The 58,410-nt window shown below is 38.5% G+C and overlaps 5 protein-coding genes across 8 annotated transcripts; 3 read left to right on the top strand and 2 right to left on the bottom strand.

Annotated features, from left to right (window-relative positions):
• The first annotated feature begins 3,962 nt into the window (after positions 1–3,962).
• On the top strand, positions 3,963–8,123 carry LOC136277661 (fibulin-5-like). Its single transcript, XM_066160047.1, has 8 exons — positions 3,963–3,982; positions 4,247–4,401; positions 4,816–4,938; positions 5,292–5,423; positions 6,037–6,153; positions 7,044–7,196; positions 7,421–7,529; positions 7,937–8,123. Exons 1-8 carry the CDS (start codon positions 3,963–3,965, stop codon positions 8,121–8,123), a joined length of 996 nt encoding a protein of 331 aa, XP_066016144.1.
• A 1,823-nt stretch (positions 8,124–9,946) lies between these two features.
• LOC131795310 (G-protein coupled receptor 135) lies at positions 9,947–12,285 on the bottom strand. Its single transcript, XM_059112889.2, has one exon. The coding sequence runs from the start codon at positions 12,026–12,028 to the stop codon at positions 10,907–10,909; it is 1,122 nt and encodes a 373-aa protein (XP_058968872.1). The 5' UTR covers positions 12,029–12,285; the 3' UTR covers positions 9,947–10,906.
• Positions 12,286–15,064: 2,779 nt separating this feature from the next.
• Positions 15,065–31,054, bottom strand: LOC131794966 (hypoxia-inducible factor 1-alpha). 3 transcript variants are annotated; one of them, XM_066160620.1, is made up of 11 exons: positions 30,939–31,054; positions 22,716–22,946; positions 21,230–21,426; positions 21,071–21,135; positions 20,820–20,909; positions 20,164–20,436; positions 19,303–19,496; positions 18,765–18,871; positions 18,147–18,294; positions 17,421–17,733; positions 15,065–17,247 (listed from the first exon to the last, which is right to left on the bottom strand). In XM_066160620.1, exons 2-11 carry the CDS (start codon positions 22,739–22,741, stop codon positions 16,600–16,602), a joined length of 2,061 nt encoding a protein of 686 aa, XP_066016717.1. In that variant the 5' UTR covers positions 22,742–22,946; positions 30,939–31,054; the 3' UTR covers positions 15,065–16,599. The 3 variants fall into 3 exon arrangements, with proteins under 3 accessions (XP_066016717.1, XP_058968510.2, XP_058968517.2); XM_059112527.2 differs by lacking the exon at positions 30,939–31,054 and adding an exon at positions 25,225–25,367; XM_059112534.2 differs by lacking the exon at positions 30,939–31,054 and adding an exon at positions 23,087–23,233.
• LOC131794981 (kelch domain-containing protein 3) lies at positions 26,308–44,291 on the top strand. 2 transcript variants are annotated; one of them, XM_059112549.2, is made up of 14 exons: positions 26,308–26,422; positions 27,128–27,259; positions 29,124–29,221; positions 36,753–36,920; positions 37,656–37,771; positions 38,193–38,264; positions 38,710–38,785; positions 39,807–39,875; positions 40,023–40,091; positions 40,911–40,997; positions 41,203–41,311; positions 41,473–41,546; positions 42,242–42,320; positions 42,732–44,291. In XM_059112549.2, exons 4-14 carry the CDS (start codon positions 36,767–36,769, stop codon positions 42,787–42,789), a joined length of 963 nt encoding a protein of 320 aa, XP_058968532.1. In that variant the 5' UTR covers positions 26,308–26,422; positions 27,128–27,259; positions 29,124–29,221; positions 36,753–36,766; the 3' UTR covers positions 42,790–44,291. The 2 variants fall into 2 exon arrangements, with proteins under 2 accessions (XP_058968532.1, XP_058968527.1); XM_059112544.2 differs by lacking the exons at positions 26,308–26,422; positions 27,128–27,259; positions 29,124–29,221 and adding an exon at positions 34,817–35,105.
• Positions 44,292–44,838: 547 nt separating this feature from the next.
• Positions 44,839–57,335, top strand: LOC131795443 (NFX1-type zinc finger-containing protein 1-like). The gene is made up of 6 exons (XM_059113018.2): positions 44,839–44,994; positions 46,291–48,405; positions 49,032–51,651; positions 52,085–52,506; positions 53,788–54,061; positions 54,803–57,335. Exons 2-6 carry the CDS (start codon positions 46,347–46,349, stop codon positions 55,098–55,100), a joined length of 5,673 nt encoding a protein of 1,890 aa, XP_058969001.2. The 5' UTR covers positions 44,839–44,994; positions 46,291–46,346; the 3' UTR covers positions 55,101–57,335.
• Positions 57,336–58,410: the final 1,075 nt, after the last annotated feature.

Raw genomic sequence — 58,410 nt, 5'->3', positions numbered from 1 at the left:
AAGATTTTGTTGTTTAGTGGCTCATGGAGGACATCAAGGAACACATTGACCCAAAACAGTTTGGTTCTATCAAAGGCGTGTCAACCACCTTTTGTCTACTTGATATGCTGCATAACTGGCTATCAGCTCTTGAATCACCTTGGTACGTACCTGAGAGTGTGCTTTTTAGATTTCTCTGAAGCGTTTGACCATATTGACCATAATATTCTGGTATGCAAGCTTTTGAAAATGGCCGCTAGATCCATTGTCGTCAAGTGGATTTGCAGCTTTCTACCACAGAGACGACAAGCTGTAAAGCTTGACGGGCTCCTTTCCGAATGGGCCACGGTGCATGCCGGGGTCCCACAAGGGACCAAGCTTGGTCCAGTTCTCTTTCTGGTTATGGTTAACGATTTAGCTTGCAAATCGAGTTACTGGAAGTATGTGGACGACATTAATATTTCCGAGGTAGTTCCCCATGGTTCTCTATCAACTATACAAGATGATCTTGACAGCATTACAGCCTGGGCGGAGGAAAATTGTATAAGCCTAAACCCGAAGAAGTGCAAAGAAATGCGCCTCTCCTTCCTTGCTAAAGATCTCGACGTACTCCAGCTCACCGTCACAAAGTGCTTGGTGTTACTTTTTGTGACAACTTAAAATGGGGCCAAAATACCAAGGAGATTGTGGACAAGGCGTGTAAACGTCTATACCTGCTACGGGTTTTGAAACGCGCTGGAGTCCCCCCGGATCACTTTATCACTATATATTGCTCCCTTGTGCGATCAGTTTTAGAGTACGCTTGCCAAGTTTGGATTAGCAGTGTACAGTCACACCTCGAGCAGCAACTAGAGCGTGTTCAAAAACGTGCCTTGAGGATTATTTTTCCAGGAAGTAACTATGAAACGGCACTTTGCAGAGGCTCAACCCCTCGTCTTTCAGAAAGAAGGTTGTGCTTAGGCAATAAGACCTTTGAGAAAGCATGCGAGCCCTCCTCGCCCTTATATTCGAATGTTCCCCCCCGGCGTAACGCTGTCTGTGGGTGTAACCTGAGGTGTAGCCACCGTACATCGTTGCAGAGATGCAGGACGGAGCGTTTTAAGACTAGCTTTTTTCCAGCAATGGCCTTTTTACAATAGTAATGCATTTTTATATAGCTTGTATACATATATATATTTGTATTTACCAATATGTAATACTTTTTATAACTTTTAAAAATTTTTTTGAGAATGTAATTAATGTAAACATGCTGTATTTTACTCTTGTACGAAAACATGTATTGAATAAACCTTTAATTTATTAATTTATTTATTTATCACTGCTGTGCTATCAAATCTTAACTCGGCTAACGCATTATTTCAACAACTGGATATATTTAAGAATTTATGTGGAATCGAAGTCAACAGTTCCAAAACAGATGGTATGTGGATAGGGTCTCTTAAGAGTGACGATGAAAAACCTTTTGGTATAAATTGGCCAAGTGAACCAATCAAAGCCTTAGGCGTAGTTTTCACGTATGACCAATAATTACTTTACGAAAAAAACTTCCAGGAAAAACTTGTTAACATGAAGAAATTTACAATCATTTGGACTTTGAGTGGGCTATCCATCTGTGGCAAAGTCACCATAGTCAAATCTCTACTCGTCCCTAAACTTGTCTACATGTCTTTGTTACTTCCAACTCCATTACACATTATCAAACAGGTGAATCACACAATTTGCACTTTTTTATGGAAAGGGAAAGATAAGGTGACAAAACTTTCTGCAATAGACAATTTTGAAGGTGATGGAATAAAAATGACAGTCATGAGAGTTTGAGCTCGAAGACTAGCCTGGTTGAAGCGAATTTTGAACGATAATGAAAGTACGTGGAAGTTCTGTTTAATGCGCCTCTTAAAGTTTTTTAAGGGCTTTTTCATTTTTGACTGCAATTACGCAATGAAAGATCCTCAAATAGCATCAGTTTTCTATAGAGAACTTTTAAAATAGTGGTCAGAATTCCGGGACCTTTTCTCCGAAGAGAAACACTTGTTATCTGCAATTTGGAACAATAGAGATCTAAGAATTGATGGAAAATCTGTGTTGTGTCGGAATTTACACTGTTAAAGATCTGTTAATAAATCTAAACAATACTGAGTCCTTTGAAGTAAGACGACAAAGAATACAAAAGGCCAATTTTCTTACATGGACAGAACTTAGACATCCTATACCTTCCAATCTAAAAACAGCTCAGGGTAGGTTTAATAGTGACATCCCTTGTTTTAAGTATATAACAATGTCATTTTTAAGATTACCAAACAAAAATCAAAAGATTTCTATTCCATAATTATCAGCGAAAAAGTTCAGTTAGCTACTAAGGCAGAGAAATTAAGGCAGATTTTTAACTTAAGTTGAGACTTGTTTTCACCCTCCCCATAGAGTGGCCTTTGAACCTTATGTGAAAGCTTTTCACAATACGAAATTTTAAATTCGATACTTTATACAAACAAGAAACTATTGAAAATTGGATATCATAATAGGTATTACAACATCGTCATGCCCTTTACTAAATTATTTAATACTGATCGGAAAAATACATATCTGGGATTGCAAAAGGACGCATGCTCATCCAAATATAGAAGGTTACAAACTAAAGTCAAAATCAATTATCAAACGAAAAAAATGACTTTGCTTCAAAAAATGAAGACTTGGATACTTTCTATAAGAAATGGATTAAAAACTTTCCACTCTAACCTCGGGTGTTTCTCTCTTTCATTTTGCATCAGTAATAATAACAATTATTGTATTTGCTTTCTCAATAGTAACTGTCTTAAACCTCATTGTAATAGTGAGACTGTACAGTAATTTAAATGTATTTTTTTTTTAATATAATTAGTATTGTTTTTCGAACAATTGTGATGTTAATTTTGGTGAAAATTCTCACAACAGCAATTGCGCGGTTGTTGTTGGCCAAACCTCCTTGTTCCTGTGTGGTAATTTTAATTGTGTCTGTAACTTGTATTTGAAATATGATAAAAAAACATTATTTGATGTGATTGGTTTATTTGTGAAATCACGTGCGCCGCGCGTGAATACAAAAAGAATATAAGGGGGAGAGAGGAAGAGCAAAATTGTTACTTGAAATTTGAAAACGAAAGAGGTTTTTTACACTGTGCCCGCTAATGGTTAGCTCGTATTTGCAAGCCATCAGCTTTTAAATCTATTACCTTTTTTAATGGTAATTACTTGAGGAGCTCATTACTTGCAGTAATGGGCTCCTGACGGCTATGTGTGGAGTGAGAAAGGTATGCTTTTGTAAAAATAGAACGGTTGTGTTCATAGCTACATTTTAGTTAAGTTTACATTTATTCGTTATGTTTTCCCAACAGAAACTTATCGAACGGACACTTATCAAGAATATCAAAGAAACACCTTTCAGGGTTGAAAAGATTGAAAACACTGTAAGTTCACGCGCTACGGATGACATATCTAACGGCTATTTGGATCTATAGTTAGAAATGGAGAGGGTGATTTTTTATTCGCTTTGTTGTGCAAGTAGAAAATGGTAACTGCGTTTGTTTATCCACTTATGTCATTGGCTTTTGCATCTTTCCCGCGCTTATCAACGATTGCATTTTCTCAAAAGCTTGTTTTTCCACGCCTGTCATGGCTGCATGTTTTCGCGTGCTTGTCGTTGGCTGCGTTTTTTTCCAGGCGTATTATTAGTAACGCGCTTATATTTGTTCATTTGATTTTCCACTTTTTCCCCCTGGACTTCCCTGTCGTCTTTCATCGATTACAATTTTTTTATTTCGTGCATGTAACAATTTATGTTTTTATCGTGTTTGACTGTGATAAATATCCATCACGTGGTTTCTGCACATCTCAAAAGTCATATGTTTCTCTCCACCTCTGACTAGTTTCAAAAATTTTTCTTTCAATCTACCTCCAGTGATCTTTCGCATAATAAACTCGAATGGCTACCACACGATGTCTTCGATGACATGCCTAGGCTTAAGCGACTGTAAGTGTGAAATTGAAATCACTCATTAGTTAGTCATTAGTTAGTCATCAGCACGTATTTTCTCCACACTGTTCCACATGCATTTCTTAGGGGCTGTCAAGGAGAATTTGTTGAACAATCAAGAGTTTCTCTAGTTGGTGATCGTTTTGTTTATTCTTGTTACCTCAGTGTGTGATTCAGGGGTGATATTGTAAGAAGACATTAGATGCTCGTCATTTTCAGGGGTCAAATGGTTAACTTTTTTTTTCTCTTTTTGTTTCTCAGTCGCTTACATGGAAACCCATGGAACTGTGCATGCGAAAAAGGTTTAAAGGATCTTCTGAACTCCAAGCCAAAGATTAGCTTGGGCGCTGAACCTGTCTTGTGTGTCACACCTGACAAATTTAAAGACGCCAAAATACAGATTAACAAAAAGTGTGGTAAGATAGCGATGAGAGAGCTGTAAAAAAAAAAAAAGCACTAAACAAAACAACAACAACAACTTGATCATTCACGTTTTTCTCGCACTCCCGGCAGGTCACTTAATTCACTTCCCATTTGCTCCTCCTGGAAACTCAGTCTATCTCACTCAAGAGAAACCTATGGCAGATTGAATCAAAAAATTTTTCTTACCCAGGACCGTGACAATCAAACATTCTTTTTCAAGTTGTGAAAATGCTTAAATGTCAGCTAATGACAATTGCTTGTGAAGTTGTGACTGCCTGAGTCGACAATGAGGGATCAGAGAAGCAACATTTTTTCCTTAGGTGATTGTATGAGTTGTGGCCCTTGATATATTAAGTTTTAACAAATAAATTTTTAATACACCTTTGCTTATTGTACAATGTTTTCAGAAATAAACGAGTGCTTGTTTGAGAACGACTGTGACGATGTCGCAACTTGCATAGATAATGCATTTGATTACGAGTGCAAGTGCACAAAAGAGGGATTTACTGGTGAAGGAAAAGGATGCATAGGTAACGTGTTTTTACGGAGGTGTCATTGTAGCGCACACTTTGTATTAAATGATGGCATTTTATTTTGGTTGGAAAATTTAACTCAGTAGTTTTTCACTGTAGTCGATTATTTTCACTTCATCAGAAACTTATTTAATGCGATCTAAGATTTCTGTACTTAGATAAGGAAAATGCAACTGTCCCGTTTGTTACCATATCTTCAACGTTACGTTGGACACGCGTTTCGTACACTCGCTGTGAGCTCCGCTATGAAGTTAAGCGTCTTCGATCTAAACTCGTACCGAGAGATTATGGGACGACTATTTTCCACATAATCGCTGCTAAATCGATTTTCGTTTGTCTTATTTTAATAGACATCGACGAATGTAGTGGTTCAAACAAATTTAAGGTCTGCGCAAAAGTAGGGGCAGTCTGCATTAACACGCATGGAAGCTACTCATGTGGATGTAAGAAAGGATACACAGGGAATGGCAAGCAATGTACAGGTAATCACGTGATATCTCAGTCTTCTCCTTAGCCGCTGTTGGGTCTCGTCTCTTGACGTGTTCTCGTGTAGGAGGTTCTCGAAGGGGTTCACCTTTAACCGTCATTTAGTCGTTAGGCGTAAAAACTGGCAAATTTTAACTGTTAGTTATAAAAAATGTAAGTCGGAAAAAATCTGGTGACCACACTGGAAAGACTAAACCGTTAGCCGTAAATTGGCCATATTTTTAACCATTAGCCGTAAAAGCCATCATCCCATTGAGACCCTCAAGTTGTGGTATCATTTAGGAAGCATAACTGTGAAAATTTCGAGGTCGAGTTTCCATTTTTCACTTAACGAGTGGAAAAGAGACGAGGGAAGGAAATTCAATTCAGAGGCAACGTGTTGAGAAAGTACGATGTGACGCTTCTTAAATTGAGTTATTGTTAGACACGATTGAAAGTGCGGAAGAATGAAACCTTTTTTAATCTTGTTAGAAAAAGTTGAAAACACTACATAACAATTTCGTCGATGGGGTTTTTGGCGGTAATAGTGCCTTCTGAAACTAACTGTTTATCCTTTCAAGCGTTCAGGTGTCCTACAATAGTAACTGGTGTTTTTTTCTCTCCTCCAAGACATAAACGAATGTGTGGAACATGATTGTGACCAAGGAGAATGTCAGAACACACAGGGAAGCTTTCAATGCGACTGCTTTTCTGGATATGCTATGAACGCAGAAAAAGTCTGTGTGGGTATGTGCAGGGCTTTTTTTGTTTTTAGACTTAGCCCATAACATTCCAAACGAATGTTTTCCCTTCCTTCAAGCAGCATATGGTAGTTTGCGGCCTTTCTCTACATCTAAACAGTTCTCGCAAAACTCTAAAACAAAAATTTATCTTTCAATTCAGCACTCTTAATCCCCACGGTATCAACGAGCGCTTTTTATTCAACTAATTTATTCTTGTTTTCTCGTCACCATATTCCCACCGATAGCGTAGCTCCATTTTCTGCATATAAACCCACACAAAACCCACAATTCCTCCAATCGCTCTGACGAAGGGCTAACGCTGGAAGCATCAGCTTTTAATTTCTTTGCGGAGGCCAATTTACGTATACGTTATCGACTGAGTCGATAATACTAAATTACTCTCCCTCCGACGCAGCACCATAGTTTCTTTTGAAACTTAACCCCCCCCGTCTTCTCTTCCAACCCCAGCCCTTCTACCCTTCGTATGCTTTTGTTCCCACGCGCAACACGCATGATTTCATGTCTTTAAAATCATTCTCAAAGCTATCGAGTCTCGTTTTTTGTTCGCAGATGTTATTCTTAACCCTTTAACTCCCAGATCAAATTTGTAATTCTCCTTACTGTCAACCATACAATTCTTGTAATGTTAGTTCAGAGAATTTGGTATTGGATCAACTCATTATCCTCAAATTGATATTTTTTCTTTATTCTCATCACTTATCTGGTTGATATTGTATTGGTATTGTAAGGAGAAATTTTGTCTTGGTCACTCAAAAAATGTGTTGAAAAATTCTTCCTCTTGATTGATGTGTTGCATGAAACGTCAGTAAATGCTGTTAACTCTTAGATTTCTTGACGTCTTCAAAATAATCAGCGCAACTTAACCCTTTACAGATATCGACGAATGCAAGTTTGGTAACAAAACCTGCAAAGAAATTCCTCATAGTTATTGTGTCAACTTGGAGAAGTTGCATTCCGCGGACGACGGTTATCGCTGCCAGTGTGAGAATGGGTACAAAAGAGTTGGCAAGAGCTGCGTTTATGAAGGTCAGCGAACGAGTTTTAAACAAGCACACAGCAAATTAAATGCATAAAACTCTTCTCTACTCGTATTCTCAGATTAACTCCAAGCCAAATGGAGCATGAAAAGTTGTTTTGTAACATACCCAAGCGAATTATTTCGGAAAAGCGCGACCGCAACCTCTCAGTAATGATGCTTAATTAAGTGCGCTTTTGCGATCAATTTAATCACGCGCTATGCTTCATTTCAGGTGACATGAAGGAGTGGATAAAGTTCCTCGGGATAATCATCGGAGGCTTTTTCGGTATCCTGCTCTTGATCATTATCTCTACTGTTAGCTTTAGAAAATGGAGAAACAGGTGAGTAAGAAAATGCTCTTTGTCATTTGTAAATGCATCTATGTACGTGTAACCACCTTTTTTCCCTTCTTCCTTCTAGTAATTTGTCCATGATCACCTTCGAGCATGATGGCCAAACAAAAGGATTTTCGGTTGTATCTGAATCAGAGTTAGAGGGTTTTAGTTTTATACCTCGCCCAGACTTCCAGAATATGTTCCGGCCTTTTCAAAAAAAATCCCTGTTTATCATGACTTATCGACCATGGAAAAATCACGAGAAGAAAAAATGAAATCAGGCGGTTGCACGTGCATATATGCCCATCGATATGTAATGCAAAACTATACAATAAGCTCAAGGTAACCTCTCTATGTCGATTTGAAATGACTAGTTATCAACCCTGACTGGTAGATACTTGTTTTTTTACAAGGAAATCTGAGTCTGAGTCTGAGAAGAAAGATGAGGTGGTCACGGCTCCTGTTGGCTTGGCACCCCCAGTAGACTTCGCCTACCTTGACATGCCTCAAACACAGAAAGCGGAAAATGAAGAGGACGACTGGAAAGAGCTAGAAGACGAGGACGAAGACGAGGACGAGGACGAGGACGAGGAGGACTAAGTACCAGGAGCGAGTCAAACTGTTGTTTGCTTTGTTTGTCAACCATCGTTTCTTCTTAATAAAGGAAAGCAGAAGATCTTACAATGTCTCAGCAACTTAGTTTATATGAAGGAAAAAAGAAAGAAAGAAGTGGCAAATTTTAAATGAGTTCGCTTTAGATCGAACGGTATCGCTCTGAGTCCGTCCGTGGGGTGCCTGTGCTTGGTGCCCACGCAGGGCACTGTGCACCCACACTCAGCATCAGCCTCTGTACATCTAAATACATACGAAACCTGTAGAGAGGGCGTCTTGTGTTTGCACAATTAATTGATAGGTGTCTCGAATTCTCTCGACCTCCATCGTGTTTTGACTACGGTTATGCAAACCCAGAAACACCCTTCTTTTGCTTACATACCGCTGTTGTTTTGCGACTGGTTCAAGAAACATCCCTGCAAAATTAAATTTTGACAGGAGCCTATTACCCGGAGTCTCCATACCAATTGTACTCTTGAGTCAACCCTGTCCCGTATCTTTTTATTTGTAGAACTGATGTATGTGGGGGAGGGGGGGTTCTTTAATTTCCCGCGAAAACACGCAGACGTTCCGCGCTTTTCGCAATTATTGAAATACTTTCGTGCGGCGTGTCGTAAACAATCGAGTACCACAGCTGTCTTATGATTGGCTATTATGTAAACACCCGCGAAAAACCCCGTGGGAGGCGCTTCTAAAAATAAAAAGATACGGGACAGGGTTGACTCAGAGGGTCAGTATGGAAGACGAAAGCTCTGGGTAATGGGTTCCTGATTTTGACCATTTCTTTTTTTTCAATTATCACCACCTCCCTGTTGCATTAACCTTTACACCCTAACATCAATATGCAGATTCTCCATGCTGTTTGCTATACATTTCCTAAGAGGCTGACAAGGAGAATCAATAGTTTCTTTAGTTGGTGATCATTTCCGCTATTCTTGCGACCTTAATGTATGATTTAGGGATGATGATGTAAGGAGAAATTACATGCTGGTCATTCTTAGGGGTCAAAGGGTCAAATGAACTTAGAATTTTCCTATGGGTTTCATGGATCAATATCAGTATCTGGGCAACATCCCACCTACCCCTCCCCTAACCCAACATCAACCTTAACTTGTTGTCAATTGACTGTTGTTGATTTAGGGGAGGGGTAGGTGGGCAGTTGCCCAGATACTGATGTTGATCCGGTTTCATTTCAAGTAATTTTAAGGGAATGCGCACATTCGATAAGAAGCTACCATACGCAGATTAAAAATTTATTTCCTGGATTGATATTTGCGCAATACAAATCAATAAATATTGTTATTATTAATAATATTATTATAACTATAAGATAAAGAACATAGTCCCTTTTTTTTTTTTAAAAAAAACCTCTTGCATTTTCTCTTTTTAAGCAAGCAGCTAAACAGCTGTAATTTTACTTTTTGTCTTACATGGTCTTATTTTTTTATTTTTTGGGTTAACATTTGTTGAAGTCAGATGATAAACCCTGCATTTAATGGATTCATTTTTTATTCAAAGGAACTTGAACATTTAAAGAGTTTGTGTCTGCGTCGAATGCACATTTATCATTTTCAATTTCTTGTAGACTTTATTCCTGTATAATTAGGCAAAAATATCAATTAGTGGACCTACAATTCGGAAAATCTCATCCTATTATGGTTGTCATTAAGCTAAACTTTTATTCAAGTCCGGAAAATAACACGAACCGAATATTTCTAAATAACTGAAGGGATCCGTTGTCGTATTTTAAAAAATGTACCGCGATGCAGTCACACTCGAGCACATTTGAATGAGAAAACCACATAAGGAAATTCACTTTTCAATTAAATTTTATTTTCTCTCTCAAATTATTTCAAAATAATTCTTAATTAGGTTGTTATTTTATATAGTTTTCTCTCGTTTCACAGACTGAAGAATCAAACGTACCACTGGATACAATCGAGGAAATACAAAATTTCGTTTACGTCTGTTATGCAAAATACGTTTAAAACAGAATTGGTACTTTTTCGCGTTTTATATATATATTTACCACATACACTGCCTCAGCTCTTTTTACTAAATTATTGATAAAAGAACAAGTTTTAATGAGAGTGTACGCGAACAGAGGAATAGATTGCCACATAATTTCTTTGTGGCTTTCGAAAAAACTTGACTGACACGATCATACTTTCTCGTTTTAATGTTAACTTAATTAAATTTTGTATCGCACTCCTGGTTCCTGGCCAAGAAACTTTGACAATGATATCGCAAAAAAGTAACTAAAGATCTTCGTTACAATTTTTTTCCCGAGAAAGCCGGGCCGCAGAAAAGTTAACAGAGATATTAAAGGAATAAAATATTGATGTGCACGTGAAATACTTAACGCGAGATTGCGGTGTCGGAAGTTGTTACTACTTATATTCGCCTCGGAACGGGTTAGTTTTATTAAAATTTGATTGTGAGATGTCCATATTTTTGTGGGAACGGACAAATAAACTTCAAAAAAGACAAAACAAAACACTCAGACAGCTGCACTAACGAAAATGCGTTTTAGGTTAAGAACGTGAAGACAACTGGAGGACACAATAAAGTTTTTTCAAGAACCGCGCTTCTGTTAGCACTCCTACTATGGTCTTTCATAAAAATTAAATTTAGGAAAGCAAACAGCAAAGCAAAAAACACAAGAATTTAAGTTTTCACAGTTGAAGCAGCTGTCCCTCTGTTCTGTAAAAACAGACATAGATGTTGTTGCTCTCATTTCAACGTCAGAGAATGTCCTTATACTCGAGTGTTTACGACAGCACTGTTGAAGATGTCGCGTGTGTTTCGTCGCTTCTACTCCCGTCATATATAACCGAACAAATTGATCTTTGTGCCCAAGATACAGGTGTCTTCGCAATACAGCTTTCGCAATTTTCTTGTTCCTTGTAAAATTGAACCCGTTTCTTTCCTTTTGACCTTTTATTCGGTCTAAGAATTATACTAAATCGCGGATTTCGTAGCGCATACATCAAAGGGTTTGCACAAGAGGAAACTAGCGCTAGACAAATTGTAACAATTTTTGCTGTCGCTGATCCTGGATAAAGCTCGCTGGTTTTACGTGGAAGAGATAAATAAATGGAAATTATGCAAAGTGGCAGCCAGCAGAAGAAATGAAGAATTGATATGAAGAACATTGTCCTTGTTGTTTTGATTTCAGCAAAGAAGCGAATAGTGTTTCGATTTCCAACTCCAAGAGGTCGTACCTTGCTAAATCCACTCCAAAGTAATTTGGACATTTTCACAAATAATACAGCCATTAGTAGCATAGGAAGGAAAAAACAAATCGTAACGTAAATGATGTTCAGAGTTCGTAAAGTTTTCGTTTTATGAGCGCTTATTAGAGGAAAACACGACAAGATTGAAGAAGTCAAACATGGGCTCGGGCCTTCTGCCAGAACTGTCCATGAAACCGCAAAAGCAAGTGCCAAGATGAAGACAAAGACTACAAGTCTTCCCGTAGTCTTGGCCGAAATTTTCCTCTTGCCCGAATTGCTGATAACATAATAGCGTTCCACAGCGACAAGAGTTAACGCTAGGTTCGAAAGAGCTGAAAAAAGCTCAAAAGTAAATCCAATGAGAACGCAAAGCCATTCAATGTTTTCCACTTCAGACCTTGAATTTGATAGTTGCAGATAGGGCGGAATGGAGAACAATGCGAAGAGCATTTGAATTACGGCCATGTTCACGAAATTTGCGTTGGTCACAGTGTGTAACTGGTAATGGCGTGAAACTATAATACAAACTGCACTATTACCCAAAACACACAGGATTAAAGTTATTATTAGAAACGCAAAAACTTCCTTAGAAGATTCCTGAGGCACTGACTCGCACCAGAAAGTTTCGCTGGTGTTGTTCCGTTCCGTGACAACCATGTTCTTGTTGAATGCGATCAGCCTCTCTTAGAATTGAACGCAAACTTGGCGAAAAAGATCATCGATATTAAAGTCATTTGCCATTTTGCTCAGTGAATTTGTCGGCCTTATTTGACGATATATCCATGAAAGAATCACCGCTCGATTACAGGTTAGAATATTTCCAATTCCAAGTGATTCAGGGAAACACTGCTTGAGTTACTTACAAGCGCTTGGAGTAAAACCTCCAAAAAGCACTAATCTACGAAGCCTTAATATCAGAGCAGCTGCTTCCTTTGTTTTTGCATATTCAAAGTGCAAAAGTTTCTTTCCATTCGACGGGCCATTCGACCAAATTTAAATATTGAGTGCGTTTGTCGGTGAATAAACACGGTGACGTCAAGATTGGGGAAAAAGCATTAGGAAAGATATTGCTCTGCAAACAAGTTTTCTCACCTCTGCGCATTCAATTTTATGTCGAATTGTATTGTCGATGTGACAGAACAGATGATTTGTCGAAGAGATAAACTTTCAGAAACGTGAGATTCTCTGTCGCCAATGAGTTCACCGATTTCCGATTTCTCAAGTCAAGTTATCGTGAGTAAAAACTTGTTATCAGAGTTTTTTTTTTTTAACATCGTTCAAGTTAAATATATTGATAAACATTTGAGAACATCTACATCCGCCCCGTCAAAGAAACAAAAGTAGGGAGCGCAATATGAACTGGTGAGGTGGTGAAAAAGCAGAAACATATGCAAACAGCTAAATAATGAGTCCTCTAATGTAGCTATAGAAACATAACATAACCAAGACGAGGTGCAGTTGAACAGAAAGTAATGATGCAACTGCGTGAAGTTGTTTTGATCTACGTATTGGGTTTATTAGCATTGCGTAGCAGCAAGGAACATAGCGAGCAGCCGCAAAAGTAAACTTTGACTCTTCATGTTTGTCTTTCGTGTTAGGGGAACATCAGCAAAGGGGTCGTAACAGCAGCCTTGTTGCCCCACCGATATTCATCTTTTAGTGATACAGACTAAAGTTTTTGTTAGATCGGAACAAAAGGTTATTTTCTTATATCCCAGTCACCATGCTTGCCGGTAAATCGCAGCAAGACGGGAAGCCACCCGGAATCCTGGTGTAAACTGTGGCAATATCCCGTTGGGAAACCGGGCGAAATCTCAGCAAGCGGGAATATCAGCAAGATGCCCGCTGTTCAGGAAGTCGGAACCAAAACCGTCTCTCCAAGAACCTTTTTTCTTGCTCTAAATTCTGGGTAAATACTCGGATGCTTCTGCACTCTTGCTCAGCTGGGAGTGGTTTATTTGTTTTTATTAAAAACTGGATCATTGGATAGTGCAGTTCAAGAGTTTTATGTGGGTTATGAGCCATAATACCATGCCTCTACAAGTATGGTTCGTGTACTCGTAACATTGCGTTTGTTCTTATAAATAAAGTTAGGAAAATTTATCTATATTTTGGGAAATTTTCAATGAAACAATTGTTCCTATTGCGCTTGTTAGATATGATATGATCATATATGAATATGAAAACGAATATGATCATATGGAACTCGGTCCCGCTGGCCATGTTGGCTTTCTATCATCTCATATCCAACGCGCGCTCATGGAATAATTGTCTTATAAACAGGCTCATCTTCTCTTTGGTCTCTCACTGTTGGGGCTTTGTTGAAATAAAATTATGGAAAAATTTACAAAATTAATCATTTGATTAATCGGTAGTGAACATCAAAGCCACCACAATCGTCTACCGCGCATCATATAATAAGCTCAGTTATACACGCATTCTGATTGGTTCTCACTTATGATCTATAGGAGGACAGACGTATAAATGACGTCATCATTAAAACTTTTTTACCGTATATTTTAATTCTTTAATATGTAAAACAAATATTCCAAGTTGCCGTGCGTTTGTTCAGTAATAAATCACAGAGGATGTCAAAATGTGGTAAGAACATCAGTGACACACTCGGCTGTGCCTCGTGTGCCACTTTTTTGTTCTTACCACATTTTGACGTCATCTGTGATCTATTACTGAACAGACGCACGGCAACTTGGAATGACACCAATCCCTTGTCTCCTCGATGTGTGTGGCTGGACATTAGATCCCAGTAACACTCAATTTGCAATTCCAAAATGGCGGTCACTGCGCAAAGTTTAAATGTGGGTACTTTTAATACTGTGGGATGAAATTCCACGCAACCGAACTTCCAATTCAGAGCATAATTACACTTTGGCGAGCCGTTATGAGTGCTGAAGCTCCAAATATCAAGACAAAAGCTGCAATTCGCCAACATATATGGGACCATATAGAGAGAAACAATTTGGCGAATTTTCCACGACCAGTTCACCATCGAATCCCAAATTTTAAGGGTGCGAATGCGGCAGGCGAAAAAGTCGTTGCCATGGATATATTCAATTTTTAAAAGTGTTTCAGTTGTTTCTGAATAGGAATTACTTTCTCAGATATTACTTTAGGCTAATCAGATACTTGTAGAATGATTGTGGATCAGTTCAGTTTTGATGATCTTACAAAAGACAACAGACCCAGCCCAGAATGAATTTCCCACAAGATCTATAAGAACTAATTGAACTTCTGCTTCAGGTTTGAGGAAAGAAATGTGATGGTTTTGTGCAAAAAAGATGATTTAGTGAAACCATTGAGTTCCCAAATGAGGGCTTCAATGAAGAAAGATAAATAGTTTTAAGGGGATAGAAGATTTTTGTTTCTGGCTTGTGGCAGAGCAGCTGGAAAACCATATTATGGTTGCAATTGTAGGAGTGGATTTCAGAGTTCCTAATCCTGTAGGACATTGTGATCTTTGCAATAAGTGTATTACAGGGTGATTTGGTATTATCAACTGAGTTGATAACGTAAATTGGCCACCACGAGGAGTTTCAAAGATGACAATTTGAGCATTAGCCCTTCATCAGAGCAAAAGAGATTTGATAATACCAAATTACTCTCTCTCCGACCGAAGCAGCACTACAGTTTCTTTAGAGACTTGTTCCCTTTATTCAAGAGTATGACACCAGCATCTTTATTTATCAATTTTAATGATGAAGAATTCAAAGATGTAAGGCTCTCCAGAAGTTTACCGAAGTTGTCAGTTTTTTTTTCACACACCTCTGCAAGTTAGGCTCGCAGACCAACAGAAATGGCATTAAAATATGCAACACTGTAATCAATACAAAGTTCGTGATGCAGATCTTTGTAAAATTTGATTATTGTACTAATCTAACAGTGAAACTGACACAAGGTCAAATGAGCAATCAAGCAATCAGTGGGGTACATGAGCAAGCCGCAACAAAGAAAACAAAGCAGGCACACAATGCACTCAACCTCAGGCATGTACTGCACTCAATGATACACTGTATAGATAAAATCTTGTTATGCTCTACAACTAATTTTGAAGCTACAAATGTTAACTATGAAATACTACATTTTTCTTTTTTAAACTAATACTGTTATGATTGAATCTATACACACAGTTTTAACTACTGTACCACTCTGCAAGGACAATCTTAGCACTAGTTAAACCTTCCAAGTCAAGCTACAATGTCTTTTGTTGGAAACCAAAGGGTCTGAAAAATTTTAGACTTGATAACCAGCCACTGTTCAGAAATAAGCCCGACCCTTCTAGAAGTTTCCTCATTTACCACCTTGGTGTCTGTGAGGCACAGCCAAAAATTTTTTAAGGGAGCTTGGAAGAATGTTTTGATGCAGTATGCTTCTTGTTGCCAGAATCAGAAACTCACAGTGTTAATTATGTTGACACTTCCACTTAACAAGGTTTATGACAACTTCTCTACAAATGCAACCAGCATCAAATTCTGAATAAGAACTCGCTACGGATATCCTTTGTCCTAAACTTGAGACAAATTTTTAAGGTTTTTTTATCTTATCAAGTTGCCTTCTAAATTACCCATGTATGGGGAAACACGTCAAAAGATGCCAAAACAACAATGTTGAGTGCCAAACAACACAATCAACTTTCCAAAAGTTTGTCTACACTTTATGCACTTGCATAACTGTATTGGTTATCCATAAGGAAAAAAAAGCTATTGTTAAATCTTGGGACCAAGAGGCTCAAAACTGTGGTACTATAGCTGTTTATCCCTGGTTTCTATGGTATGAGGTAACTGGTAGTATATCAACATGGCATAGGATCTCAGTCCTAAGCAGTTATCCCCCAGTCCTCCTCACTTTTTGAGGAAAGCTAACTGGTACCCATTTATACTCCTGGGTGGAGAGGGTTACTGTGAGGTTAACAAGTCTTGTCCGAGAACTTAACATGGGGATTGAGCCAGGGCTCGAATCTCTCTTTGCCTTCGTATCACCACACAAACAAACAAACAAACAAACAAATTCCAAACTTAAAGCTAAATAAATGTGATGTGATGACATATGTTCCCTGACAAAGATTACTGGAATTGCATTTTGCATTACAATCAGACATTAAATGCAATGAACTTATAAAGTTGAGTATAACCTACAAATAATTGAAATAAGTCCTTTAACTGTTGTCACTCCTAGATGAGACATACAGTTTGCTTCACTTAACCAGCCAAAGCTCACAAGAAGTCACCACATTCAAGAGCTTCAAGCAGGTCTTCACCTTGCAAAAGATTAATGTTCTGAACTGGTGCATTCACTTCAGCTTCCCATGTACTGATGTTTGGAAACAGTACTTTCCCTTTGTGGGCCATCTCGTTTGTCACATACCCATTGCGTTTGATGGCAGTAGGGATCTCCTTTCTGCTCAAAACAGGTGAGCATGAGTTAGACAGACTTGGACGACGGTTGTAAGATAGAGGCTTGGCTGGAGGTAGCATAACAGCACTTCCTGGAGATGGGATACTTTCATCTGCATTTAGCAGCCACGATGAGGGTGATGGTATCATGGGTGAATCAAGGAAAGGAATTTCCACCAATAAATCATCATCGCAATCCAACTCTGAGTCCATGATTGAAAGTGGAATGAATGGAGCACGTTCGTCAAAATTTTCCTCCTCCTCATTTGCTACTTTTCCTTTATCAATATTTTGGTCGTTACTTGGTGAAGGAATGTAGGGGACTCTATTTTCAGTGGTGCTGTTTTCCAAGTGGGTGGGACTGGGTGTGTCATCAGTAACACCATAGTGTGTTTGCAGCAGCTTCTCATATTCCTTTTGTTGCTCAATGAGGTCATCATTAGTGTCCCATGCCACTGGAAAGAACTCCTGACAACCACAAGAATAAATAAAGATAAATATATACTAAATCATTTTCGTGAGGTGGATCTGGTAAGCACTAAGGTTTTATTGGACACAGTGGAGTGTTCAGTCTCTATAAGCCTCCAAGGTTCTTTCACAAGAAACAATAGACAATGTTGCATTTTCTAGGCCCAGCTCACCTGAAAATTAATGTGGTCACAGTCAACACCCTCAAGACACTGACAGGATTTCTTTGCTGCCTGTTTTGCAGGTGTCTTCATACAGCAGGTATTAAGGTTGCTCTCCTTCTTTGGTTTGACATCTGCACTTGGACGCTGTTCATGCGCTGCTGCCTTCAGCACCTTTGTACGTTCCTCCAGCACAATGGAATGTTTTCTTCTGGTGCCCCTTCCTTTTTCACATTCTTTCTTAACCACTAGATCAAGACCTAGAGGTGCAGGTACAGGGTTGACTTGTTCTGTGGACAGTATGTACTCCTTCTCGTCAACTCTCCTGAAAAAATTAGGAAGATTACAACTGATAAGTCTGAGTAAACTTTGCTCACAATATACTGAAGGAGATGCCCCTTTTACAGCAGTTAATTTTATGAGTTGAAATGCGCACTAAATTTTAGAGACATTTCCCACAAGGGTGGGCTTAGTGGACAGGTCTTAAGTCTCGCAGCTATTGTCTCAAAGAGACACTATGTAAGGACGATCTTGATAATAGATAGACATTTTTTAAGGGAGCAGATATCTCCCAAACAGCGTGTGACAACATACTTAGAGAATTCCTAGAGTACATTAGAAATCTGCCACACCACTCCCCTTCACTCTGAGTGTACCCATATACTTCTGCTGTGTTCTTGAGCTAATCACTACTCCATTAAAAAGTATTTATTAAAATCAATCCTCTTGGTAACTTACATGATGATGTAATTTGTGCAGAGGACAAACTGTGGCTGACATGTCTTACTGTCATAAACAATGTTGGCCTTGGTCTGAAGCCACACCCATCCTCCATTGCGAAGTAAGAAGCGGTAGTACTTACTCACAGACTGGCCTTTGGTCAGCACTGAAATAAAGTGAAATAAAATTGTTAATAGAAACTTTTATCTATAACTGTTCTCTTTTTAAGGCGTGATTATTGCTGCTTTTTCAAACCTGATTTTTGTTTCAAACAGGCTCAGTTCCTGATTAGTGGCTATTTAACCTTTTAAATCCCAACATCAGCAAGCATATTCTTAATACAGTTCACTATACCTTTCCTAAGGTGCTGACAAGGAGAATTTGTGTAAAAATCAAGAGCTTCTGTAGTTGGTGATCATTTCCTTTAGTCTCATAACCTGAATGTGTTTTGAGAACTCAGATGCTGGTCATTCATAGTAGTGAAACAGCTAACAAAACCTTACATCTGCGCTATTTTCAAAATTGGCCTTTCCAGCTGGCATGTCATTGAACAGAGCACATGTTACAAGTATCAGAAAAAATTTGAATGAAAAGCACCTTGAGGAGAGGGAGGAGAATGTTGTTGAGATAACTTACAAGTCTTGTGGCATGCTAATGCTGTGTCCAAGTCACAAGCATGTTGGAAGTGGTACCAGGACTTTCCAACAATCTCTGTTGGTGTGAAACCAAGGAGGTCTGCAACACTGGAGGGGAAAAAAAAATCTTCAGCAGGTGGAAACATTGGACATGGCATGAGAGCTAAAAAAAAGGGCTGTAACTTTCAAGGATTGTGTCAGGCAAATTGCCAAAGTTTCACTCAATCTTACCCCAGACTATGAACTATTTTGTCTGCACCATAAATCAAAAGCTCAAGCAGGATGTAACATCTTAGTTTTTCTTTTTTCCAGTAAGCCAATAGCAGTGAAAAACTAAAATAGAGAAGCTTCTGTATACACCAAAAAAAAATTGATCTGTGATGTTGGATAAAAATGTTCACACTCAAACAGGGTAAGATTAAGTTTCTTCTGCAAAGAATGAGTTTGTAAATAAGACAAGCTTGGGAAGAGGACAAAAATTGAAAAACTGCAAAAGCAAGGTGATGATGGCGTGCATTCAATTAACTACATACACCCACCTGTCATCACATGACAGGAATTTCATGTCAAGACTGTGACGACTGGTAAAGGTGGCTCTGTCAAGTGGAACTTCAAAAGTGGATGTGAACATAAGTGGAACTCCGATGGCGACCATAAACAATGGAACCTTCTCCTCTTCTCCTGACTCTGAGACTTTCACAGACATTTTCATGCAACCAGTGCAGTGGACAACCTGAAGATGCAAGAGAGAAACTCAACAAAACAAGCATTTAATCTTTAAATCCTAAGAGAGTTTAGAATTAATTTCTCCCTACAGTAACATCCTTGAATCAAACCTTAAGGTTATTAGAATATAGGAAATGATCACTGGCCAAAGAAGCTGTTGACTGTCAAACAACGTCTGCTTGTTGTATAATGGAGAATACCCATAAATTAATGTTAACCCTTTACACCCTAACATCGGTATGCATATTCTCCATACTGTTCTCTATACATTTCCTAAGGCACTGACAAAGAGAATTTGTTTAACAATCAAGAGCTTTTTTAGTTGGTGATCATTTCCTTTATTCTCATGATCTTAAATCAATGATTCAGCAGTATTATTGTAAGGAGAAACTAGATGCTGGTCACTCTAAGGGTTTAAAGGGTTAAGGTGTATGACAGTGATTTAGCCAAAAATCTCTTTGTAAGGCTACGACCATTTGGTTGACATGATAAATTTTAAAGTGATTAACCCTAAAATGAAAGTCATTGAGCAGTACTTTCATGCACAAGACTTTTAGCTCTGTAGATGAAACCTTATGTGTGACCATTTGAGAGAAAGGTAAATAACAGTTATTTTAAAAGGCAGTATTTATTAGTCTACCCATTCATTTTGATAATCAAGATTTTGGCCTTACTCTGTAAGTTGAGGCTCGAAGGTTAACATTCTTTCCTCTGCTTGTCAGTGTGCTTTTTATTCGCAAGAAAAATGACTTGTGAGGGTTCTCGTGCATGGATTTTTTGGATCCACCCTTCAAGTGATTGCTCATCATAAAGACAGAATCAGAACAAAACAGGCCATCGAAGATTTCCATATCTTCAAGAGGGATCTGTCCACCAAGCTGGTTGGAAAGTTCCTCATGATCACAGGGGTGGATGTATTTGTAGAAACTGTTACCAGTTACTTCAATCTGTCCAGGAAAAAAAAACACAATGGAGTTGTATTTAAGTCTTCCATAATACTGACACCTGGCCAGTTAGGTTATGTAGATTAAAATGTTAGGAATAGTTCAGTGACTAACCTCTATATTTAACCTAATAAAAAGGAAGATCATGCAGCACCCATTAGCCCTTTGCCCAAGTGAAAAGAGAAGGGCTAACCAGCTCTGACAAAGGGCTTACACTCACAATTCTTTCTCCACAATAATTCATTATGTGGCAGAAAGGTAATCAAAATAGGCAGAGTAATTAGGTGGTGATTAACTTCTCTTAAACTGTTTAATAAAGAAATATATTGTAACCAGTGGGGAGAATTTAAAATAAGATCGTAGCAGTTTAAGGTAAGGTAATTTACCTGTGTGAGTCCCATGTAATGGGTGATGTTATCTGACACATAAATGCACTGACCATCTGGTGTTACAACAAAGACAAACCCATCTAGTGCCTAAAGACATACAGAATATGGTAAGTTTTTTAATATGAGAGTTAATTCTCCTAGTTCACTATCAGGTTTAAAGTCCCAACAGATCTTGAGGCTTGTTACTGCCAATTGAAAGCTCATCTGTAGCATGAGGTGGTGAGATGCTAAAATGGCGCCAAGCTTACCTCCAGTGATGCCTTGTCATATACTGTGGTATCTGCTACATTGAGAGACACAATCTTCTTCATGTCTGAAACAATTTATGAGAGCAATTAATTTAAATAGCATGATTTTGAATAGCTGGAAGTTGCCAATATTTGAAACTGTGAGGATAAAATCCTTACCTTGGGACACCAGAGATTGAAGAAGGTTTTTCATTTTAATGTAACTATTAACCAGCCGCATGATGCACAGCCTGTCAAGCTGCGATGAAAGTCCTGCGGGCAGTGGCAGCTGATTGGCAAGCTCCACAAACTCATCGTTCTGCTGTCCTCTCCTGGATCGTGCTGCATCACGTGATCTTCTCTTCTTCTGGTTCTCGCTGTTTAAGAGAGTGACAAACAGTTAAGGGATTAACCCTTTCAGTCTGCAGAGTGATTAACATGTTACTTCTCCCTGTAATATCCAAACATTATCCAGCAAACAGGTTGTGAATGTAACCAAAATTATTAGGAGGAAGGTTATCTCTTGCTAAGGTACATGTAATCTCAGCAAGAATCGGCCAAGATTTTGAGCTTTGCCCAGCTACATTGAATCTATTTTCAGACAGGTTTTGACTCTGGATTTTAATCTGGCCTAAAACAGGACAATTTGATTTTACACAATTATAACAAACTTGCCTTTTGGTAGATCTTTCGAAATTGGTACCTCTAACAAAAGGTACTAGATTGTCAAACATCCTTCAAAAATATGGTAATTAAGTAACACTTGTAAGACATAAATAGCAGCTGGTATATGTAGAAGTGTTAGCATCACAGAAATAGCTCAGAAAAAGATTATTATAGCAAGATAATGAAAATGGAAAACAACATTCGACCGCATGGACAGTTATCATGGTTTGTCGATAAACAACGGTGCAAATGTTCGCTTCACGAAGTCTACCTAATTCTGATGCAATTACCAAAGAAAAGGGGAAAAAACTCGATACAACCTTCCGAAACGCTCTTAAACGAACAATATTTGCACAGTAAACGTTTGCGAGCTAATAAATGCACATCAAACAAATAATTACGATGCAATCACCAATCAGACCACTGGTTGGGACAAACAAACATTAAAATTACCGAAGTCCACCTAAATTTGTGCACAGGTCGTTTAATAAACTTCATATCAAATTAGTATTTCCTCGATTTCATCGACAATCGAAAGCACTTTGGTTTTTCACAAACAATTAGTGCACTATGTGAAAGTACAATCGCCTACGTGTTATTTAAGGCCTTGTTAAAGAAGCAATGGCGAGTTTTGAAGGAAACGATGGCGTGTTATATTTGCGTAACAGAAATCACTTTCGAACCACACAGGACGAGATAGTTGATTTAGTAATATCTCTTTCATGCCAGACATTACGCAGCAAAAAAAATGTACCAAAATTAGTTCGATTGCGTGTTTGATACAAGCTAGGAAAACTTTTAGGTGTCATACTAATTGACGATCAATCTTCGAAGTGTCAGGCGCCTGGAGTGAATAATGACTTAAGATTTACTCACGAATGTGACAAAAATTATTATTTCTAAACAATTTAAATCCTTACTACTCCCTCGAGAGTCACAAATTGCAATGCGTGATAGCTAATTCTAATATAAAGACAAAGAAAGCGCAGACAAAACGAACCTATTTTTGACTGCCTTGCTAGCCATTCCTCTATGAACGGATGTTGTTGTCTTCGTCCGGTGATCTGTTGTCGATATATTTGCTTGCTCCAAAGGTTCCCACACAGTCTCGAATCTCTGTCAAGGATTGTGCAAGAAATCCTCTTTGCTTAAGGGTGATCCCGGGTTGAAAACTATCTTCGTAACTCTTTCTGTTGAATCCGTCCCCGCGGTAAGATACGGCGGAGGGTTTCTGCGAAATCGAGGCAAAATATTGGTTTACAATCTTCACCATTGCGAAATTATTACCCACTCTAATTTTCATCCGCAGCAAATAACAGAGCTTTAAAAAGAAATACGCTCTCAAAATAGCGAAAGTGATAAGACACTTACTAAATCGCTGTTGGTTTAGAGCTTTTGTGAATTTGTTCCGTTGAAGCCGGATTGTGCGATAGCGTGATGTGTTTGGATGAGAGACGTAGTAGCATTGCTGTCTTGAAAACTTGAAAACGTGCTTTGAATATATTTTAATAAATTACCATAGTAATACTATTGTATCCGGGTCAAAGTTGTTCTCACAAATTCCCTTTTGAAAGTCATTTATGGTATTTACTGTGGAAACGTGAAAGAAGAAAATTTATACGACGTTTCATCATAAAAAGTACAAAGGAAGTGCAAAAACATCTCAACGGCCCGGAACATCTTTCCTTTTACCTTTTAACTTTTAAGAGTTAATGGTTAGTTAAAGATTTCGGAAGCCTTTCATAGATTGTAAATAAGATTATGACGTCAGTTGACAGACCGTGTCTTTAGCCTGCATGATACGTGAAAATGACGAAGTAATCTATTTTGCACTTTGCTGTTTTTTTGTCAAATTGATTTTGAAGTAACAATTACACGAATTGAGAAAATTTTCGCCAAATTCAACGGAGAATGCTATTTGAAATTTAAGTTATGAGCTTTGACCGCCCAATATCGTTTCAAAAGAGGGCAAAATAGGGTCCTTCAGCCCTTGCATATATTTTCGAGACCGAGCTTGATGCTTATCTACACAGTGGTGGACCAATCAACGGGGCGCGTTTAGATTAATGACGTCAAATAATTTTTCGGTACTCTCGCCGAGGCCACTAGGGCGGGTATAAGCGGTCGAGACCGCCCAAACTTGATTTGACATGCTCCGAGGCCATAGAATTCCAACGCGTGCTTAATGATCCTTTTATTCCATGTTGAAAGCTGTTTACCAAGACACTATGGAGACAATTTACATTGTTTGCCCGGTGTTAGGAGATGATGCCGAAAACATTATGCATGATATGTTTCTGAGGAAAGAAACAGAGATAGACCACGCAGTAAAATGAAAAATCTTGTTGCACGCCAATTATTCTTTTTTTTTTCATTCATGTATCATATGTAAGGCGTAGTTGATTATCTCTGTAGCAACTGAGCTATTAATCTTCATTTCACAATTATTGTAATAATTTCTTATCGCTAATTCCGCAATCTTCCGAGGTCTTGCAACTTTCATGGGATTGACAAATGCTTTCTGGGAAAGGAATCGATAAGATTGGATGTTACTTTTCATTTTCAATTTCCGCACGTGATTAAATGTGGCTGTAATTTCCGCACGAGACAAAATGTGACTGTTTACTACTCTCGCGTGGTGATTCTCACGTGCGCACGTGAGGTGTGTTTTTCTTAGCAAAAAAAGATGTGATATCCCTGAAAACAAGGTTAAAGACTGAAATTTGAGCTCGCTCTTGAAATAGGGCCAGGCCATGGTTGGAATTCCTCAATAAATACTGTGACAAGAGCTTAAAAGGACCCTAAGGAAACTTGCCAAATTGTCTTCTAATCTAATTTGTTACTAGTTCATATCATAGGTCATGATGTCTTTCCCCTCTAGCGTTCACAGTTTAAAAATTTTTATCTCACACACTTTTTATTTCACCATTAACTATTAGATCTATTAAGAGAAGCATTTGGTCACGAATATGAAATTATCGCTTAACTTTCATGTATTTTGAAATAAATTTCTTAATGCGTATTATAATAAACAGGAAATTTAATCCAGCGTCAAAAATAAACAATTTCGATTTGGCCTTCTCGCAAAGTTTCACTTAGCAGCTTGTGGTTTATATTTGCCAAAAAGGAGTAAGAGCAATTGCAAGGGTATTTGCCATCAGGTTGAAGAGGTTATTTACTGCAATTAACAATTCGTATTGTCTGAATGAAAATTATATGCGGGAAGCAATGTGGAATAACAAGTAACAAAGTTCAAAAGCCGTGATGTTTCTGGAAGGTTTTCCGATTTCTTTACAAAAGGTTTTTTTTAAGGATTTTAGGCCTGAGCGAGCACAAATTGATATCGTCCTTTTTGACCAATAGAGATATACCTTCAAATTATTCAATCACTGAACGAGAGCAAGAAATGTAAGTTAGTTCACAGTGAGGGAGCTCCTAGCCTAACCGCAGCCACGTTGCTGTTAATCTTTGATTTTTACCGGCTTTCAGAGCAATTCTTCAATACTAACCTAGTAAGAGGCTTGTATGCGTACCTTGAGCACAGAGGCATCCAACAACTGAATGGATCGCGGTTAGTACGTTAGCACTGGACCCAGTGATGCTGGTTCACAGTGTTAATCATAGTCAAACATCCTGTTTTGAAGCAAGGTGCATTATCTATATCGTATTATTTACGCCCTCACGTACTTAAGGCCGGGTGGAACTTAAAACATAGTTTCTGTAATATTCTTTGCATAATTGCAGACTTGTGCCTGACCGCACGTTTTCTGATTGCAGTAATTGGCATGATTTATGCGTCGTTACCTTGACCTAGTGAACAAAATGGGGCACGAGATAAGGTCACAAGACAAAAGCTTTTTTCCATTTTTTTCCAGTTTCATCCGTCAGTTTATGAGTTGACGCTGTCTGAAATGTAGGAAATTTAGTCAAAAATATCGGTGATCACATCTAAAAATTCGAACCTCAAGTCGAAACAGTTTCATCAAATAAGAAATTGCAGGAGGTGTCTTAATCCCCTTTAGCTTTTTCTACCTTTAAAAACCGCACCGTCATACTGCGTAAACAGCCTGTTCTATATGTATGGACCTAACGTACGTGATGTGCAGAAAAATACCTCCACGTCTGCACAAGAACTCAATGTGTATCTGATGTAAATAATTTCTCAGTAGCACTAAGCACTGTCAGTTATCAACTGCTTTTATATTTCAACTCAATCCGGATCTCCAAACTATATATTTGTGTCAATGCACAGCTTATGACACTAATGAAAGTTTTACAATACGTGTCTAAAACATCAGATAGAGTGGAAGACGATATTAAAAAAACAATTAGTTCCCAGGGTCTGTCCAAGTTTCCAGTTGAAATTAAAGATGGTGGACACGTCACGTGACGTCGCGTGACGTTATCAAACTAACTCATTTCAAATCGGTTTGATGACAGTATCTGTTTGCCAGTGGTTGAGAGAAAAAATAATCTCTAAAGAGACTAGTGTCTCGGAGAAAAAGGATTTTAGCATTTATCAAAGCCTAATTTAGTAATATCTACATGCTACATGGTACCGACTAAAATTTTTCCCTTCTAAGAGGCTCTGGAAGATACAAGAGAATCTGAAATAATCTGCAAATTGAATTCGACAAAATGCTTATCCTAATTTCTTCGTAAAAGTTGTGGCCACCATACCCTGTCCAAGAGCTAAACATCTATCAAGTATGAATTTTTAATTGATATTGATTATTTATTTCTCGATATCTCGGCTCTAATTAACATTGTAGAGTTAAGATTTAGACAGATATTTTCAAATAGTAATAGAATTTCTGAGTTTATATATTCCTTAATGAAAGAACAGCGATTTTGTCCTGTATGATGAAAACTTTGAATTGACAGAATCTGTCTGTCATGGATATAAAAGCGGTCAAATTCAGATTACATTTTTAGCCATAGCTTTTGGGACCGTGTCCAATTCATGTTAAAATGCACAGCAAATCACTGTGCAACCCTTCGGTTGTAATTTGTTGCGAATCCACAAATCAAAAAGTATTGAGCAAGCCCTTGGTCAGCTTTAAAAATTGTGTTTTGAAAATGCAGGTTTTGGTGAACTGGCAAACGTAGGAGAAGTGATCTTTAATGAGGATGCCCCACTCATTCAAACATGATTTTCAGGGAGGTCCTAGCTAAATGTCAAAAAATATAAATAAATAACGAGGATATCAAATATTATATATAAAAGATTGTAAAATATAACTAAGGTATATGCAAAATAGAAAAAAATGATGCTAAGAAAAAATCTTAACAATTGCCAATTGCCGGATTTCTTAAAGGCAATGAGGCAATGAGCTATAGCACATATGCTATTGGCCAAACCGATCTATTTTTAAAATTTTTCTTTTTTTACATGTTTACTTCTTCTTCAAGCGTTGATGAATTTAAACCAACCAGGAATTCCAAAAGAAACAAATCCGATGAAATGTAAATGTATTCATAGCAAAGGCCTTTGTATTTCGTGGGTCCAACTCAAAGATTCTTCACCAAGATGGCAATCGAAAGGTAAAACCACTAGATTTTAACTACCGGCCGGAAACTAATATGAAATCCAGATGGCCTTCTTAATTTTTAGAGGAGGAAATGTAACTTTAAATTTTTGTAGCGGAAGGTATTCAATACGCCTAGGTCTTTAAAAAAAATTGCGAAAATGAGCAATTTTAGACTACCGTTTCTAAGATAATGTGACTGACTGCTTTGATTTGACAACATAGCCTTGGTTTATTTTATACCGTACGTTCTAAAGAACGGATCATTTGATCTATGATCGATTTTCCATGTAGGGTAGCTTACACGAATGGAGAAGACTCACTATGCCACAATCTCAGATGTTTGCAGTCTCAGTGGTCACTTGAAAATTACTGATAATAAATCAATGTGTCCCAACATGGCCTTAGTGATTGACTCCTGGTTGCAATAATTCAAACCTTTACGATGCAAGAAAAGAGACAGAGCTGACATCGCCATTCACGGGTTCAAATGAAGTCGATAAAATTGTAGGAGCAATTTGCTTCCAGAGAAATCGCGATTGAACTCTTAACTTGGACTTGACACAGGGCACAGCTTAAGAATGGTCAAATTAACTCAAAGAAAAAGAGGCGAACAGTTTAGGAACTTTAGTTTTCGCGAAATTTTATCAACTTATATTTCCTTCGGTTCTTTTAGAGTCGACACCTGCACATGTTGCGGTAGTATTTTGGACAGAGATGAAGTTATTTATTCAATATTTATGTTTTATTTCAGTATTTGGAACAGTAAAACTAGAGTCTGATAAAGTAACCAATTCCTTAGCTCCATTTCATTCTTCATAGTCAAAAGATGAAACAAAGATAACATTTCTCGAGAGGCCTTAATTGAGCGAGTTTAGATTCAACTCTCTTTCTCGTGCGTAATTATTTTGTAATTTTGCTGATTAATGTTCACTTTAATTTCTCGATTTGGTTCGGAGCACATTTTCAAGATCAGTTGAGTGTCCCCCGAAGGCAAAACGTAAATATCCGCTTGAAAACTTATGGGTACGTGACCGTTTGTGTTTTGGAGGAGCAAAGTCTCTATCGAGGCAAATGTGTTCGTGTTGATTTCCTAGAGTAAACAACACGTGGGTCTCTGGCACTTATTAGTCTTCTTTTTGTATACGCAGATGAAGTCTGAAGTGGTACTTTACTGCGGACCATGTCTGAAAAAAATCCGGCACCTGAAAACCGGCAATAAAAGTAAAAATAGGTTCTTTTAATTTCGTGCTTTGGAGAACTTTGCTGATTATTCATAGAAATCCATTTGTTGTCACAGCAACCCTTACAGACAGGAGACAGCACAGTGAACGTTGAATCTAGAAGATTTTAAATGTCGAGCGGTCATCTTCTAATTTTACAAGTATTCATTTTGCAGGCGCAATCATGTTCGATGTCATTGTTCCAAGATAATTTCATTATGGAGGAGTGGTTCGTTTTCGAGACCGAACGTTTTATAAATCAGAAACATAGTTTTCACTCAAAATTCTTATATATTCTATGCAGAGGTTAGCAGAACTAATGAAGTATTTAAAGGTTAAAATTCCCTTATTTTTATTTTTTGATTAATATTTCAAAGGCCTGTTTTCGACGCCATAATGCTGTTATGCAGAATTGTATATTATGCCACCTTTTTGCATGTCTTTCACCGAATTATTCTTGATTCAGCAAATTTGGTTGCAATGAACGCAACAAAAAAATTTGAACAGCTGGGCTCTGTCTTTCTCTTAAAATAGTTCAAGTTTTTTGGTGTTTCTTGTTATGAAAGCAACACTTGTAAAACGATAAGTGAAAGCAGAATCTTTGTTCTTGCGTTTTGGCTTATGAATTCATTTCTTTTCTCTTCGATTTTCCAACAGCCATGAGGTGAACAGCTGGGACAGGAAGACGTTAATGTGCATATATGAATAGCAAAGAAGCCATTTTCAGCACGAATCGTCAAGAGTTTATTTGAGAGGTAAATGTGCTGTCCAGCTAAAAGAATTTGCTGCGTCATTTTTTGATCGGAAGTCAGGTTAATGAAAATCTCATAAGGAATATTTTTTATGTGGGCTGATTTCCAAAAAGACGGCGTTTCATTCATTGGTACCAAAGATATAGGAGACTGTTAAGCTGTAGAGAAAAAACAAGATAGAGTGATAAGCATTTCCGTTAAAATCAATTTTGCAAAAAGCGCGCCATCTCGGCCCCATGGAGCAAAAGGATCCATTACTGTCATTATAATTTAATAAAAACGCCGGGATCTCAATTTTTTTTAAAAAATTATATACAAGAGATTTTTAATCTCTTGTTTTACGTAAATATATCCTTAGTTGTTACCGCGGGATGTTTTTCCTTCACCTCTGGCGGCTTAGAGCAGTTGTAAGTTTATCTCGATGTTTTTAATACAATTCCGGTTTTATTTGTGGGGCTTTTTCCAATTTCTGAGTTTCCCAGAATCTCAGTAATTGTGCTGAGACTAAGTAAAACACTTAACAACGGATTTGACCATAAAGTTACAACGCAGAAATCAGGTTTATTTTTCCGAACTGATCATGAGCCTTTCGATGAAAATTGCATGTGCTAATCACGCACAAGTTCTGATAAGGGAGCATTGACCTGGAAAGAAATTTCTTTAAGTGAAATTTGTGCCCTATCATGCAGCAATAGCAAGGAGAGAGAGCAAGATAAAAATTGTATTTTGAAATGTAAGAGCGTACGAAGTTCTCAACAACAGCAAGCAAATCCTTACCATAGATTAGACAATTTTCAGAGATACCGAAATCCTTCTGTTTAAAATTTGTTTCACCGTTACGTGAAAACTTTGATTAATGATATAAATAATAAAGAATTTCAACTTTTCAATGGGACTTGCAATCAAATTAAATTTCACTGAATTATTCTGACGGTAACTTCTGTTCATTTTCGCTAAGGGCCATAAATTATGGAACGTGATTAATAAATGCAACCCTTTCAGTCATGAAGGTAAGCAAGAGGTGTCAAATTGTTGATTTCAATCTCAACGAAAATATCCTCTACTGGCAAACGAACCGCATAAGGTTAATTACAAATAAGCGCTGCTTTGAATCATGTAAATGCAGTTGATGTTTTTGAAATTATTTTCGCACGCACACCGTACCTCTTGAATTGCTATACCAGGCCGGCGCTGGCCCTAAACATTATTTAAATAGGAAAACCATTACATATAGTTCTGTGGAAAGTTCGCCTTCTTGTCGACTGAAGGAGAAAAAGTAATTATTTAAATCTGTTTGGTTTGAATGGAAACAACATCTTGTCTGGTGCTACACAGATTTAAGACTTGAATAAAAACTCAGCCACAAATCTTGTATTTTCCTTGCCTTTTCATTGAATTCAACAATGGTGCCCAGTATGGCGTGTCATAATTTTGTAAAATGTCGTTACGAAATAAGAGAACGTGTTATTAAGATTGACATTTTTTAAAGCGTATCGCCTACATGTGTTGGGTTTATATTACACGAGGAAAGAAATCAATCGCCGAGGCAAAAGGCAAAAGCGAACTGTTCTTCAGTCAAAATAATTGTGTAAGCGAGAGAAGGTTTGTTGTTCTAATTAAATCAGTTTACGACACAAAGCGAGGAATTTTCAAAATACATGTAAAAAATGATTGAGTTTCTCGCAACTTAAATTGGAAAGTAAAAAAAATTTATACTCACTATCGTCTTTTAAGAATCAGTAGCTTGTTCATCAAAACTTCAGTACCAAGAAATTAGTTTCCCTTCAGATTGGAGTTCCAAGAATTTGCGATTCTTTTCACCGCCGTTAAAGGAATGCTACCGAAGCAGAATTGAATTGCTCGAATGCAACCTTCTTGCTGTAATCGCCAACTTGAAAAATCCGCGAGGCCCTGGGTCTGCCAATCAATATTTCTTGGAAACTACCTTTTATAGATATTATTAACATCTTGCCCTCAGAAGTGATTGACATATAGCTTCTCCCAACAACACCCCTACATTATCCAGCAAAAAGGTAATGAGAATACTCAAATTTATCAGGTAAAAGTTGTAATCGTGAACCAACACCAAATTCTGGTAAAAAATTTGCATGGGAATATGTAGCAGCTGGAGGGGAGATTTAACAATCAGATCTTGAGGGTGAAAGGATTAAAACTCGTTGCTACGAAAAATTCGTGATTGATCTGAGAAATATTTTTGGAAATTCTCCTCTAAACAGCTGGAATTTGACAACAAAATAATTTGATTTCCTTGAATACTTTGGAGACATCTTGAATTACGCTAAATTTTTAGAAACCGGCTTAAATCTCGAGCTCCTTCCTTTTTGATTAAAAACATCGAAGAAAATGATTCTAAACGCGTGCAGTTGTACAAGTGCTCAGTTCTTTCATTATATTTTAGTCAATGAAAGAACTGCGGATGTTTTCCGAAAACTTAAATGTATCTTTTTGTAAATTGCTCGCATTTATGTATGATATTGTTTCTCAATCTCGACCATCTATTCATTTAACAATTGTTCACCTAAGTGGAGGTAAATAGGTAAATATCCACCACCTTCACTGACACCAAGATGAATAATAGTTTTATTATGTACCATTCAGTAACCAAAAAAATAAGTTTGTTTCTGACAATGTACCGGAAAATTAGTCGGAAATTAAACTCTTGACGCAAGGTTTTATCTCTTCGACTGCGCGCGAGGGAATAATACTTGCCAATAATTTCCGAACTAACTAATCAGCGCGCGTGAAAAGCATAATTTACCTGTGTGGTATATATTAATATCAAATATACACGTTTTCCGTACAAAATTTACCGCAGCTGATACGCGTGAAATACTGTGAAGTGGTTAGAAATTATCCAAAGGCGAATCTTACTTTTCAGTTTTAAGATGACAACTGAAACACTCAAAATTGTGGTTTGCTAAGACGTCGAAAAAAATGATAATAATTACAACAATGAACGATAAAAAGAAAACAAATCAAGAATGTTACATCGGAATTGTACAATACTTAGGTTTTAAATATTCCAAGGCACTCTGCTTTACCAACCTTAAATCTAGAATGAAAGAGAATAAAGAGTGGAAATTAATTACCTGGTTAAAAAAATACAAATATTCAGACGTTGCCACATATTGTACACTAGATAAAAAAAGGATGTTTTCAAGCCAGATTTATGCACTAGTCAGACCAGACCAGGCGTCCCAACTAAATGAAGCAAATTCCCCGCTATGCGGGGCAATTTCTTGTGTCAAAACCTCATTTTTGTACTCCGCCCCCGGGGCAATACTTGAAAAATCCCAAATACACAACGTTGACCAAAATTAATTTATTTCAAGAATTGTGCCTCAAATTTAACTCCTACAAAAACTTTTTCAATGTCTTCATAAAATAGATGAAACAATCATGGCTTCCACTACTCCTCTTGGTAAGACATAGTTCTGTAAAAACAAATACAGTTATTTAAAACAACAAATAAAAAAACGCCCATTGGCTCGGTTTGCACAGTTGCAACGGAAATGAAAACAAGTGCCAAAAGACAAAAGGTCAACGCTCTAAATAAATCGCTAATCAAGCATGACGAGGGCATAAACAATACCCAACTTTTTCTAATTTCACTACAAGACATGATAATATTTAGAGATTGAACACAGAATTTAATCGATGGCCCATTACAAGCATGAAAAGAATGGATTTTAAATCGTACATACCTGCTTGTTGGCGGCCGCCATTTTGAGATCATACGCTTTCCCAGTGTTCTTTGCAGGCCTATTCAAAAGCGAAATCCCCGCCAAAGCCCCGCTAGCCCCGCTAACGGTCCCCGGTCGCTGTTATTTGTGTCTAATGTTGTCGAACACCCCGCACACTGGGGCAAAGATGACCACTAAAAACCGCTAAAATCCCCCGCTAATGACCCGCATTCCCCGGGTATGGGGGTGCGGGGCTTTCCACTGACTAGTGCATTAGTCTGAACCATTCTCTGTCAAAGCAGACGAGCGAAAATCCGAGGGAGTTTGGGAAGGATTTCGTCTCCCGCGATTTTTCCCGCGCTTACCCTCGCCGCCTTTTCGCCCGTCCCTTTAAATTGAGCGTTTAAAACAGTTTAACTTGACTCGTTTAACTTTGCTAAAAACTGATAATATTCGGATTAGATCATAGTCGGGGACAGAAGCTTGTTCCGTTTTCAATCCAACAGACAGATATCATTTTACTGTAAGATAACACCAATCCCAGATAAGAGGAAGAAAAAAAAATTATTGCTAATGATATCAAGTGTTTTCTTTGCATCTCAGAATAACTGTCATGTTTTTGCAAATTATGTGGTTACCTTGCGTAATTTGATTTCTGACTCAGTATTAGAGTAGAAGATTTTTCATTTTTCACACTGTAGCATGTCTCTTTTTTTTCGTGTCGTTCGCATAGGTGTTGTGAGCTGAAGATAAAATATGAACCTTGGACCTTGTCCCTCATGCACAAAGCACGTGATTTGGCATAATTCGATGGGCGACAGTCCGAGTTTATTGCACGGGATATGAACATCTGCTTAAGCTTATTTAAGATAAGATAGGAACGAATTGGCCGTATTCTGTTCCAAGCCACTGATCTATGTTGACATTCTTTCACTGTAATGTTGTTGTCTAGAGGAGTTACCATTTTTCAAATTATCGACCTTTAGTTGTACTCGTAGTTTCGGAATTCGCTCAAGCCTCTTTTGTCTGTTGATTTGCTTATTGTTGGGGATCTGGTCACAAGACTTCGTTATGTTGTCCTTTTCACATGTCGGTAAACCTTTCGTGACAATGTCACGTCTATCTTCTAAAGTAAAGAAAATTTATGGTACATTCTACTGGATTGAAATCTTCAATAGGCTTAGTAAAGATCGGTCGGCCTGATTTGAAAACGAGGATTTCGGATCGCTAGCATTTATAGCACGCCACACCCAAGAAAGAGATAAATAAAGCACCTCAACTTTAACGCCCCTTAATTGTCCATTTTAGCAGGAAAAACGAGCGTTAGTTTTCCGTTTTGGATTTTAATTCCTCATCGTTTCTCAAAAAGAAAGAAAGCTGCTGGCAGCCTCGCTTTCCGCGGTTTGCAAGTTAAAAACATTCTTTCATGAGTAAAAGAGAGAAGAGATTAAGAAGAACGTAAATAACGAACTTGGCTTCTATCCAGATATCTTCTTTACCTCGCATTTAATAACGCATGTTTGAAGAAAAAATAATATTGATTGTATTTACAAGTGAGTGACGTATGGACAATTCAGATAAGTGTTCCTTGATCAAAGGAACAGAGCTATTAGCAAGTTGAAGATGAAGAAAAAAAACGCATTTTAATGTTATTGGTCTGCTTCCTTTCTTGAGAGCTCCGTTCACCGTATCATTTGTCGAAAAAACCATTTTACAAGAGATTTTGTTATATTTTACCATCCTGGGTGGCGAGAAATTTCGTATTACACCATTGATTCCAGCTGTTTTGCCTTATCTAAAAAAAATAACAAAGACACTATGCTTTTGTCTTACACAACAGACACGTTCTCACTAGATTATTCCGCTGACCAGCATCTCATCTAATATTCTCGAATGACAAAATTTTCTGCAGCCCATTTGCTGGCAACAAACAGTTGTACTTTGCTTTTAATCTGAAGTGATTCTAGCTTGTTCCTTTTTTAAACGTTTTTAGAAGTAGTTCGAGGATTAGTGTAGTTCAGCCATGGCTATTAGATGGACTCAGGAGGTTGAAGGAGGCCCACGCCGTGTAAATCATGCAGCAGTATCCATTCGAAATCGGTTCATATTTAGTTTTGGTGGTTATTGTACGGGCGAGGAATACAACCAAATTGTTAATATAGATGTGCATGTTTTTGATACAGGTAAGTTTGTTGAATTTGAGGTTAACATTGCACGGCTTTGGTTCATTGTGGAGTTCAGCGCGTGAAAAATCGAGATTCGAACGTGCGTGCTTTTCGAAGATACAAAACTTGTCACAAGCAGGTATTTTTTTTTTTAAAAAAAACCTACCGGAAATGCATTGTTAGCAATCTTTATGCGTGGCTAATATTAGCAGTTTTCGTTTTGCTGCTGAGGTGAATTCGTTTATCAATCTCGCATATGAAATCGTGCATTGATTCAAAAATAAGTGGCGTCCTTTAAACTTTTAACGTTTGAAAAGCAATTGAGTTCGACAGCAGAGCTAAGTTGTTTACGTGCGCATTTTAATTTACAGCATTCGCCATGAATTAATAATATGGCCACAAGTTTGTGGCTTGAATGTTGTTATTTTTGTGCTAAAAATATGATATTTCTTCGTCGGAATGAACGTGCAAAGGACAGAAGACCGCTTACTCTACTCAAGCGCAGAAAACAAGCTCTCTACATCTGAGTATAGTATCCAGTTAGGGACGTTAAATATTTTATCGTCGCGAATTTGCAGCAGAGTTAGCTTGGGCTCCCTTCATGAAGCATCGAGGACCAATACTATAATTACATAATAATTTTCTCAACCGAAAGCTGTTCTTAATATTATTACAAAGTTAATTGTGAGTATCTGGCACAGAGATTTGATTTTGATTACAGACTTCGCACCAATAATGAAAATAAATTATTGTGGATAAATTTGGGTTTTGACATCCTTCTCCTTACAAATTTACCATGACCATACATGAATATTTTCATTTTTTTGTACTCTTGGGTGGGGAGAGCCACTAGAATACAGTGTAATGATACAAATCAGGATTCAAATCAGGTCTAATTGTAATCAGCTGAGAGTGATGACACTGTGTACTTCCTTGTTACCTCTATTCCCTGAGTCCTATTTCTGAAAAACCTTGGTAACGTAACTGGCCCAAAGGCATATTTTAAAATCTAAATTTAAAGAAGAGAGAAGCAGGTTATGGAACCCTGATAAGCCCATTTTGCTTCTTTAGCTGATAGTTATATTTTATACATGTAATTTTCAAAACTTTTGAAAATCCCATTTTGAATGAAACTGCACAGCATGAAGGGTCGTTAATTATGTTCTTGGGACGTTCAAAAAACAAACCCGAGGGCTTGATTTAACATTTTTCAAGGTTGAGTTTGTTGTCAGGTTTTGTCCATGCTGATGTTTTTTTGCTTAATGTTCACCAGTTGTCCTTTTTTCATATGGCTAACAACCCAATTTCAATCTTGAGACATTTAATGTATAACTTCTCTGTGGTTGTCATTGCTGATTCTAATTTGATTTAACTAAGTTTTGTGTGACAAAATATTGTGTAGTGATCACTCCAAGAGGGTAGCAAAGAGGGAAAAGGGAGGAGGGTCCTGATTTTAGATAAATCCATGCATCATGTTTATAGAAGAAAACTCTCTCTTTTTGTACAAGGTTTTTAGAGAAATCTTGAGGTTTTCACAAAATGAAAGAAAAAAGTTCAGGGCTCAATACCTCCCTGTTCTAAATTGTATTGAAATTGTATAGAGAATTTAAGTATTGATCATTCTTGAGCGTAGAAGCACTGATAGACTGGTCATGTTCCTTGCAGTTCAGTGCCGATGGATGAAGCCTCCTCCAGTATCTTGTGAATGTAAAGGATGTGTTCCATACATGAGATATGGTCACAGTGCATCAGCCATGGGTGATCTGGTTTACATATTTGGCGGGAGAAATGACACACATGGGGCCTGTAACATACTGTACTGCTTTGACACAAGTGAGATGAGTTATTTGGTACTCTGATTATGTAAATACCACAGATTCTACTCCATGTTATGGAATACACAGATATTTAATATTTAACCAAATGATTCTGTATATAAAGGAGGTAAGTTTCTAAACAAATTGTGGTGCTGCATCAGTGAGAGAGTATAGCAGGTAATTAAGTGTTAACAACTGAGTTGAGAACGTAAATTGGCCATCGTAAAGGGTAAAAAAGCTGACATTTCAAGCATTAGCCCTTCGTCAGAGCGATCACCATAGATGTGATTAAACTGAAAGCAAGTAAAGAGAAATATCTAACCTCAAAATAGAACCATGAAACTGAACAAAATAAAATGAACTGGCAATCTGTGGCATATCCATGTCAACAAAACTCTTAGACAAGAAGTAACCTAGAGAAATTTTCAAATCAGTAAAGCAATCCTTCTATTTTTTGAATCTTCAAGAATTCCAAGTAGTTCTAGGCAGTAGTAAGATGCACTGCTGGCTACTGCCTGAAAGGAGAATTTATTCAACAATCAAGAGCATCTTTAGTTGGTGATCATTTCGGTTATTCTCCTAACCATAATGTTGGATTCATGGGTGATATTGCAGAGAGAAATTAGATACTAGGCCCTCTTGGGGGTCTTGGGATTAAGCAACAACTGTTTTAATGTTTTATGAGCAATCTTAAGATAGCATAGGACAGGAAGCCACTAAGTGGTATATATGTTTTGCCTTTTTTTTCTAGGGAGTTTAACATGGTCCAAACCTAAAGTAAATGGAAAACCCCCAGCTGCCCGTGATGGCCACTCAGCTTGTGTTATTGAATCTAGGATTTATATCTTTGGTGGATATGAAGAGGAGGTAAAACCAACAAATTCTTGATTGTTATTTAAACATGCAAAATCGCATTATAATATCCAAGCATACGTTATCTAACGAAGGGGACAAACTTGAATTTATCATCTTGATCTGAAATAAAATTCTCATAGCTGATTTGCAAGGAAATGCGAGGTAGCTAAAAGGGAGACTTGACAATCAGATCTTGGGAGTTAAAGGCCAAGATAAACTTTTCTTCCCAAGAATTACATATCAATTCTCCTTACTGTCTGCAATGCATTTCTCACAAGTATTATCTATATGCCGTCCCATCAGTGCTTGAATAATAAGCCGATAGTTTAGTATGTTTGAGACTTCTGGACAGGTATAATTTTGAAGGAATTTTTACACCTTGAAGCATAGTTGCATTGTAAATGCCTTGCTTTATTTCCTGATTAATTTTTAGGGAGAGTGCTTTTCAAATTCAATTGAATATCTGGATACACAAACATTAACATGGCACCAACCAAGAGTAACGGTAAGGTTTTAACCCTTACACTCCATCAGTATGCATATTCTCCATACTGTTCTCTATAATTTCCTAATGGGCTAACAAGGAGAATTTGTCTAATAATCAAGAGCTCCTTTATTTGGTGATCATTTCTTTTATTCTCATGACCTTAATGTTTGATTAAGGAGTGATATTGTGTGGAGAAATTAGAAGCTGATCAAAGGGGTTAAGGTGTGTAAATGTAGCTTACTCTGTAACCCTTCTGGTTGCAAAATTCTGTGGCCACTTTACATTGTGTTTGTCCTGAAAATTCTGCATTTAATGTTTCTACAAGTTGGTTTACAACTTTATGGCTCCTTTGCCAACCAACTCCCAAGAATTTGCCTGATATCACAATAACCCTAGACAAAGCAATTAATATATTTGTCAAACTATGGTGGTTTTCTTGTGATGTTTGTGTTGTTGACTGCAGGGTGAACCAGCCAAGTGGAGAGACTTCCACTCAGCAACAGCTGTTGGTACAAACATGTATATCTTTGGAGGCAGAGGTAAGATTGATCACTGACAAATCTAGGCAGGAAGATCAAATATTTCCCTGCACTGGAACAGGAGGATGTAGTTGGTTAGGGATGCCCCTTATTTCTGGGATGATTGAAAAAAAAAAACAAACAAAATAAAACCAAAAAAACCAAAAAAAAAAAAAAAAAGCCAGGGAGTTCCTTATATTCCAGTCATTGGCATGAAGGGTTAAGTGGGAGGGAAGGTAATCCTTCACCGCCCAACAACTGTTCAGGTTCCCCTGGAGCATAGGCTATTGAAGATTTCTCCTTCTCCACCCCAACCTGTTTTGCACAAGCTTTTCATGTGTGATCCAGGTGTAGCCCCAATTCTTCATATCAGCCTGATTGTCTTGCCGCCAGGTAGTTTTTGGGTGTCTTCTCTTTTGTTTGCCCTGGGAAATCCCATTTCAAGGCTAGATTAGTAACACTGTCACACTTTGTCAAAAAAACCAAAGCCAATTAATCAAAACTACCAATCATAACAAAGCAAAAGGTTAACATGATCCTCAACCAATGAGAACTGAAAGCAAAAACAGGCAGCCTGCTTGAAGCAGGGGAAAATGCACGTGACCAAGTTTGGGTTGGTTTAGTTTCATATTTGATTGGCTGAGATGTTGGTGCAAGTTTTCAACCAGTCACAGAACAAGGAAAGTAATGCCAATGCAGTCATGGATTACTCTTGATACTCAATCAAAAACTGCTCAAATAGAAACTGTTGAAAAGATAGAAAAGTGTAACCTTAGAAACGAACATATTGAATATTAATTGTGTAGTGAGAAGAATTGTTTCTCAAGCGTATTTACATTGTATTTAGGACATATATGACCTTAGTTATATTCGATTCAATGTGCTAAATCTCTTCTGATTCAATGTAGTATTGTGAATAGCAAGACCATGGAAAATAAAAAAGTTGCATTGGAGTGCCTTGTAAAGGATATTAGTTTTTTCTGGTGTTTCATGGGACCAGAAACTAAATCAACAATTAATTTGTTTTGCTGTTTTCTTGTAGGAGATAGACTTGGGCAATACCATTCTGGACAGGAAGTTTACTCCAGCTCAGTTAGAGTATTTGATACAGGTTTGTATTGCTTGAGAATTTATCACATTTCTGTAGTATTGTTTACTGGTAATACAAGAATACTGCTTTTACAAATAGACTGACCCTTGCGCTGTTTATAATACTTTTGTGATTAATTCCACCTGAAAATTGACACATGTTTTGCAGTTAAAAACTGTTGGTTCAAATTGAATACATCTGGAAATGTACCCATTGGACGACGGAGTCACTCTGCAGGTTAGTCACTGTTTACTAATGAACATCATGACATAATTAGGCAATTCTGTAGTCTAATTCAACTGTGTGAGTATGCTTGAGCTTTACATTTCCTTTGTGCACTCTGATGTGGTGGGTAACTCATAGCAGAGAGGATTTCTCTTTCTGCAAGATTAACCCGTTAACTCCCAGAAATGATAAACATGTAAGTTCTCCCCATAGTATTCATACATTATCTAGCAAACAGGTGATGAGAATATTAAAACTAATCAGGTAGAAGTTATCATCTTGATCAAATGCTAAATTCTTTTAACCAAGTTACAAGGAAATTTGTAGCAGCCAGAGGGTAGAGTTGACAATCAGATCTTGGGAGTTTAACTGTGGGAGTGGAAATGGCATTTGACAACAGGTTCATAAATCAGTCCATGTTCATCAAGATTTCAAGCAGATGGGAAGTGTTCAGAGCTCTGATGAAACTAAAGTTGTTTTCAGCTGCATCTTGAGCATTTCTTACACATTTCTAGTGCTCCCCAAACTTGCTATGTGTCTTTTATCTTGTGCACGCAGACTGATGTGAAAAAAAATTTGGTTTATACATCTACCATAAATAATTTGTTGATAGAATTAAGTTGAAAAGTTTCAAGTGTCTTCCTTTCATCTTTGTTTTCAACTCTGCAAGTAAAATTTTTTTAACAATTTTAGCAACTTGATCAAGGCAACCAATGTAATAATGCTACTGATTTTTTCATTACATGGTCCCATTGGACAAATCCATATACATTTGATAGTGACATGCTCTCCACTTAGGTAATTAACTTTTCACTTGTAATTTCTTCACAGTTGCCTACGGCAAACATGTCTATGTTTTTGGTGGTTACAATGGGATTGAAAAGAAACATTATGGAGAAGTGTTTAGTTTAGACACAGGTACAAAAATTTTGCAAAAGTCATTCTGTTTTATATTGTTTTGGGGCTACTTTTTTTGAGTCATGCACTGCCCTGACCAGGGTATGTTATTACAACTGTAAACAGCCTGAGAACATCCAAAGAGTTGTTGATTTTCTTTTTGAGAATTGCAACTTAATTGCCACAGTTTATTTTACAACTGACCAACAGTTTGCATTCCTTTTAGATACCAATGTTTGGACAAAACTGGACATTTCAGGACATGGGCCATGTCCAAGAAGGAGACACTGCTGTTGTCTGATAGGAACCAGGTTGATGATCTTTGGTGGAACAAGGTATTTACATTATTAAGTAGCCCACTGTTGGCAAAGCAAAAGGGAACTGAACCAAAATGTTTATACATGAATTAACTACAGATTTCAAACTTACAGCAGAAGTAGCAGTTTCATTCATAAAAACTGACTTAGTGTTGTGTTTTTTTTTTTTTAATTTGTAGCCCTGCTGCAGGAGAACCTGCTGATGATGAATACCACCTCCAGGATCATTCTGATCTGTACATCTTAGATCTTGGTAAGTACACACTGCAGAGTAATTTCTATCTTCTCCTTTCCAAAGTGCACAGGGAAGGAACTTCAAACTACACCAAGAAGGTACTTCAAAATGTATAGGGACGGTGCTCCAAAGTGCACAGGGTCGGTACTCCAAAGTGCACAAGGTCGGTACTCCAAAGTGCACAGGGTCGGTACTCCAAAGTGCACAGGGTCGGTACTCCAAAGAGCACAGGGTCGGTACTCAAAAGTGCACAGGGTCGGTACTCCAAAGTGCGCAGGGACAGTACTCCAAAGTGCACAGGGTCGGTAATCTGGATTCTATGGGTTGGTAGTCCGGAGTGCACGGGAAAAGTGATGCAGATTGCACAGGGAGGGTTAAGCAGAGTGCACAAGGAAGGTAATCTCGAGAAGGCAGGTACAGATGTTTATCTTGAGTGCACAGGAAGGGAAACCACGAGCGTATAGGGAGTTTAATACTGAGGACACGAGAAGGGTAATTCTGAACACACAGTTAAATAGTAATGAGCAAACTGTCCTGTTTATCTCAAAGAAGGGTAATCCCTAAGGAGCAATTTCCTAACTCAGAGTTTGGTGTATCTTGCTCACTTGTGGAATAACACAACCAAACCGCTTTTTAAGATTTTTCGCTGCGATAGGTAGCATCGTTTAAATTGCGTCATAGACCGTAATGAGTGACTGTCCTTAACTCCACAGAGCCGTCACTTCGAACATTATGCAAACTGGCTGTTATTCAGTACAAACTGGACCAAACACCTCTCCCTAAAGTACTCAAGTAAGAGCAACGTATAGACATGATTTCATTGAGACATAGTTTTGCGTATAATTCTTAGACTGTAGTTCATGAGATAAAATGAGTTTACCGTGCCGTTGATAAGGCGGTAAAATGAGTCTTTTGTTCCCTTTCCGACACGCAATGCGAACTTCGTGCGCTCGAAGTAGGTGAGATCATTGGGTTTTACCAACCGGAGTTGATAAATTTTAAATTGACCACCGTAAAGAGTTACTAAAGCTGACATTTCGAGCGTTAGACTTTCTCCAGAGAAAAGGAGTAGGTGACTTCAGGTAAGAAGCGGAAAAGACGTGAAAGCAAGTATCTATATTGGTCGGTTGCATTCACCTCGATATTTTCAACGATAAAATTTTTGGTCAAAATGTGTGTAATTTGTGGTTTTCCTAACTTCAGAACGGAGCTAAGTATCATGGAAGCCGGCAGAAGTTCTGTGCGATCCTCACAAGGATAGCAGAGTTCAAGACGTGCTTGCTGATCATGGCTTCCATTGCACGTTCACGTGGGCTACGCGTGCATAATGGTCCACGTGTGTCACATGGAGGAATTCTAACGTAACCACCTCCTCGAGTACATCATTGATAAGGCGTGAATATAAACCTAGGCATATTTGGTTTGGAAAAATTTTTAAAGAGAATTTTAGATAAGCATACACCTTATACAGCAATCAACTTTGGAATAGTTTTTGTAAACGCAAACTTACTCTTAACAACCTATGTGATACTTAAAGCTCTGAATCTCGGTCTCGTTTCGAGATAAACTATCACAGATGCCTCTTTTACGTGTGAAGCACGCAGTGGAGATCCCCACCCACCCTCCCCCCTTCATTAAAAAGGCAGTTAGATCATATACACTTTAAGCGAAACTTCAGGTCAGAGGATGCGCTCATGGGTTTTTAATGTATCATGTAAGATTTCCTAAGGTGTCGTGGTGTGTACTGCTTCCGCTTACAACCCAGCAAAGCAATTTAGCTAACACATTAACACAAATATAATCTACTCCCGCGTTTCATTGCCTTTTATTGGCTAATTTATAGCAAGTTTCAACACAGCAGCTATCATTGATAATATCGCTGAAGTGTAACTCGTGGCTGTGCCATTTCTTTGAAGTGACGCCATTTTGATGACGTCAGTAATGACCGCTTAATGTTTTACTTCATCATATCCAACATGGCGACATTTGGTCGTATGAAACCACTTTCTCTAACCAAAAAAATTTGTAGGTAGTAAAAATATAATTTTTTTAATCTGGGGCATTTTAAATTTCATTAGTAGCTATGTAAAACGTAAGGACAGTATTTGACCGATATAGGGGATAATTCTTTTATTTTTGGTTTTATTCACCGTCAAGTAGGCTAAAATTTTTATTGGAATGAAATAGGGTTCGTACAATGAGAACTTGGTTAAGAGAACAGTTTTTTGTATAAATTATTTCCAAATAACTTATGTACTGTATGTAATACTGTTATACAGTTATATCATAAATTGGAGTGTGTCCAAATTGAAACAATTGCTTGCAGTTACGGAAGAAAAAATTTTACTTTTATACGCTACTGCGTGCTTTAATTTAGAAGTGCCTTGTAATATATCTTAAAGAGACGATGGGGGATTTATTTGGTGGGTCATTGGAATTTCTTTTTAAAAAAATTAAATTTATAATGCTTTGTTAATATGTAAATTTTTTATTAACTTGTTTCTCAACTAAGTTATTGTAGCATGTGGTAAATTTATTAATTTTTAATTTTTTTTTCATATATCGCTAAGTTGCATATTTCTTTAAGAAGAAAAGAATCATCTGTTGAGTGTGTAAGATATCAGATTTTTACACGGGCATAATTGTAGAACTTTCCGCGTTTTAGTTTCATTTTTCAATGTTTTAATTGTATTTTTATCAGTGACTATTACTGACCTGTATTGACAATCGAATTTAGCAGTAAATTACCCATTACATCGATTATTTGAGCGTTTACTGGTCATTTTAAGAAAAAGCTATTCCATCCCCACCCCTCTCCCTCTCGGTTGAGAACCAGCTTCCGACTGTGCCTTCATTTCAAAGAAATCTTCAGGTAAGAGAAAAAAATAATCTGGTAAATTCAAGACGTCAAAGAACTCTAACCTTGACATTGGAAAACTGACGTGGACATTACCGCGTACTTTTTGTTTTCGCAGAGATATAGCTTTTGCGGAGTTTTCCGTTGCCCTAGGCAGTGTCCAGGTCGTTCTGTAGGGCCAATCTCTGAGATTTGTCCGCGTGTGACAATTTATTCGTCACGCCATAGACTAATGTATTTCGCGTGATAACTGGTCAAGAACTGTATTGAGGCTCATTTGATTGCAGATTTTTATTGTAAAACAGTACATACAACAGATTTATTCCATTCAACCAGTTCAGATAGTCTCGTGTAAAAGACTCACTAAAATTTCGCAGTTATAAGGTTATTTCCTGGTGGCGTGATTGTATTTCTATTTCTATGTGTGACTTAAGAATCATTCCATACGTTCAACCAATCAGGAAGAGGATGCCTTTCTCGGAATCGCAGATGCTCTTCGCAAACTTTCGCAGAATACTCCAAGAGACGGTGGCGTTCAGTGATGTTTACGTCTTTTTCATCCAATTTTTATCTGTTTTCGTCGAAAGCAATGAACCATGTGAGACTTGGGTACGTATGATTTATAAATATTGCTGAATTTTAAATTAACTCTGAGACAAATGAAGCTTAACGCTTTTGGCAAGCCTCGAAATTTGATCGTGTATTGATGTATGGATTACAATACTTGGTAATATGCTGATGCTTGTTATTGGAAAGAATTCTCACAACTCTATTTTTAAAATCGAGCTGATCTTACCAGGAAAGTGTGTCAACTTGTCACAAAGTATGAATGTGAGCGTTCTGAAAACAAATTTGAAACGATAGGTGTCCATTTTAAATTACTAATTTCGAAAGCGTACTTAATTTATGTGGTGGGTAAAATTTGTAAACTTCACTTCAGTTCACTACTTTATCGACAAATCCTCGACGCAACACGACAGCAGCACTTAAAAAATTAGCAACCCGATGAATAGTTCGCTTGGCTAATGATACAGTTCATTGAACACATTACGTTTGTCGTCTGCGCGACGTACGAGTGGCTTTCTGATAGTTACTGGCTTCCTCTTTACCTGCTCATGTTTTAATGCTCATGACTGCGAAAGAAAAGTGGTTTGTGTTTTTTTTTCATTATTAATGCTCAGTTGTCATAAATCCTGATACTGTTGATGACAAAACAAGCTCTTCAGCGAAAAGTCAGCCGTAATGAATATTGAGAGATCATCCGCTAGACTGTGAAGTCTAAACTCCTTGACAAGGTCTCATAATTACGTAACCAATTAAAGTGCTTATAATTTTCAAAAAGTTGAGATCTCAGACGCGATTTTTATTCTTAACAATGTTTTGAAACGATCAACTTGTCAAGAGTAGTTTTGAGCTAAAACGTTTCTACTGAAGTCTGGAAAGATCTTGCGGTCTTTATATTCTCACAAGAACTTAGTTCAGGTATACTTGCCTCTCAACAATTTTTCGTATCATGAAAGCACAAGCACTGCTATCTTGTCCCTGACCAACGTTAGCTGATCAGTAAACAAATTTTTCAGTTATTTCAGTCTTTACTACAGCTTGAACAAGCGCCAAGCATAATTACGAATTTGCTTGCTAACAGACTAAAGGATACACCCTGCATAGGTTAAAAAGCCAGGAAATCACGGCGAAACTGACCAATCAGCTTTCAGGAACCAGACCATCTCGACTGACAAGTGACTCCTCACGTGACCCTGAGGATGACTTTCGCTCAGGCTGTCTATCACTAAAGTCATTATCAAGTGTACTCTTACAAGGACTGTTAAATAAACGATCAGTTACTAACTATGGCTTGGAGAATTCTTGGTTTTAATCTTTTCTTTTTTTCCTTTTTGTTTTAAGTATTTAGGTTAAGTATTCCATGTTGCTGGTAACGTAACTTCCAAAGTCAGAAAAATATGAAGAGAACCGTAACAGTGATAGGAAATAAAAGATCCTTCTGTGAAGAGGGTCATGATTTATCGAGATCAAAGAGACTGCGCATGTCTGTTGAAGGACAAGGATGCATGGAAAGAAATGACAGTGGAAAATGGCAGTCACGTAGGTTTTCCCCGGAGAGAAGACGAGAAATTGACAGAAATGGAAGAGAAAGTCATGGGGAGGCTGGAATTCAACAAAAAAGAGATCCAAAGCCTCTCAATTATATGGCATTGGATAGAATCTGCAATTCAAACTCTCCTGATGAAGGCATATTGGATCTCTTCAACAATTCTAAACGATTTGAGGCTCTGCTGAAGACAGAAACAATACGACCCGATCTGATGAAGCTTGTTATTCGAGCCATACACATGTGCTGCTCACCAAATGATAAGAAAGAGATTGCTAACAAAATGCTACGTATGGTAATTAAAACAAATTGCCTGCAATTGCATCTTACCAAGTTTATCAGCCAAATGTCCGACGTTTCAGAGCTTGGCGACAATTACGAGCCTGATAAACTGGTCTTGCTGATAGCAGAGGTTTTCCTGGAGTTGTTGCAGAGATTTGAACAGGACGTAATTCACCTCATTCCCAATGCCCAACTGAATGAGACGGTGGAAGATCTGAAGAGTAAGGGTCTCCTTGAAGACGCAGAGACGTTGGAGAAGAAACTTAAACAGGTCAAGGAGTACAAAGATGAAATAAATCGCCGGAAAACAACTCACCCAGACGAGTCTCAGCTAACGCCACCCGAGGATTTTCGCGATATGAGCGTGATCCCAGGAGTAGCTGATTTAGAACCCCATAACAAGCCGTTTCTTCGTAAAAACGTTGTTGATGGAAGGTACTTAGACCAGGAGCACTATTTAGACGTGCAATTTCGACTTTTAAGAGAAGACTTCATCTTACCTCTTCGCAATGGAATAAAACAGCTTAAAAGGGACCGCAGTCCCACGGCAGCAAGTAACCCAAGCCACGGCAAACGTGCGCGAGACGTTCCTGTGTACCGTAACGTCACAATCTTATACCCCGTATGTAGTGGAAAGGGAATGGTTTACAGAATCCGGTTCGACTCGTTTCACCCGGATGTACGTCGCGTGAAATGGGAGAAGAAGAGCAAGCTTTTCAAGTTTGGCTCCCTCCTTTGCCTTTCAGCCGACGGATTTCGCAATCTCTTACTTGCGACCGTGGAGAATCGAGATTCACGCGACCTCTGTGTTGGCGAGCTTGAAGTGCGATTTGAAGAAGCTAATCTTGAAATCCTGAATCAATTCATAGAGGATAAAGAGAAATTTGATATGGTAGAGTCCCCAGCGTTCTTCCAAGCCTACAGACACGTTTTAGAAGGCTTGCAAGGAATTAAGGACGGTGAACTTCCGTTTGCAGAGCATATCGTTCAATGTAACCAAGATGTGAAGCCACCTGCTTATGAAAACAAAACCAATGGTTTTTTCGACATGAGTGGAATAATAGAACAAGAAGTGGACTTGACAACATCCCAAGTAAGTAACACCATGGAAAACATGGAAGCTGAGTCAGTTTCTAGCGAAGATAGTGTCATCTCCGATTATCGCGATTTACTCAATCGTGATTGGGGGTCGGATACAGAAGATGCTGAGTGGAGTATGCCCGATCTCGAGTTGCTGTCCGAAGAAAATTCAGCCAGTTCGGGCAGTGATTTGGACTCCGTTGCCACAGATGAACTTTCAATTGACGGTAACGAAGGTTCCAATGAAGGACCTCCAGCAGACGACCGACCCGCTGGTGTCTTGAATATTTACGACTTGGAACTCAATCCAGAAGACCTAGGTTTTAATAAGTCGCAGATGAGCGCGTTCAAAATGGCACTGACCAAAAATGTTGCGGTCATACAAGGCCCACCAGGTACTGGGAAGACGTACGTTGGTCAGAAGATAGCGCGTGTTCTGCTACAAAGCAGCACCTTACGGCAGAACGAAAATGAACCGTCGCCAATTTTGATGGTGTCTTACACGAACCACGCCTTGGACGATTTCTTGAGTGGTCTTCCGAGAGAAGGTAAGGAAGTAAAAATTTTTGTAATCTGCGATCCTCTTTCTCCCCCCTAAAAAAGGCAGAAATGTAATATTTCAGCTGTTCTCGAATCTTTACGGCGGTAATCTAAGATTAATAGAGAAGTCTCGATTGAAGGTCGAGGTAATCTAGAATTGCATTGGCGGTTTCTTATAGTGCTAAACCAATATAATTAGAAGGTAATCCTAACTCGTCTTGACTCCGTCATCTACACCTTTAAATCTATTGCAATTGTTTTCATGAAGTTCTGATTGGTTCTTTGTGATCTTTGGCTTTTTGCCTTTTTGTAGTTCTGATTGGTTCTTTGTGATCTTTGCCTTTTTCATTGAATGTTGTTGATAATCTGATTTCTGCTTTGCAACACTCAAGAGGAGAGCGCTCCAAACAACGAGGAGTTTTTCTCTCCCTTCTACCAGCCCTTTGATTTCTTCAGTGACAGATCACTTTAACCTTAGCGCTTTTTGATCGAGAATTTTTTTTATCAGATTGTTTATCTTCTAAATAGCAGATTGCTTCGAGAAAAAGAAGTATATTTTTAACAAGGCGTTTGATGAACGTGCATTTATGATAATAATTCTAAGAATTTGATCTGTAATGTCTGCTCTCAACAGGTATCGTGCGTGTCGGTGGACGCAGCAGTGAAAAGTTGAAAGGCTGCACCCTGAGGGACCGGCGGGAGCAGGCGGCTACCAACAAGCTTACTCCTTTCGCGATATACAGTGCAAGAAAAAACGCTCAACGGGAGATCAAAGAACTAAACAAAGATGGATCCTTGGATCTCTGTGTTGCTGTCCTGAAGTACTCCAGAAGGAGGATTTTGGCCTTTCGCATACTGGGGAAGTTCATGTTAGCTCGTCATGTCAAGTGGTTCAAAGATTCGCAAGAAAACGAGGATTCCCTGTTGTGTGAATGGTTAGCCTTACATTACGATACGAAACGGGAGGATTCCAAGAGCAATGGACATGATATGGACAGGGAAAAAGAGTTTCATTTGCAGGAGTCAGCTCGGAATTTCTCGAACGAGGAGGATTACGAAGACTTTGAGGAGGACGAAGTGGTGAAGCCATCAGAGGTGACTATCGGAACAACTGAAGATACTACAGCACCGCTTCAACTTCGCAGAAAACTTCTAAGAGATAAAACCATGAGTGAACGCGAAGAGAGAAATAGTCAGTACGACCCGTTCGGATTTTCGCAATTTCAGCGATGGAATCTGTACAGGTCGTGGCTTCAGAAGGCAGAGAAATACTACATGAAGAAACTTCAGAGAAAACAGCCTGATTACGAAAGAGCATTGGCGCGTAAGTTTGAAGTGATGCTCGAGGAAGACTTTCATGTTCTTCAAAGTGCGAAGATCATTGGAATGACTACTACTTGTGCCGCCAGGTACCGCCGCACACTTCAGCGGATTCGTCCTAAAATTGTGCTGGTTGAAGAAGCCGCTGAAGTACTGGAGGCCCACATAATTACGTCACTGACCAAAGACTGTCAGCATTTGATTTTGATTGGTGATCACAAGCAACTCAGACCTAAACCGGAAGTTTATGACTTAGCTAAGAAGTACCGTCTGGATATGTCCCTTTTTGAGCGAATGGTGAAGGTAGGACTTCAGTGTGAGACCCTCAACGTACAGCATCGTATGAGACCTGAAATTGCCGCCTTAATGAAACACATCTATGACGATCTCGAGAATCACGAGTCGGTAGAAAAATATGAAGACATCAAAGGAATCAAGAAGAACATGTTCTTCATCAACCACCGTCATTTGGAGAATCCTTGTGAAGATTCCCACAGTCGCGTGAATGATCACGAGGTTAAGTTTGTGGTGGCCTTGTGTCGTTATCTGTTACAGCAAGGTTATGAAGCCCATCAAATTACCCTTTTGACAACATATACGGGACAAATGTTCGCCATCAGAGACTGCCTTCAAGAAAAAAAAATTGAAGAGCTCAACCAAGTGCGCCTGACAACAGTCGACAACTTTCAAGGTGAAGAAAACGACGTCATTCTTCTCTCACTCGTGCGGAGCAACAAAGATGACCAGGCTGGCTTCATCAAGACCGAAAACCGTGCATGTGTGGCGCTTTCTCGTGCTAGAAAGGGCCTCTACTGTATTGGAAACTTCACCCTTCTTTGCAAACACAGTGAAGTCTGGAGAAAGATTATTGAAGATTTGAAGGCGAGTGATAGCTTTGGCGCGTCGCTACCCCTTATTTGTCAAAGTCACAATGAAGAGATCACAGCAGAAACAGCCGAAGATTTCGAAGAGAAAGCTCCTAACGGGGGATGTCAGCGTCCTTGCGAAGTGCGCCTGGATTGCGGTCATGCTTGCAAACGATCTTGTCACCCATCTGATGTTGAGCATGTAAAGTATGTCTGTAAAGAGCAGTGCGCTAAGAAAATTGCCGGCTGTGACCACATGTGCGAAAAGCTTTGTTATGAGGAATGTGAAACGGACTGTGGAGCGTTTGTCGAGAGAACTCTTCCATTCTGCGGGCATAAGGCAACCGTGAGATGCGGCAGGGATTTGAACAAGGTCCAATGCAAAGAACAATGCGAAAAAATTCTACCCTGTTCCCACCGCTGTCAGAGCCGCTGTGGTCAACCTTGCACAAGAAAATGCCAAGAGCTTGTCAAGAGAACAGATTGGCCATGTGGACATGGAGAAAATATTGCCTGCTCAGCAACTCCGGTAGAATGCCCAGCCCGTTGTGGGGCCACTTTGGAATGCGGCCACTCATGCTCTGGGAACTGCGGGGAGTGTCGCATGGGTCGAGTTCACAAGCGGTGCAAGAAAAGGTGCAAGCGTCTCCTAGTTTGTTCTCATGAATGCCTGGCATCATGCACAAAATTCTGCCCACCATGTAGGATGTCATGCGAAAACCGTTGTAGGCATTCTGAGTGCAAACGCCCTTGTGGTGAGGCGTGCAAGTCTTGCACAGAAAAGTGCAACTGGGAATGCGTACATTACAGATGTAGCAAGTTGTGTGGTGAATTGTGCGATCGCCCAAGATGTGACAGGCCGTGCAAAAAGTTCCTCAAGTGCGGAAGTAAGAGTCGTCCCCATCGCTGCCGAGGCTTGTGTGGAGAAGATTGCATTTGTGCCGTGTGCGAGAACAACGATGGCGACCCAATCACCGAAACATTTTTAGGTAGAGAAGACGAAAAAGGTGCACGTTTCATTCAGCTTCCGGACTGTAAACACATCTTCGCAGTAAAAGATCTTGATTAGTAAGTAGACCCAGGCGCAACTAATCTAAACTAGAGTAGAGCCCCATTTCGTGGAATTGCGTGGTAATTAAGAGCCGCAACAAGAGCGGATCCTGGAATTCTATAGCCTAAAGAAGACGAGACAGTGTCTCAAGACAAGTGCATTTTTAATTACTTTATTGATTAGTACCGTGTGATCCTTTTGTTGCAAGAATTTTGGTGACAGACAAAAAGCGACAAAACCCACACGTCTGATAAGGGAGGGGGGCTGGTCTTGATCCTGGACCCTCCCCCTGGATCTGCCATTGCGCCATTAGGGCCAATACTGGCAGATCTTGGCCATGAGCTTTGGGTTTCTCAGTGTGTTACGTGTGTGGGGTAAGTTTAGACATGTTCGGTGGACAATTTATCTCGTGTGAATCATTTAGCAGTCTTTATTATCATTGTTTCATAGCTACATGGATAAGTCCCATCTAAGCAAAGAGAAATGTGACATGATTCAACTGAAAACTTGTCCTCGATGTAAGAAGAGTATCCGTAGGAGCTTGCGATATGGTAATATTATTAAACAGCAGTTGCTTGACATTGAAAAAGTCAAGGCCAAGGTCAACGGGAATCCGGTTGAGATCGAGGCTGCAATGAAAGACTTGGAAACAAGTGTGAGAGCTTTGAAGTCGACACTTGAGGCGGATGATGAAAAGAAAGACTTGAACACACTAATGAGACGTGTGACCAAATTGTCGAACATGTTTATGGCAGCTGTCACCAAAAACCAGGTGATGCTGATGAAGAGATTTGCCGAGATAAACCAGAAGCTGAAGCATAGACCATTTTTTAAGGCTCAGAGCCAAGTCAGCAACGAAAGTCGTGTGGAAGGTACGTACGCAAGTTTCTTTTTTTTTTTCCTTGTGTATCAATCAAATTACCGTCAATAGCGAATTCGATAAACGCCTCTGTTTGGGGAAGATGAAACCCTTTCTGGTTTATTGTGAAAGTTCCCTTACGGTTTTGGTTCACCCTCCATTGACATACTTACTGTTCTGCGCCTACGCGTGAGACACAGGTAGAGTTGAAGATCAACCACGCAAATCAAAAATTGGAGAATTTATTTGCATTCTATCCCATCAGATCGAACTTATATGTATATATATATAAATACATATATATATATATATATATATATATATATATATATATATATTTCAGTCAACTGAAATTACATAAATTATATGAAAAAAAGTTGCAATAGTGTACGTTTGTGAACGCGAGGGCAAAACGATAATACTTACAATTTGTATCTATCAGTCCTTTAGTTCCCGGTTAATTACAGTTCAAACTTCACTTCTTCAAACAATCGTAATTCTGATCTCTCCCTCTGCTCGTTACAATGTTTTTTCGCGTCCTTTTTATATAACGTTTACGCTATGGAGGCATATATTTTTCAGAAACTATGTAAATATTCTGCACGAAATGCCGATCACATCCTACGGTATTCACAAATATAATTTTTCAAGACAATGCGGATTAATTAACTTTAAAATGATTCCGTTAATGTATTCTCAAAGGGATAAGCCTAGTAGCCGTAACACAATTACACAAAACTATGTAAATAGTCTGTGTGAAATACAGATCACTGACATAGCCTCCCCCTCCCCCTCCCCCTGCTACTGCTATAAAATTTTCATTCGCCCCTAGCATGGTATGTGATAACTTTTTAGGCGCAGGTCTATTAATCGCCGCGGAGGGGGATGGGCTGCGGAGGATTTTGGTTGTGTAACAACAATTTACCAGATCTCCCCTAAGGCTCTGTTATGTCCTAATGACTTCCGCCCCCCCCCCCCCCCCCCCGTTGGCTGTTAATTGGCAATCAAGTTTCTGTAGTCCCTCCTCCCAGGTGATAGATAATGACTGGTCCTTAACTCCCATCAGCTAATACTCCCCTTATTGATATTTTACCTTATTCTCATCACTTCTATGCTTGATATTGTATTGATATTGTGAGGAGAAATTCCCTCTTGGTCACTCATGAGAGTTAAAGGGTTAAGGAGTTGTGATCTCGCGACGAATTTTTCTTAAACGTGAGCCTGCGAGTATCTTCCATAATAATTGTTCGCTTCCTTCAGTGTATCATTGGTTACTTTTGGTGTCATTTGGTAGGGTACTCCTTGCAAAAAGATTTGAAGTATTTGAAGGAGCGTGCTATGTCAGGAGAAGTCACGGAGCGAGAGCTGCAAGACATAAACCTGGAATGTACCAGGGTTAATCTACGATTTGAGCTGTGTTTGCTGAAACACGACATCGAAAGCATCAACCTGACTCCGGAGGAATCGCATGGTCAGATGATGAGAGATGTTCGCGATGAGCTGTCCAGCGGTAAACTAATTCAATCCGAGAGGTTGGACGAGCTGTTAGATATGCTGTCGGGAATCAGGTGCGTTACTTGACAGTGTTTTTTGTCTTTTAAGGCATTTTTAAAAGTTTCTATATGACTTATATGGCCTTGTGCACGTTTTTATTGGTAATTATTAGACAAGAATGCCCGTACGAGGGTAAGCGATGGCGTAAGTAGGGCCAGATAAAGCCTTGCGGCCGCGCAAGATGCGAGCTAAAAGAAGAATTGAGGGAAATAAAAGAGCGGCGGTCATATAATAAAATGCTTTTTGACTGAGTTAGGTCGGACCGGGTGAGAAAATATTTGACTCTTTGTCACGACGCGAGGATCACGCAACGCTCGGTCCGTAAATCATAAAATGCCCCAACGGGCCGTCTGGTCCTCTCACTCAGTCAATAGTTACATATCACGTGTCTTTTTTACGCGCTCGAGGTGGGGTAAAAAACATGTCTCCCTGCCACCACACCTCCCACTCTCAGGAAAAAACGGTTACTCCACTAAACAAACGGCTGAGATGGAAATAGCAAGAGTTGAATCTTTGCGTGTTACTGATCGCGAAAACGTTTTCTTAAATCTCTCTATTATTCTGGGTGTCTTCACTTTTGGTTACCTAATTTTTGAGCATCGAGGCCCAGAATTGCTATGCAAGTGATCTGTTTGGTCTTTCCGTTTGAAGGAGACACAAGACATTTGCGTCATTTTAGGAGTTTTATATTGACGACAATAACGACGACGACTAGGATAGTAAAGATAATACGTTTTGCACTACTTACATTTTAGAAAAGCATACCCATGTCTGTTACCGTTGACGCCAGAAGAAAAACAACAGATCGTGAGTGCCATGGGCCTCAAACAAGGTCATTGGTACAAATGTCCTCAGGGACATATCTATGCCATTACTGAGTGTGGCGGCGCAATGGAGAAAAGCACTTGTCCTGATTGCGGAGCTGTGATTGGTGGAGAAAATCACAGACTGGTAGAAGACAACCAAGTGGCGACTGAGATGGATGGTGCGAGACACCCTGCCTGGTCTGAACAGGCAAACATGGAAAATTGCATGATCGTGGATGAGGCGTAAAAAGGTTTAAAACTGAGTTTTAAAAGTAATCGGCAGCTTTCTGATTATACTTTAAGTAGACTCCTTGGACAGTTTATCTAGAGAGGCAGACCTAAACCAATTGTGATTTGTTCTCTTGCTTACCGCACACTTAGCGAAGGCTGAGCGCAATAAATTTTTACTTCGATTCGCATGCGATAGTTTCAGCTTATTAATTATTCGTTCAGTAGACAATTTGGGCGGTGTGCTTTGAGAGGCAAAGCTAAATTACCGTGAATTTTGTTCTTTTGCGTGCTGCGTGCTCAGCGAAACATAAGCGAAATGAATGTTTACGTCGATTTGCTTGCATAGCGTCAATTTAAAGCGCAAGGCTAATGAATTTGAACGAAGACTTGTTTATTTGGAGTCAAGTTTCATCAGAAATGTATCTTTTTCAGCAAACCCGTGATTAAGCTTTAAATTTTATTTCTGTGCATACGAAAGCTTGTCAGCAGGCTGTTAGTGGAAAACGCGCAGTCTGTTGTTACTTGGCGTCCATCCCCCGGGGGGGAGGGAGGTTTCTTTTTGGGGATTTGCCGCTGGATGGGTCGCATGTTCACAACTAGATTAAGTAGAATGGAATTTCATTCTCATCATAGTCGTGGTCGCAAGTTTTTGAGGGATTCTGGGGTAAGAAAATTTTGGTTAGTAAGAATTTAGAAATGGGAAAATTGGCGGTTGAAAAAGGGATTAAGGTGCTGTTTGTAAATGGCCACAGAGTAGAATATAATGGGGTTAGGGGCTCTGAAAGGTTTGCGGCATATAACCAGAAAAAATTGACCTAACTAATTCCCCTTACCCTTCGGGTGTCCAAAGCAGTCCTTTTGTATTGAAACAAGTAGGAAATACTTGCTCTGATCGCAAATAGCTTTCATTTGGAGTGTGATTAATTATCACATCTTAATTTGTACACAGCTTTCTTGGAGCCAGCTCAGTTCAAGCCTAATCTGTGAAACTCGAATAAACTGAGAGGGTAAAAGATCAATAAAAGCGTGCTGGGTGTTGACAAGAGAATATAAACTTTTTATATTTTCTTGGTGTAGGTCATGTCAAAATACCGTTGTCAGGAAAGATTGAATCTTTCGATAGGTTCTCGACACTAAAACATACATTTTTTCCCTGACGAGTTTTCTAGAGGTTTCTGCTTTTTATTCTCCTTATTTGCCCTCGAAGAAAAATTCCAAAAAAATTCTCCTCTGAATATTGGAAGAAAAACCGCCACAAAAATGTAGTGGCGTCAGTCACGTCCGCTTATCTTGCGTGACTCATACAATTAGTCCTCTTGGAATCAGTATATTTCGAGAAACAGTGCTAGCCGGTGATGAATAAGCTATATTTGCTTTCCCCGTTTTAACTCTTTTTGTTGATACGAGAAATGATTCTGATTACTTCTATGGAGATTTAGGAGAGAAAATTTTAATTTGATTAAGCATATTGCAAAAGAGGGCAGTCCTTTTGAAAAGAAAACTAATGCGTTAGACACTTGAGAAAGGGTCTCGCTAGATCCTTGCGTAGTCAATCGATCCTTTTGTTGTTGTTGTTGTAAACAAATGTTTTTTTCGACATATTTCCCTCAAGAAACTACTTACGAACAAACTACTTCCTTTCCACACATAATCCTCAGTTTATTGATTTTGACTGACTTCCGGATCATGTCAATGAAATTCGAGAAATTCGACCCTTTTTAGTGATCAACTCTGAATATTCAGCCAATCACGAGGAAGACACTTTTCTCAGAATTGTTGAAATGAAGCTTCGAGGACGGTTCTGCAAAATGTGAAGCACAGATGCTGTCCTTATTTTCCTTGTCTTCTCTGGAGAAAGTTCTTTTCAACGGCTTTGAGTGAAGTCTAGGTATGTAGAAGTTGATTTTATATTAAGTGGAGAATTGATTGCGGTACTGTGTTGAAAACAACTGATGCAGAACGGCCTTGAATTTCACTGGTAGCCATTTAAAACGTAATAATAATTTTAGACCGATGTAGGGAAGAATTGTTTTAGTTTTTGATTAATTCATCGTCGCGTAGGCTATAATGTTATTACAAAGAAATAGTGTTAGAAGAATGAGAACTTGAATAAGAGAACAGTTTTTTTGTATATATAATTTCTAAATAACTTATGTACGGCATGTTACACTGTCAGTCAGTTATATCACTGAAGTCCAAATTTAAACAGTTGTTTGTTGTTCTGAGAAAAAATGTTTTACTGCTATATGCTAATGAGTGCTTTCAATTAAAAATGAATTGTATTAAATCTTCAGGAGACAATTGGAAATTTGTTTGGTGGGTCAGTGGAAATTATTTTTAACAAAATTAAATTTATAATGCTTTGTTTATATGTAAATTTTTGGTGAACTTGTTTCTTAACTAACCAGCTTATTACAGCATGTGGTAATTTCATTCATTTTTTTCACAATTTTTCTTTTGTTGATTTCATACATCGCTAAGTTGCATATTTCTTAAAGAAGAAAAAAAAAATCCTGTTTTGAGTGAAGGTAAAATATTGGATTTTTACACGGGCATAATGGTAGAACTTTTCGCGTTTTAGTCTCATTTTTCAATGTTAGAATTGTCGTTTTATCAGTGACTATTACTGACCTGTATTTACAGTTGAATTTAGCACGAAATTTTCCATCACATCGATTATTTGTGCGTCTGCTGATCATTTTAAGAGAAAACTACTCCATCCCCACCCCTCTCCCTCTCCGTTGAGAACCAACGTTTAACTGTGCCTTAACTTTAAAGCTATCTTCAGGTAAAGGTAAAAAGTGATCTGATATTGCTTACGATTTGCTTCACTTTGGTCTGTGATTGGTCTAAAAAACGTGCTACTTCAACCGGTCACATCGCCCAGAATGCTATTGTCTTTCGCGACATGTACTTGCAGTGCCCATTTAATCAGCGGGCAGCATAATAATTTGCATATCGGTTGTGATTGGTCAGTAGGTAAAGCTTTGGGAATACATGAGTCTCTTTGCAGATTTCAGCTGCTGTCAATCAAACGGTTGGATGCGTAAAGTAAATCCCAAGGTGACATAAAGTGAACAATAGCAATAATTAACAATAGCCACGCTCTTAACAAAGCGTTTAGCAAATTCGTTTGCAGCGAATTCTTATATGGACTGACAGACTCCCGTTGGTCAAAATGTTATCGGAATTAGAAAAATTAGTATCATGAAAATAGAAAATAGAAAAAAGAAAAATTTAGAAAAAAAGTATCATGAAGAATCTACTTCGTTAAAATCGCTTCAATCGGTAGAGAAAAATATGAGCGATGCTTCCGACAACCGGCT

Source organism: Pocillopora verrucosa, chromosome 13, assembly GCF_036669915.1.
Source record: "Pocillopora verrucosa isolate sample1 chromosome 13, ASM3666991v2, whole genome shotgun sequence".
NCBI lineage: Eukaryota > Metazoa > Cnidaria > Anthozoa > Scleractinia > Pocilloporidae > Pocillopora > Pocillopora verrucosa.
The sequence above is the reverse complement of the archived record's forward strand: the minus strand, read 5'-3'. Positions and strand labels throughout refer to the sequence as shown.

What these genes read in the sequence shown, in the direction of transcription:
- LOC136277661 (XM_066160047.1), top strand. Translation starts at nt 3,963, where the DNA reads ATGCCTAGGCTTAAGCGACT. An exon ending in ACAGATTAACAAAAAGTGTG is followed by an intron (nt 4,402 to 4,815) that starts GTAAGATAGCGA and finishes CAATGTTTTCAG; the next exon opens with AAATAAACGAGTGCTTGTTT. An exon ending in CAAGAGCTGCGTTTATGAAG is followed by an intron (nt 7,197 to 7,420) that starts GTCAGCGAACGA and finishes GCTTCATTTCAG; the next exon opens with GTGACATGAAGGAGTGGATA.
- LOC131795310 (XM_059112889.2), bottom strand. Translation starts at nt 12,028, where the DNA reads ATGGTTGTCACGGAACGGAACAACACCAGCGAAACTTTCTGGTGCGAG.
- LOC131794966 (XM_066160620.1), bottom strand. Translation starts at nt 22,741, where the DNA reads ATGGCTAGCAAGGCAGTCAAAAATAG. An exon ending in TTCGAGCCTCAACTTACAGA is followed by an intron (nt 19,497 to 20,163) that starts GTAAGGCCAAAA and finishes TTGCATCTTCAG; the next exon opens with GTTGTCCACTGCACTGGTTG. An exon ending in GTGACCACATTAATTTTCAG is followed by an intron (nt 17,248 to 17,420) that starts GTGAGCTGGGCC and finishes TGTGGTTGTCAG; the next exon opens with GAGTTCTTTCCAGTGGCATG.
- LOC131794981 (XM_059112544.2), top strand. Translation starts at nt 34,946, where the DNA reads ATGGCTATTAGATGGACTCAGGAGGTTGAAGGAGGCCCACGCCGTGTA. An exon ending in GTATATCTTTGGAGGCAGAG is followed by an intron (nt 38,786 to 39,806) that starts GTAAGATTGATC and finishes GTTTTCTTGTAG; the next exon opens with GAGATAGACTTGGGCAATAC. An exon ending in ATGATCTTTGGTGGAACAAG is followed by an intron (nt 41,312 to 41,472) that starts GTATTTACATTA and finishes TTTAATTTGTAG; the next exon opens with CCCTGCTGCAGGAGAACCTG.
- LOC131795443 (XM_059113018.2), top strand. Translation starts at nt 46,347, where the DNA reads ATGAAGAGAACCGTAACAGTGATAGGAAATAAAAGATCCTTCTGTGAA. An exon ending in GAGTGGTCTTCCGAGAGAAG is followed by an intron (nt 48,406 to 49,031) that starts GTAAGGAAGTAA and finishes TGCTCTCAACAG; the next exon opens with GTATCGTGCGTGTCGGTGGA. An exon ending in GATATGCTGTCGGGAATCAG is followed by an intron (nt 54,062 to 54,802) that starts GTGCGTTACTTG and finishes CTTACATTTTAG; the next exon opens with AAAAGCATACCCATGTCTGT.